Raw genomic sequence first — 71,366 nt, forward strand, 5'->3', positions numbered from 1 at the left:
ATAAATTTAACTGGGCCATGATGTATAGGTCTGGAAATCACTGAAATGCTACACGAGGCACTGTGAAGGGTAAAAAGGAATGACTCTTTGCTCTCCAAGAGTAAGCAATTCCTGTAGGAAAATTAGACACTTGGGCAAAATAGCCTGCACGAAGTTAACTTTCAAAGCTGTGTTTGATAAGTGGACTGTGCCATTATAGGTGGGTAGATGAACATACCTATTATATACAAGAACAATTTAACCACCCTGAAAAAATATTTACCATCCTGAGGCAAAGAAAGGTTGTCCAAGGTTTCAGAAGAAACAAACACAAATTGACTTTCTCATAAAGCCTGGGTTTCTTTGATTTACCTATGTCAGTTTTGCTCTTTAATGTCAGAAATAAAGTTGGGCAGTTACGATGAAAATGGTGTTCAGGGAGTGGAGCTAGAAGTACCCAGAATGGGCTTCAAAATCTGGGCTACTCAATGATATATCTGAGCTTTTGCTGTGTAACAAAACATTCTAAAACTTCTTGGCTTAAAACAACAAACATATATTAAGGTTCTAATGATGTAGGTTATTTGGACAATCCTGATTGGGTTGGCTTTGCTAATGTTGTTCATGTGTCCAGAGTCAGCTGGTGGATTGACTATTGGCTGGGTTATCTAGTATGACCTCACTCACAAGTCTGGCAGTTGACTGGTTGTCGATTGGTACCATAGTGGTGACTAGATCACATGTTTCTATTCATCCAGTAAGCTTGTGGAGATTTCCTCACATCTCCACAGAGGCTGCAGGAGCTGGGCACTGATAAATATTTGAAACATCTATGCCTGTACCCCGGGAATTTAATCTTAGGTAAGAAAGAAAGCTCCATTTCATCTTTGATTTTTTGAGCACATGGGATGAGATGAGGAAAGCAAAGTGAAACAAGATATAGTTTCTGCCTTCATGGAGTTTATAGTCTAATGGGAATACACAGATGAGAAACCAGATAATGAAACACACACGCACGGGTAAGTATAGGATGTTATGAGGAATCAAGGGGTACATTGATCCTGAGTGGGTAGATGGGATATCCATTAGTAGTCTAGGCTGCTTACATATAAACTCATTAATGTTCATAACATCCCTATAAGGCAGGTGCTATGGGTATCCCTGTTTTACAGAAAAAAGAAAAGTTGGATCACAGAAAGGTTAAGTGATGTACTTGAGGTCACAAAACTGGTAAGTGGCAGAATTGGAATTTGTGTACAGAGTACCTGTTCTTAACTTGCCACAATCCATGTTCTTGACCATTTCCATTTGCTGCCTATGGAAATGGGGATAGGGGAGAAGTGGGTATAATTGAAGGATCATTTAGACTTCCTACAGAATAACTTGGTTGAGAGCTGAATTCCTGGATAGGTATAAATTCTATTCTCTATAAATAGCCTTTGGATACTTGCAAGTTTCAATCTCTGTGAGTGATGCTCATGTGTGTGTTTGCACATGAACACATGCAGGCCTGTGCCCACATGCACCCACGTATAGAGAGGATTGAACTCTAACAGATAGATATATAAATTGGTCCGTATGGTAGGGTTCAGCTTTCTTTGTTCCTTTAATTAACTGTATCTATCTATCTGTCCATTCGTCTATTCTATTTTCTTTCTATTTGGAATCTCCTTCCTACCCTGGGACTGGGTTATTTGGATTTTCTTCCTGTTTTTGTTTCCTTTTTCTTTTTCTTCAGGTTGTCAGGTTCTGCTTTCTCATTGCCAGAGGTTCTCTTCTGCTGACAAAGGAGGTGGCCCCCTCCCTCCTTTCCTTCTCTTAAACCTTAAGCATTGACTAGGTTCCCTATGACAGGTGATACTATATGAGAGAGCAAAGGAAGCCTTCCTCAACAATGGCTAATCAATCAGAGAGACACAGCCACTTTTGCTGGAAGTAGAATATGCCTGAGAAAGGGAGGGAGCCTAACAAATCATTTAAGACTGAGCTCAGACATTCATTTATGGGATGTGTGTGTGTGTGTGTGTGTGTGTGTGTGTGTGCATGCATATGTGTGTGTGTGTGTGTATGTGTGAGAGTGATATACTCTAAGGGAGATATTTAGAACTTACACTTCAGTGAAAGGCAGAGGTTTGTTTTGTTTTAAAGTTTATTTATTTATTTTGCACACGCGAGAGTGCACAAGTGGGGGAAGGGACAGAAAGAGAGAGAGAGAGATTGAGAGAGAGAGAGAGAGAGAGAGAGAGAGAGAGAGAATCCCAAGCAGGCTCTGAGCTATCAGTGCAGAGCCTGATGTGGGGCTCAAACTCATGAACCACAAGACCATGACCTGAGCAGAAATCAAGAGCCGATGCTTAAGCAACTGAGCCACCCAGATGTCCAAAAGCAGAGGTTATCTAATTTCTGATTTTGGTTCTTCAACTGTTTCTGTACATCTACATTATGCAAGAAATGTCCTAACTACAACCAAGGACAGCCTCTGTATATTATTTTCTGCTGTCGTCATAACAAATGATCACAAACTATATCCCAATGGTCTTGTAGCCAGGAAGTCTGACATGGGCCTCACTGGGATAAAAACCAAGGTGTTGACAGGGCTGCGTTCCTTTCTGGAGGCTCTAGGGAAGGACCTGTTTCCTCACTCATTTGGGTTTTTTTTTTAGCTGCGTTCAGTTCCTTGCAGTTGTAGGACTGAGGTCCCCTAGCAAACTGATTGTAGGTCCATTCTCAACTCCTTCCCACCCTCTCCTGTTCTGAACACCCCCCCCCCCCTTAGTCCCTCACATCAGATCAAGCCCTGCCAATCCAGCCTTCCCAAATTTCTGTACTTTGTTCTTTCCTCTCAGGTGCACTGTTTCATTTTGGTTCTCATCCTCTCGCCTAGGGATTTACATCATAACCTTGATTGGATTCCCTCTCTCCCAGTCCCTCATCACTCAAATGTGTCTTCTCAAAGCACAGGTCTGATCATGAAAATGACACTCTTTTATTTAAAGCTTTTTTTTTTTTTCCTATCTGGTCACAATGTGCCCCTTAAATCACATCCTCCATGGTGGCCTCCTATCCCGCTTCACTTTCTGCTCCAAACACACCAGGCACCTTTAGACTCTGCCTTTGCCCAGGCTGTTCCTCTGCCTTGAGTTCTCCCCCATTGAACTCAAGCTTGTCAAAATCCACAGGTCATCTTCAAAGTGCAGGTCAGATGAGGCCTCCTCTGGGAGGACATATGTGATTTGTCAGGTGGCTGTCCCCTCCCTCAGCGTTGAGGTGGCACTGGGTCCTGAGCCTACTTATGTCCATGCATTAGAGTCACTTATTTAAATCTGTCTCCCTTCTGGACCCTGTGAGACAGAACTGGGTTGTCTTAGTCATCTTTGCGTCCCCCCAACACACAGTAGGCTCCGATGTTGGCTGGCTGAATTGACCTGATCTTGTTGAATTGGTGTGATGTTTTTACGCAGCAGTGAGATGGTGACTGTGGCCATCTGTAGAGGCAGTGTGCTGACCGTCCGCCATACCTGAGGGGTCATCTGGGGCAGTGCTTGGCAGGACTCTGGAGACAGACCTGAAGAAGAGCACTAGCTTGCACCAGGGATGGACAAGTCCCTGGAAATTTGCAGCACGCCGGTTCTCCACCCCCTCCGCATCCCATCCCCTCCCTCCGGAGAAGGCCCTTATTTGAGATCTCTCTTCCCCTCATTAGCTGAGCTTGCTGAGTGTTCCCCAGCTGCAGCTTCCTTTGGTCCTTCTCCGGCTTCCACTGTTTGTTTATTTTCTTTCCTGTCAGCCTCTTCCTATGCTGTGGTTGTAAATAGAGCTGATGACTGTCAGCTCCGGGGCCTGTGCAGTGAACCTGCCCCATGTCAGTGGCAGGTCAGGTAGACTCTAGCATCAGATGCTGCGGGTTAGCCCTCAGGCTAAGAAGCTTCTCCAGGCACTGGCCCAAGCTGCCCAGCAGATTTTGCTCCTGACCATCCAAATGGAACTTTACAGACAGAAGCGTCATGTGACATGCTCCATCCCCTCTGGGTGGGTGCTCCCTTTTGCTCCTGTTCTTGCCACGGCAACCTCCTGGCCACAGGTTGGGCAGGTGGCAGAGGGGCACTCAGACTTGCCTGCAGTGTAGAGTGACGTGTGACACCAAACGTTTCATGCATTATAGTCTTTCTTGCCAGCTTTTCCCTTCTCTTTGAGAAAGTTGGAGCTGTGCTTGGTCTAAAGTGTCTAGCTATTCCAAATTCCTAAGGCAGAGTGGCCTTGCCAGTTGGTCATGGAAGGAGATGGAGACAACCTTGACAGCAGGCTAGGAATATGGTGCTTCATCTTTCCCCCCACACCACCTAGTCAAGTGATGTTTCCAGCCTGGTCTGTCTTTGAGCCAAGGCAGTGCATCCTCTCTCCCCCATGCCAGTTACCCGAGTTCACCTCCTTCCCCTCTGTGCAACTCAGGGGATCTCCTCCCTCCTCCCTCCTCCCTCCTCCCTCCTCCTCCTCCTTCTGCCACCCCCCTGCTCTCTGCCTCTCCCTGAATTCTCCAGAGCAGCCGGCCCCTCAGTGATGAGCTGTCAGCAGGAGAGCCACACAACACAGGCAGTGGCATCCTGCTTCAGTCTTCAGTCCTCCCCCAACTCGGCGTGGCAGTGCGCATCATCTGTCAGAGTGCCCCTCTCCCTCCCTCCGCCTCCCCACCCCCTTCCCTTGCCGCCAGCTCTTTCCCCGTTCATGAGATGCAAAGCCCTGGCGGGCGGGCGAGCAGAGCGGAGCGGGAGCAGGAGCCGCACGTTGCAGCAGCTCTGCCAGGGGCGCAGAGGTGAGGTGGGCCGTGTCCCTCTGCCACCCTCTCCCATGTACCAGGAGGTGGCTGACTCTGTCACTCAGGGCCTCACCGAGCCATGCCCAGCTGGGGCTGGGGCCAGCCACACCTTCCCGGCGGCACTGCCCACCGCCAGACAGGTAAGAGAGAGCAGCTCCTTCCAGCAGGGCCTGGATGGATCCCTGGACTGGCCAACCCCGGCCACAAGTCTTGCTGAGAAGGGCAGGGCACCGCAGGGCAGAAAAGGCACTGCCCTCCTGTCAGTCCTTGTTCATTCTGTCACAGAGCTTTGCAGAGGGGGACAAGCCTGTCACCCTTGCCCGGAGCGAGAGTGCAGGAATATGCCCATTCTTCCCACTTAGTGGGCGCCAAGCTGCAAATGTCCTTTTTTTGTGTTCTTTTTTTCTCCCCAGTCCTAACTCCTCATACCCCCTGAAACCTGTTTCCTGGTCCCAAGAGATGCCATTTCTTCGCTCAGATCCCTTGTTGGGCGGAGGGGGGGGTTGATATCAGGACTGTGGCACTGCCTCTTTTCGCTCCATTCATGTCTTTTCTGTTTTAAGTGGGTCGTCTGCACAGCAGTCTGGCTGCCCACAGCATCTGTTTTGTTTCATCCAAGTGTAGGTCCCGGTGTTGCTGGTGACTAACACTGGTGACACATTCCAGTGCAGGATTCACAATCACAATGAATCGGAGGCAGATGAAGGTACATTGGAGGTCGCCAGTTTTTTCTGTTGTTATCTTTCCCCCCAGCTTTGTTGAGGTGGAATTAACAAATAAAATTGTGATATGTTTAAAGTGTCCAATGTGATGATCTGGTAGATACATGGATTCCCACCATTGAGGTAACTAACGTCCATCGGCAGGTTACTGATTTCTTTCTTTTATTAATTAAATTTGTTTTATTATTATATACATTGCTGGAATAACATCATAATTAAAATTTTGCTCACATTCTGGATTGTTTGCTTGAACATATTCTTAAAACTAGACTTGCTGGGACAAGGTTTTTTGTTTTTGTTTTAACTGAGATATAATTGCCATGTACCATTATATTAGTTTCAAGTGTACAACACAATGATTTGGTTTGTGTATGTATTGCAAAGTGATTGCCACAATAAATGTAGTTAATATCCATCATCATACATAGCTACTGGGTTTTTGTTTTGTTTTGTTTTTTTGTGTGTTTTTTTTTTTTTTTGGCAGGTCACCAATTGCTAAGCAGTGAATTGAGGGCATAGTTGCCACTTATAGGAGGTGATGAGTCCCTGGCATCAGCTAAATGGGTGCTTCTCAGGGCTGTCTCAGTAGTGACTTTTGGGAGGTGTGGAGGAGGAGAGTGGTTTTTCTGTTTCTGTGTTAGAGCCACTCAATGTCAATCCATTGTTTCACACACATCCTGAAAATCTGGCTTTCAGGTCCTTCTAAGTCCTGATCTTGGGGTGCTTTCAAAGTAATGAAATAAGAAGGAAAACCTGCTGCATCCTGCAGTGTGGGTTGTTTTTTGGATTATTTGTTCCTACAGATTTGGAAAACTTCAGGGTTTTCTTGGAAGATGGAGGAGGTGCTGGAAAGTAGGGGAATGAGATAGCTGTGATCCTGAGATCATATAAGTGTTTGGGAAAAGCTCAGAGCTGTAAACATGCAATGTGATATTATGCTATCGATGGCTGTTATTTTGGGAGTGATAGCCCCATGAGCACTGAATCAATCCCGTAAACTAGTTTTTGTTAACCATTTGCTCTCTTCTCAGTCCTTAGAGTAGGTTTCCTAGAGAAGGTCCATGGGCCTGGGGTGAACAGGGCTATTAGAGTATGTAGACAGCCCTGTAGTCCACCGTGTCCAGGCGTCACTAAGCCACCCCTGGGGACCGGCTCCATTAGTCACTTAAAAAAAAAAATTCACCCAGTGCCTAATACACAAAGAATCGGAAAACTTTCTCATAATATGTGTCTGGTTGGATTAAGTCTGATACTGAAGCCAAGGTCTTTCTTTCATGGGTCAGTTAACTCTGACCTGAAGATCATGGTTCCTTAGCTACGATAGCCATTTCACAAATGCCAGGTACTCCTAGGGGAGTGAGTGAGAGTGTGGATGGATGGCTGAGCAAATCCCATCATAGTTCCATTAACAAAAGCCTCCAAACGTGGATCTCAGTGATGAAGATCTATTCACGCTGAAATGTTGTATAGAGTAGGGAAAGCCCTGGTGGTCCTGGGTTCAAGTCTCCCTAGGGCCATTAATGGAATTACCATGGGCCCTTCACTCAGGGCTACTGAACAACTTTGCTTCTGTAGTCTGTAAAATGGGCACAATAATCAGCACCCAGCTTACTTCCAAAGGTTTTTGTGAGATCCACTAGAAGGAATAATGGTAGCTCCCAGCTACCAAGATGTGCCAGACACCTTTGCTAGGTAATTTCCCTACATGATGCTGTTTAATCCTCTCGACTTCCCAGAGCATATTGAGGCTAGGAGGTTAAGAACTGATCAAATTCATCCAGAGAAGTGAAAGCAATTTGTAGGTTGTGATTGTGCCACATAAATGTAAGCTTTGTTTTGTGTGATGGCATCATGGCTTAGACTTTTTGTGCTGCCCATCATATCCCAGACTGTTTTGTGCTTTTTTATTTCCTCTTGGTCCAAAAATCTATACCTCCAGAGATGCTAGAAGTGCTCCTTTGCTCCCCATCTGCGCCTCAGGGATTAGGATGTTTTTCACTGGCCAGGAAGCTTCAGCCTTCTCATCGGGTCCTTTGTTAGTGTGCTGTGTATGGAATTTCCAACAGGCTTCTGAATTTTTCAACAAAAGGTCCTAGAAGGAAGAGGGCCTCTTCCGACCAGGCCTTGTCTCTCAAGGAAAAGTGTTAGAATCTGCTCGGCATCTTTGTGCATCAGAGTGCCCTCACACAGCCCTGGGGCCTCCTCCTGCCCCCAGCGCGGATGTTAATGTGCGCCCAGCACAGGCTCAAAAGCAAGTTGCCTCCTTTCCCTGAGGGCTCTGTGAAGGTAGGAGCAGATCCCAGTGGGAGAGCTGTCCCTGGAGGAGGCCGGGGCTCCACTCCACTGATTTCTACCACTGTTGCTGCACCAGAGCCCAACCCTGGTCTGATGGCTATGAGGAGTTTCCTTTTCGCGTGACTCTAAGTGGCTGGCCAGAATGGAGCTGGTGAAAGCCATTGGCTGAAGTCATTGAAAATGGAGGATTAGAAACAGCTTGTTTTATATTCAGAGGAGGGGAGAGGGCCGAAGCTGCCTTCTGCCCACGGCTGTAGACCCTGATGGCAAATGGTAAAGCTTTTGTTACTGCCTAAGGAGGGGAAGAGATTGATAGCCAGCGCCCTGGCACCACAAGATAGGAGGAGAGAGCCACATTTCAGTTGTGGCAGTCCCTCGTGCTTACATCACAGCCCCAGGGCTTTGAAAACTAGGTCCTGCTGCTGCTCTCTCTCTGGCCTGCTGCCCCTTCCTCTGCAGCCTCCATCCCCACACCCATTTGGTGTTGGGCCTCTGCTCTCTGTGACTGACACCGTCAGTGTGACTTCATGTTTTCATGAGACTGAATAATGTACAATCCATGTTTGCTTATATATCCCACTGAATTCTTACAGTAAAACAGGAGGTTGGCATTGCCTTAGTAATTCTAATTTCATAGATAAGAAAGCAAGGTCTTCAGCCAAGATGACCCAACAATGAATGGGCAGAGTTGGAACGTGAACCCTCGTCACCAGATCCTGGAGCCTGTACCATTTCTGTGACTCTGTACGTGGTCTCACTCACTTGTCTGCTGGCTGGTTCAGCAAATGTTTATTGAGCATCTTCTTGGTGCCAGGCACTGTACGTGGTGTTGGAGATATAGAGATGGAAAATACAGCTTTCACTTACATAATGTGCACAGGTAATGTACTCTGCCTGGTACATTGTTTGGCACACAGGAAATGCCTCAATGTTAGTTGAATAAATGGATGAATGAATGAATGAATACACTTTCCTGCCCTTGATGAACCTAAGAGTCTGATTAGTAGAAGAGAGTTGCAGGCACCAGATCAGGCCATGTTCTGATACACAGAAGCATGTCTGGGAGCACATGGTAGGGCACTTATGGAATCTGGGGGTGCAGGGGAGGCTGCTTGGAGGAAGTGGTCCTGAAGTGCAATTTGAAGGATGAGAAGGCATGAATGAGGCCCAGAGATGTGGAGCTTGTGGTATGCGCTCAAGATTGTGAACCACATGGAGTCATTGGAGCATGAAAAACAAACCAGGGGAGTGGTGGGTGGCCCTCGAGGCAGGTGGGACCCAGCTCTTGGGGAGCTCATGTGTTAGGATGTTTAACTTTATCCATAGGCCAGGGGGCTTATAGGTTGTGAGGAGAAGTGAATGTAGTCATATTTGTGATTTAAACTGGTTACTATGGCTGCAAAATGGAGCTGAAGTTAAGGGAGGTAGGTTGATCACAGACACCAAAGACAACGAGGACAAGAACCAGGGATGAACAAGTGGGACATGTAGCAGGGCAGTACTAGTAAGGATGGAGAGGAGGGGACAGATGTGAAAATGATGAGGGAGATTTGATCAGTATGATCTGGTAATTGGTTGACTATAGGAGATAAGAGAAAAGGGAGTAGTGTCTAATTACTTCCTTATTTCTGGCTTGAGTTACTCAGTGGTTGGTGGTGTCAGAAACTGAGACCAGGAATTCCAGAGGAAGATTTGTATGTGTATGTAAGGTGATGGCGGTGGGGTGGGGGATAAAATGGGTCAGGAGAAGAAGGGGCTATGATATGGTTAATTATTAGACATATTTTTATTTGTTGTGCCTGTGGGATACCTGAAGGGTATGTCCAGCAACCCATGGGCTGTAAAGAATCTATATGATTGGAAGAGCGACCGGAATTAGAGGAAAATATTCAGAAGTGGTCAGTATACCCAATGTAGTTGGGACTACAGGCGAGGATGAGATTGCCCAAGGAGCATTTAAAGAGAGAAGAGCAGGAAACCAAGGTTAGAGGGCAGGAGAATGTCAGCATTATGGAGTGGGCAGAGGAGGAGCCAGCAAAGGAGACCAAGGAGGTCGAGGGGGTGGAGGTGCCAAAACTAAATTGCCACCATGGCAAATGCACCCAGAGGTCCATGAGGACAAGGACCATGGACCACTGAACCTCACAATATGGAAGTTGCTCTTTCAAGGGAGCGGTAGGGATGGAAACCAAACTGCAAAGGATGGAGGAAGGAATAGGAAGTGGGGAAACAGGAAATTCTTTCAGGGAGCTTTGCTGGCAAAAGGAGGAACCTGCCACCCCAGGGGAGAATATTTTTGTAATGAAAGAGTATTTTTATTTATAAGTATAGAATAACATGGGAGAAGGAAAGAATAAAGGTACAGGGTTGATAAAGCAGGGCAGATGGGAAGGAGGGGCTCAGGGCCACAGGAGGAAGGATTTACCTTGAGTAGACACATCCATGAATGGTGGGAAGGAAGGAAAGTTGTGTGTAAGTGTGGCTAGAATCGCAAGGGATGAGACAGGGAAAGGGCTTGAGATAATTCATATCTGAGGCCTCAATTATCTTGGTGAACCAGGAGATCAGGGTAGGGGTGTGTGAAGGATTGTGTGTGTTGCATGAGCCCTCTCTTTGCCTCCACTGTGGACTCCCACCCTTCAGCTGCCTTCATGGAAGCCAGCTGGCCAATGGGAAGCTAGTTTGTAAAAGCCAAGTTCACTGTTTGAGGCTGAGGTTACAATAGGAACGAAGAAGGGTTGGGGAGGTAAGCACACAGGTCGTCATTTGTATCCTGATCCAAGACTTACTTACCGTCCTGGATTCTGGATGTGGAGATGGGCAGCTCAGCAGTGGGAAGAAAGGATATGGCGGGATTCCACCCCAGGAGCTCTGGGCTGGAGTTCTGACCATGCCTTACGAAATGTGACCTTGGGCAAAGTCTTTAAAGTTTACTTTCTGTAGGTGATAACAAAGACTCATACCCCCTCGAAACCTCTATGAATTTTGGCAACTGCTCCATAGAAGTCAAATAAAAGGTTTTTCTGAAAATGGATTTATTCGTGGGAAAGAAAACTTACAATACCGGAAATCAATTCCTATTCAAATTGCCTCTTTCTATATTTCAGTTTTCTTGCACTAATAGTTTACACTTCATAGGCTTATTTTACTGAAGCATATATTGTCAGTGGTCACACTATTTAAAACAGTTTTATGCACAATTTTAAATATACGCAAGAGAATAGAACAGTGAACACCTGTGTATAACCTCCCAGCTTCAACACCCTGCACTCCCACCCACCCTAAATGATTTTGAAGCAATTCCCAGATAACATATTATTTCAACTCTAAATATTTCAGAATGTATCTCTATATAATAAATTGCTTAAGGAAAAAAAAACCCTCAATATCACATTAATATCAATATCTAATCAGTGCTTAAATTTCTTGTAATATTTTATGGTTTTAAATTTGAATCAGGGTCCAAAATAAACTCCACATATTGCATTTGGTTGATAGATAGATAGATATGTGTGTGTGTGTGTGTGTGTGTGTGTGCGCGCGCGTGTGTGTGGACACACACGCACACACACACGCACATCTAACACTGGTGACCATTGTTGGAGGAACAGTCCTATAATTCCTAAAATCCCTATAACATCTCATTTTGTGTCATTTGCCCCGTGTTGGTGTACCATTTAATTTTAGGAGGCCTAAGGAACAATTGCATAGACTCCAAAGTTTCTGAAGTTTAATTTTAAAATTCCTTCTAGATACACTTAAAAGGAGAAGCATAACAATAGTGAATAAAGAAAAGAGGACAGAAAAGGCTGCAGTGAGTGGTAAAGAGACACATGAGAGCTCAAGAGGAACAAAAGAGAATGAAAAAGGTACCAGAGACACGTGTAACCCCCTATCCACCAAGACGCTTGAAAAGCCTCACAAACATGTTTCATACATTTTTGTGTCACCTCGGTTAGCAGGTAGTACACATGAATCTTTTAATAACAACGTTGTGTTCATTTAGGGCATTTTCCCGAACAGTTTATCAAATAGTGGGCAGATGCCATCCAAGTAATCCCCTATGTGAAGTAGGGAAGTAGTAAGAATCCTAATTCCCATTTTACAGATGACGAAACAGACGAGACGGCTAATGATCGTGGCTCACATGACACACTCATTTGCCGTTTGCCGTTTGCCAAGCATTGCTCGAGCCACTCGGTTAATCCATGTAACAATCCTCTAATAAGCCTACAGCTTTGGTACTGTTATCTTCATTCTACCTGTGATGAAAACGACTCAGGAGGAGTAATGTGCCCATAGTCACAGATCTGGAAAATTACAGAGTAGGGATTGAAACTCAGGCCTGTCCAACCCACTTTTCTTTTTTCCAGGTCAGTATACTCCCCACTAAATCAGCGATTTTTTTAAAAAGACGTATATACTTACTTGCTGGCAAAATTCTATTTCAATATTTTTATTTATTTTTGAGAGAGAGTGTGTGAAGTGGGGAGGGACAGAGAGAGAGGGAGACACAGAATCCAAAGCAGGCTCCAGGTTCCAAGCTGTCAGCACAGAGCCCGACTCGAGGCTCAAACTCACGAACTGTGAGATCATGACCTGAGCCGGTCGGATGCTTAACTGACTGAGCCACCCAGGCACCCCTGGCAAAATTCTATTTAAAGAGAAGTCCAGAGTATCACCAAGTATAATACAGATTTTCCTTGACTTCTGATGGGGTTATGTCCTGATAAACTCATCATAAGTTGAAAATATCCTAAGTCAAAAATGCATTTGATACATCTAACCTACCGAACTTCATAGCTTAGCCTGGGCTACCTTAAACATGCTCCGAACACTTACTTTAGCTACAGTTGGGCAAAATCATCCAACACAAAGCCCATTTTATAATCAAGTGTCGAACATCTCATGTAATGTATTGAGTACTGCACTGAAAGCGAAACACGGGATGGTTGTCAGCATACAGGTTGGTTGTAAGGGTATTAGTTGTTGACTCTTGTGATCTCGCGGCTGCCGCTGTGCGGGATCATGAGCAAGCATCCTACCACGTATCACCAGCCTGAGAAAAAGAGCAGAATGCAAAACACGAAGTCTGGTCTCCACTTAATGTGTGTCCCTTTCTCACCACAGCAAAGTCACACAGTCATAAGGGGAACAGTCTCAGGTGGACCCATCATAAGTCGGGGACCATCTGTGGTAGGGCATACAGTGGACTAGAATTTGCAAGGCATCTTCCTTCCCACATCCTTTTTATAGGATCCTTTTCTTTCTTATAGCCACTCTGAAAAATAAACAGGACAGTTCATTTGTGTTTTATGGGAGAAGAAATCAAAATTCAAAGCTCTGTTGATTAAATAAACACACGGGGCATTTGGCAATAAACCTCCTCCTCTACTACCATGGCTTTTAAAAAATACTATATTGCAGACAGTAATTCCCTTTATCTTCATGATGTTAGTGACCACATAGCTAGTTAGGGTAGTGAGTGTCATGGAGCTAGTTAACGCAGAGTCAGGACCAGAGGTCTTTTCTTCTCATTCCAGATCCTGTGCTCGTTCGGGTCTCTGTGCAAACCTCATGGGCTCACACCTTTGACTGCTGACTTCTTTACGCATCCCCTCTGATATTCCTCGTGAGAAGTTGAGCAGACTTATTACAAATTAAATATCTGGATGCTTGAACTGATGAGCAGGAAATGAGGCTGCTAATACTCAGAGGGATGAAATCGAGACGTATTTTTTTTTTTAAGTAGAATTTTGGGCCGAGTGGCCTCTTTCTGTCCTTCCCTTCCCTGTGTCCTTCCAGTCTCCATGGAAACCCCAAATCAATGCAGCATATGTTGATTCATGTTTCTGCTGTTACTAGGAAGCTACAGAGTGGAAATTGCTTTTAAAAGATTTGTGGAAGAGCTTTAGCATGCTGACCAGAATTCAAATCTAATATCTGAATGACTGTTTCATTAAAAGCTTTTAATGTGGCACTGTCTTAGGTGGTATGTTGATTAAATAAACACACAGGGGGCATTTGGCAGTAAACCTCCTCCTCTACTAACATGGCTTTTAAAAATATTATATTGCAGACTGTAATTCCCTTTATCTTCAATTTAATTACATTTTTGTGGCCTGTGTGAAAATGCCAGGTGCTCCTTTTGCTCTCGATTAATTCCACCCTGCCCTGACTGCACTGTTGGGAACAATAGTTCGCAAATACCCATGCTGCTGCCCCTGAGCGTCGTTAGCATTAGGCTGACTGCAGTCTTGACCCTGAGACTGTGGTAGTCCAAAGTGTTTGCGCCATAAGGAATCCTCGGTGATTTTTCAGAATTTTTTTTTTTATGAGCTCAAAATCAAATCCAGCTGACATTTATTAAACACCTGCTTCAGACGAGGGAATGAGAATTGATAGCAAGGGGAGTAAGGCAGAGTCTGTCTTTGTGGAACACGTAGTCATTTGGGAGGATCGGAAAACATAAATCACAAGGATAAACTATAGACTGTGATGGGGGCTTCAGAGTCACACGGCAATGTGGTGGTGTTGGGATGGAGGGATTCCTTTTCTGATTGAGGGTGTTCTGAAAAAGCTTTGGAAAGGAGAATTTTTATTTTGGAGGTATTGGGTTGAGAGAAGGAACTGGGAGTTAAGAGGGTAGATCCAGCGTGTGGGGGAACATTCTGGGCAGAGGAGGCAGCAGAGGAATCAGGCACGTGTGTGTGCACAATGGGATACAAAACCGGATAGGCAAATGGGACCAAATTGTCAGGATGTCAGGTAGGACACATTGCCACAATGAAGCCCATCGAAAATGACTATAGAGACGATTCACTTTATGGTACCTGTTCAGTGGGTCACTCTGGTGGTAGTGTAGTGCGCCATGAGGTTTATGGGGGGTGGGGGGAGGCATCGAAATGGGGGCAGGAAGATCAGCTACTTAGGAGGGAGTGGAAGAGGAATGCACCAAGCTGGGTGCCCAATGACCTCTGGACGGCAGTGTCAATGAATGAGAGGGGATAAAGTTAAGAACTAGTTCAGAAATGTAATGAGAAGTTTTAAAAATCAGTTCAACGGGGCAAGAGAAAAAGAAGCCAGAAATACCTCTACTCACTACCCTGGGGCTAGGACAGAGCACTGTCATGAGCAAGCATAGGGAGCCCAGCAGGAAGGGAGGATTTGGAGGGAAAGGAGGTTGTTTCGGACACAGTTGCATCTGCAGAGTCTGAGGGGGATGGAGTTGTCTGGCTGTCCTCTGGAAAAGAGGCAGGACTGAAGCACAGTTGCCAGAGGTTGGGTTTCCCAGGAGGAACAAACGGAGAGGGAGAAGAGCTGAGAGGGGCAGGGAAGAGTGAGAAACTCAGAGTGAGAGCAGGGCTTGTGATGCCTGTTTTCCTGGGAAAAACCCTGTGTCCGGGCTGAGATGTCCTATGCCGAGTCTGCAGCCAGCAACTCAGGAGCAGTGACCAGAAGAGAATCCAGGGCTCTATATTCCTGGGCCAGGGCTCTAACCCCGGGGAAACAGTGCAAGTAGGTGAGTGCCTTTGTCACTACTACCCCTCCCTGCGTGCCCTTCCCTGTCTCTCTCCTTCAGGAGAGGAGACCATGCCCGAATGTGGACCCCCTCCGCTCTGCTGAGCCCCCCACCCTGCCCCCGCAGGAATGCCTAGTGTACCTGCCTCTATAGGAAGAAAGATTAAGTTAGAGTCCTCCCCTGAGAGGGACCCTGTACTAGGTCTGTGCTTCTCAAACTAGGGTACGGCGTAGTTACACTTTGATGTTTAGGAATGTTTGGGTTAAAAAAAAAAGTTTGGACTAGCTTTCATTTTTCTTTTTTTTTTTAAGTTTATTTATTTACTTTGAGAGAGAGAGAGAGAGAGAGAGAGAGAGAGAGAATCCTAAGTAGGATCCGTGCTGTAAGCATAGAACCTGATGAGGGGCTCAAACCCACAAACCGTGAGATTATGACCTGAGCCGAGATCAAGAGTCGGAGGCTTAACTGGTCAAGCCACCCAGGTACCCCTAATTTTTTCTTTTTACTCATGTTAGATGCATGTCCTAGCTCTTTATATTCCTGCTGTTCCTTAAATTTTTATTAATGATTCTATCTTTCCTTAAACACTTGGGTTGGCTTATTGACTTCCTAGGACTATATCATTTCTCCAATGGCTAATTGAAGATTATGATGCCAAGTTAATACTAGTCAGCCCCCAAGTGAGACTTGGGCCCATCTGCAGTCCTGCCCTAACTCCTCATTGCCTTTCAATCCTGGATGCCAGATGGGGCAGCCTGGGACTTGGAGGAGGCCTTTATCTCACAATTTTAGCACCAGAAGAGGAGTCCTATGATGATACTACCTTTGTGTTAAAAGCAAGGGGCATAGCAAGGGTTGGAAACAGGAAGTTTGGTATCAGGCACCAGCTCTGCCACTTTTAAGTGACTTGTCTCTGTTTCTCCATCTGTAAAATGGGGACGATAAAAATGTCAGCCTTGTAAGTTTGTTGTGAGAGTTAAATAAGACAGCAGCGGTGCAACGTTGAGCACAATGTCTGGCACATACTGAGTGCTTGTTTAAAAAAGGCTGTATGCATGGAATCGGGGAGGATCCACCTTGTGGAATAACTTCTCTTGGATTAGGGAAGTGCTTATCAATGGGCCGTATTCACAGTTTATATGTGAACCTGTTTCTTACGGTTGCCATGTATCAAGAAAATGTCTAGAAGCAAAGGATTCTCTTTATGCTTCAATTCTTATTCTTTTTCAAAAATTTATTTGCTTTGCAAGAGAGAGCAAGAGAGAGAGAGAGAGAGAGAAAGAGAGAGCAGGGAAGGGGCAGAGAGAGAGAAAGAGAGAGAGAGACAGACAGACAGACAGAATCCCAAGCAGGCTCCTTGCTGTCAGCATGGAGTGTGTGTGATGCGGGGCTTGAACCCCCGAAGCCGCAAGATCAGGACCTGAGCCGAAACCAAGAGTCAGACGCTCAACCAACTGAGCCACCCAGGCACCCCCTATGCTTAAATTCTAAACCCCAGGTAGTGTCAGGGTTCAAGACAGGGGCTTTGAGGAATGGAAAACATTTCTCTTGCACCTCATTTTATAACACGAAGTTCCATTTACCTAGCAGAGGCACACTATGGACATTTCCAGAGAGACAATGAGTCACTGTGGAGGCAGCATCAGACTTTTTATTTCATCCTGTCGTCAGTGTGTGCTTGAGGCATACTCCTATCACTGCGAGAATATGGGTTCTGCACCAACAGACCTGCCAGGAATTCGGTCCCAGTGTGACGTAGTAGGGAAAGCTCTGCTGTAAGAGTTCTAAGAAAACAAGTCTGGTCCTTGAGTTGCCCCTGACGTGTTGTGTCACTTAGAAAAAGGCATGCTACCTTTTCTAGCCTCAATCTTCTCATCTGTAACTTGGGGAGATTAATACTCTGACTATGGACTAGGATTGTTGAGAAACAATACACGAACATGCTTTCCACATTATGAAAGGTTAAACAAATGGAATCTAATATTTTTATTATAAAGCCATCACCTTCTATAGAGATTTCTGCTGCCTGTAGCAAATGCTGCCTTCTAGGTGTCCGATATGACTTGCGGCAAAGGTTCGGTACGCTTGGAGCTAGTTCCTGAGTGGGAGCAGGAGATCCAGCCTTAGAGACTAGAGTAGAATGTGGAGAAGGTCAGCTTTGTCCCAGGGTAGCAGTTTGCAAACTTTAGCATGCATCAGAATCACCTGGGAGAGTGGGTTCCATCCCCTGGGCTTCTGATTCTGTAGGTCTGGGGGTTGGGCCTGAGAATTTGCATTTCTAACACATTCCCAGGTGATGCTGTCAGCTGCTGGTGGAGGGTGGTGTGGGGGGGTGGATACTCAGAGAACTACTGTACTAGGGCAAGCAGGAAGGCAGGAAGAGGGAGTCCTCCTTCTGGAGGAGGACTGAACCAGACAGTGTGAAGGTCCATGTGGGTAAGGTGGTTTGGAAGGACAAAAAATACAGAAGACAGAAAAATAGGGATAATGTGCAGATTGGGCAGAACAAAGGGAAAAGTCTCACTCCATAACAAATGCAAGTAGGGGGAAGTTGCTAGGTGATGGATGAGGGAGAGAGGTGAATTTCCACTGTAGGAAAAGCCAGCAGAATTGGAAATATACATGTTTTAAGGAGGCAGAAGAGGTGGAAATTTCTCATTAAGAAGTCAGGAGTGATGGTGTGTTTGGTGCTGGGGGGTGGGAGTAGAGACAGACGGGGGAGAAGTGCCTTCGTAGAGTAAGGGGGACAGCTGAGATGTGGCAGAGGGGGTAATTTCAGGGCTGTGTGGTTTGGCTTGGTAGTGAAGCACAATAGAAATTGGGAGAAAGGGGGTGGAATTTAGATGTGTGACCTGCCCCGTAGCTTTCTTGCTCTCTGCATTTATCACATCACATCACACCCAGCAAGACAGCCCCCCTCCTCCTGGCTCATTAGGAGATTTGATTCGGCTTGGCTCCTGCTGTCAGCAGCTGTCTGGGGCAAGATCTTTATGCTCCCTGCTCCCTGAGCAGCAACCAGCCTTCAGCCAGCAGCAGAGCTCATTAGAAGAGGGCCCCCTGGACACTTGATTTTCAGCTCATTGGTGGCCGGAAAGAGTTAATACCTACGGCTTCGCTGCCCCCTGCACAGCCTCTGGGTGCAGAGGGAGGCAGCTTTGGGCTGTGGGGACTTCTCCCTGAGCTGCAGCCAGAGGAGCAGGGAAGCAGGTTAGTGAGGCTGAAGAGGAAGGTACGGGAGGAGTGCCAGGCGAGCTCTGTTCAGGGGCACCTCCTGCATCCTGCCAATGAGGATGGGCGTGCAGACTGTGCCCGGGAGCTGAGCCGCCGCCCGCTGGGTGTAGGCTGCTTCAGTATTTACTGGATGTGACAAGCAGAGAGAAGAGCTTTCAGCGGGGCCGCCTGCTGCCCGGCTCGAGTGGTGGGAGGTGTGTTGTGCGTGCATGCGTGTGTATATATGTGTGTGCACGCACGAGTGTGCCTGTGCATCCATGCACACATGTTCTTCACCCACCGAGGATCTGACTGCTAAAAGAAAGATCTACTCTTTCCCCAGAACTCCTTAGCCTGCAGCCTCTCTGACCATCCAGTTGGCAAAGACCTGCAGGCCATGAGGACCGGTCAAAGACAGTGAGTATGGCTTTTGCTTTTCTCTTTCCTCTTCAAGGTGCCCATGTGGGCTGATTGCATTATCCATATTTAATTAACCTGCCTCTCCATGCATATTGATTGCTTTCTCCCTGCTGAGACTCTTCGTTTCTCTTCCCCTCTTTAAAAATCGTTGCTCTTTGCTTTTAACCTTTGTTTTTTCCTTGAGTATCCTCTCTTTCCGTTATGTCCCATCCTGTCCGCCTCAGAGTCACCTGTAACTTGGTGTCCACCTAAGAGGGCACATTGCTGCAGGCCTGTCTGGGCTCTGGTAACCCCGAATTCTGTCCCCTAGAAGTCAAGGGCCAAATGGAATTAGAGTCCCAAGATGCTGGGGTGAAGGAGGCAGCGGGGGCCAGAGTGTCCTGTAGATTCTTATTTAATCGAATCCAAGGCTGAGCTGAGTAAAGGGATGGTGGAAGGTCCGAGGGGCAGCGGTGGGCAGTGCTGGATTTGGAAGGGAGAGAGCCCGGCATGGAAGCAGTCCCGGCAAGCCAGTAGGAGCTAGCAGTGGGAACGGGAAGAGACGCAAGGCAGTGACCGGAGGCCTGGTAACACCTGCCCCCAATGACCTTGCCTGCCATGTACGTGGGGAGCAGTCCCTGCTTCTGTTCAGCACCAGAGTAATGAAGGCCCCTGGCACAGGCTTCCCGTCCTCTGTGGCTGTTTCCCATAAGCGGGAGGAAATGAGGCAGAGGTGCCCCAAACAGTGATTTCTTGCAGCTGTAGGAGAACCTTAAGGCTGCAAAGAGCTTCGATTTCCTGACTTCTGGCCAGGCAGGTGTGCGCACCATTAGGACAAGGATGAAGGAGACGTCCTCACTGGCAGGGAACATGATCTAAGCTCAGTCGCCTGGGGATGAGCTTTTACACAAAGTCTGACTGGTTTTATTTATTTATTTTTTAGTTTAGTTTTAAAGCAGTCTTTTAATTTTATTAATTATGGTATTATTGGAGACGGTATTTCAAAAAGTATTTGTTGAAATGTTCCGTGTAATATCAAAATAACTTACATGGAGTAAGATCGAGTGGGGACCTTATCTATCTAAATTAGGTTTCTTTTAAAATGGATTCTATGTTTGGTGTCAGGGTTCCCCGGGGGAGCCCTTTATGGATAGGCTGCTCTCTTCACGTGTTTCTTCCTGTCATTTTTGTGGGAACAAAGGGTTTGAAGTACTGAGAGTGGGACCCTCAGGAGAGAGAGATGATCAGTCGATGAGCCCTCAGCCTCAGTATCCCCTTTCCTGATGTCCTCCCTGCTTCAGGTCGGGAACAGGCCAGTGCCCAGGCTGAGGAAGGTCAGGCAGCCTCCCCATGGGCAAGACAGAGAGGTTGGCATATTCATTTTGTCAGCTTGTGCCTGTGATCCCTGCAAAGGAGCAAGCCTATGCCGTGACAGTGCTCGATGAGCCTTCACCCTTCCTCCTGCTTATACCCTCCCAAGGCTCCTTGCATCCCATCCTTAGAGGAAGGCGAGAATCAGAGAGGCAGCCAATCAAATAATTCTAGAACAAGCGCTGACCACCCACTCCCCACCCCTGGCTGGCTGTTCACTTGGGCCCCACCGGAGTAAGACAAAGAGAATGGTAATTTTTGGCTTGCCAGGCCCATGCCTCCCTCCCCTGGGGCATGTGCCCCACTTCACTGTTGATGGGCTGTGTTTTGGGGACGTAGGAGCCACCCAGCAATTTGTCCCTGTTCATCCTTAGTTGGTCACCCTTCCTCAGGACAAGCAGGCATTTGTGGGGAGCGGGCTGTGTGTGGGAAGGTATTCTGTCAGCGGAAAGCCATCCAAGAGGATTTGTAGCGCAGTCAGATAAGAGAGGGTGGTCCCCCTCTTACAGCAGATTCTTTGATTTTAGGTGAGAGGACGTGAGAGGGATTTACCCCTGTGCCCCGCAGTCTTATCTCCCGCCCTGACGTCCCTGCACACCGGCCAGAGGGTTAACCGTAAGCGTGTGCCTGCATGGCCGCTTTACTGATGCCACGCAGGTAATGATGCTAACCTGTCTTCCCGCGCCTGTCCCTTTCCCCTTTCTCCCCTGCTGTTTGAGCCTGCCCCAGCCTTCTAATCCCACGGGTGGTCCACTTGCATCCAGCCCCTCAGGCCATCTGTGTGGACCATGCTGTCCTTCCTGGGTGCTTCTTGCAAAGTTGTGGCCTTGCAAACGGGACCTGCCTTAGCGCCGAACCCTCCTATTGACTGGTGGGACTCATGGGGTGGGACTGTGCATGAGCTTGTACTGAACCATTTAGGGACCTCTATAAGGTACTGGAACAGGGAAGAGAGATGAGGGCAAGCTTTGATTTCTGGTTTTGTGTTGTTGTTGTTGTTGTTGTTGTTGTTGTTGTTTTTAAGTAACCTTAACCTTTGACTCTCACTTCTGCTCCCATTATTTCAGACCTAACTAACAGGGTTATAATTCAGGTCTCAGCTACACAAGATGGAAAATCAAAACCATTTGGCCCCAAAGAATATCTTGTGGAAGATCTTTGCAAACTATTTGGGAGAATCACCGTTGTCTTGGTAACAAGTATACCCTGTACACTGGCCCCTGCTAAACTTGGTTAGATGGCTTTTGTGGATTTGCCATTTTTTGAAGTCCTCTTAATTGCTCTTCGGGGGCATTGACCTGACTATTCCGTGATTGATGATTCTGGGGCACCGAGGAGTGAATGTACTCCCTGAAAGTTGGGTTTTGGCCTTGGTGCAGCCAGAGCAAGACCTTTACTTGAATTCATGGAATGTGGTGACTCAGGGGCCCTTAATCAGTTGCTCACGTGGCCTGGTGTCAGAGCACCCTGTGATTTGTAAGAGCGAGTGGACATAACATGCTCACCATCGCCGGAGATAGAATGGCTAGCACCAATGTTTTAAAATGCCACAAAATCGATGGCTTCATAATGCGCCTGGCTGAGATCAGAGGTGGGAACATAGGACGTGCAGACCCAGTTTTCTGCAGGAGAGGGGATATTTCTGGGAACTTGGATGTTCCAGCTTTAAAAGGCTCTCGGAGATGGGCTGTGGAATACAAATGTCCACCCTTGCCAAATATAATACCATCCCAGTTGACGTTTGTTGGAGAAGCTGGGACAGGGATGAAAACCCATGTGGAGTGAAAGGAAGAGATCGAATTGGATGGCTTCTAATGTTTCTGCCCAGGTCCAGGATTCGTGAAACAGGGGAAGGGAAAGCCAGGCTGGACGAACTTCCCTTCCACGTGGAAAATAACTTCTCTAGGACTATTTCTGTGGCAAATTGTTACCAGTGTGCATGTGGCGGTGCCCTTTTAGGTCACTCCAAAGTCCTGATTTGATTACCCCAAACCCTTCCCACTTACCTTTGCTCTGCATGCGAGGAGCTGCCACGGTTAAAGGTCCAGGGTCAGTAAACTTACTCTGTCAAGGGACAGAGAGTAAATATTTTGAGTTTTATACAGTCTGTATTGTAACCATCCAACTCTGCCCTCCTGCTTGAAAGCAGCTTTAGACAATATGGGTGCTGTCGTGTTCCAGTAAACTTTATTTACACAAACAGGCATCTTGTGGGGCCGTAGTTTGCTGATCTCTGGTTAAAGGTTAAAAGGCACTAATGTTGTAAATCAGAAAGAGACATTCGCGTAATTTCCCATTGGATTCTCCATAACAGAGAACCTTTAAACGTCTTAGGAAAATAAAAAGTACAAGAATTTTACACATATGTGTTAAAATTGTAAACATGCTGATTGAGATAAGCCAGAATATAAGTAGGAATATGAGAGATGAGTGAAGTCCATGAAAGAACTGAGAAAGGGGTCCTGGTTCTTGACCATTCATTGCAGTCACCTATGGGTGTTGGTCCTTGCTGGTCCGTAGCCATTTATGTATAAGTATATATATCCCCCCAGGTTTTGGGATGAGTGGGGAGAACCTGAGTCAGAATTAATTTGCCTTAAAGCTTCATTTGTGTGCTGAGATTCTGTGGTCTGCACCCCTGTCTTATGCGAACAACTCTCTACCCTCTGTGTGGGTACCACTTCCAAGGGTTTGCAATCAGAAACTGCTGCTGTTGCTCCTTTGCCCTCCTAGTGGGAGAGCAAAATGTGGATTGTTATTTTGTCTTCACCGTATTTCCTTTCCCTACAGAGAATCCCAATTTAGAAATTCTTCCAAGCTAATGACCTTCATTGACTTACTATCAAGTTGAATGTTAGCTTTGAAAAAGCCTTAAGCCTCTAGGGGGTAGGGTACCTATTACCATTCCAGTAGTCGAGTTAGGGAGTGAGTATATCCCTTGATCTTCTAGGTATCTCTCCTCTTGTTCATGAAATCTTTAGGGACCGCCTGGGGCAGGATGGGGGGTCAGGGGAGGCAGCTCAGGCTCCTGCAGCAGCAGTTCCGGGGGGCCTTTCTAGAGCTGACAGGTACGATCACAACAGTTCCCCATCCTTCTGCCCTGTGTTGTTGCAGGAACAAAGGGATGAGGACCCGCCTGGGATGCCTGTCTCACAAGTCAGACTCGTGTAGTGATTTCACAGCTATTCTTCCCGACAAACCCAACCGTGCTCTAAAGTGAGTAGTGCGGCCACCTGGCATTCCCAGGGAGCTCACCATGGGGTGCCCACCTCAGGGCTGTAGGACCTGTTCTTCTCTATTGAGTTGTTGACCAGATGAGCCGGGTGACAGTAAATCCCTGCCACTTGGCAGCTTCTTTTATATCCCTAAACGCGAGTGCGTGGACGTGTACTTTCCTTTTCAAAATGCATGATTTAATTCAGAATAGGAACCCTGTTTTTACTTTTTTTTTAACGTTTCTTTATTTTTGAGAGAAAGACAGAGTGTGAGTCGGGGAGGGGCAGAGAGGGAGGGAGACACAGAATCCGAAGCGGGCTCCAGGCTCCGAGCTGTCAGCACAGCGGGGCTCGAACCCACAAACGAGATTATAACCTCAGCTGAAGTCGGATGCTTAACTGACTGAGCCACCCAGGTGCCACCAGCTCTTTTTACTTTTAAGAGAACCATATTATCCACCACTCTTACGAATCTGTGATGAAGGATACTCCCTGGTTCTACTTAGTTGGCCATCTGAGCTCTTAGTTTGGAAACAAGCACTCAAAAATACTCTAAAAATGTGTTTAGGTTCAGATAATCTGGATTCAGTGCCTGTACTGTGCAAGTGCTGTGTTAAATGATGTCCTAGATGTTACCTCCTTTAACCCTTGCAAGGTTCTGGGATGTGCATCATGATACCCATTGCACAGGTGAAGAGATTTATGTCACAGTAAAATATGGAGTCAGGAGCTCAGCCTACCTTTTCTGACTCTAAGGCTGGTTTCTTTCCATTGTTGTCTTGGCATCTTTATATCATGTGCTTACTTAGCTTGGTTTTTTAGACTGAAATCTAATGTACTCAACACACTGAAATCCAGTACTGAGGTTTGCCATCAGTTACTTAAGAATGTACCCATCGACAGTGACAGAACTGTAGGAATCCAGGTGTGGTTCTTCGTCTGTACCCCTTCCTCTCATTGTTCTGATTTGTTTGCCTGAGCAAATCTCACTGGTTGCTGATGGCGGGGCGGGGGTGGGGGGTCATTTCAGAAATATTCAAGAGAGATGTTTCTTCTTTCCTAGGAGACTATCCACAGAAGAAGCCACGAGGTGGGCAGATTCCTTTGACGTGCTTCTCTCCCATAAGTGTAAGTAGAGTCAGGTCTCATTGTGTCGCAGCAAATCACCCGTTTAGCAAAAGATGCAACAAATTCCCACCATGATCCAGGTACTGTACTGGGTGCCCCACACAGCTCAGGTCCTGCCCTCACAGAGCCTCCTGCTTAGAGAAGTAGATGGATAACAAAACACAGTTTAAGTGTAGTGGGAAGAGGGCCTTCTTTCCTGCATTCTGGGTTGAAAGTATGGTCCCAAGAAGCCTTCATATTTTCAGCAGTTCTGGCAAGAAAGAATTCAGTTTAGGGAGTTGGAGTGATGGGCTCAGTGGGAATGACCGTCTAGTTTCCACCCCAGATCTTGTTTATAAAATTAAATGACCTCCCTCCAAGTCCCTGGAGAGCCTTGGGTTACTCATCCATCAAATGTATATTCTGTGCGTTTTGTTAGTCTCTTGAGTTGGCATAGTTTTGTGTTTTCTTGTTGCTTTTTATTTTGGGGCTTTACTACTCCGGCTGTATCACACTCCTCAATTTCTGGATTGGTGTGGTTTTTACTAGAACATATTTCTGCTGCCCCTTCTTTTCTGTTTTCCCTTTTCCTCATTTCTCATGCCTTTTGTCCCCCAACAGATACAGACGTAATCATGCATATTTTGGGGTGGAAAGGGTGCTTTGATGCCGGCCAAACTTTCCAGCTCTTGCTTTTTTCTCATCATAAGCAAGTCCAAAATTATCAGGTTTTGAAATTCTACTGGTGGGGTGTCTGGGCAATTTAGTCGGTTAAGCCCTGACTCTTGATCTTGGCTCACATCATGATCTCAGGGTTCAGTTCATGGGTTCGAGCCCCTGCTTAGGATTCTTTCTCTCCCTCTCTCTCTTTGCCCCTCCCTCCCCCTGCTCATGTTCTCTCTCTCGCTCTCTCTCAAAATAAATAAATAAAACTTAAAAAACAAAAAAAGAAATCCTAGTGGCAAGAAATACATAGGAGTGGGCGAGCAGGGGTGAGGAAGAGAAGAGGGTCTTTTGCAGAGGAAAGGTTTTACCCAGACCTTCAGAGTTCCTTTTATACCCTTCCTGCCAATAGTAGAAATCCTGATTGATCTGGGTACAGAAGGGTAGCTTTTAGCTTAGAGTCTTGTTTCCACTTAATTGGGGAACTTGATTTTTGTAAGAGGAGGTTAAGGGCATTGGCTGATATTCAGACCTATGTTCTTGATTTTGACCCAGCTCGGCTACTAGGTAATTGAGTGGCCTTGATGGAGTCCCCCAATCCTCAGATGTCTTTAGAACTGGTTTTTCTCTCTGCTGGATGGGCTGTTCCCTCTAACTATGCCCCTGATCCTAGTAAACTAGTTAACAAATGCTCTTGAACAGATTTTAAAATGAAATGTGAGATCTAAGACTAAGCATATATTGTAGCAAGTAGTTTCGTGAGACACATAGTCATTTGAGTGTTCTGTGGACTACACTCAGGAAGGAAAACAAGCCAGCATAGGTAGAGTGTGTGTGACATGTGGCTGTACCCCAAACAGCCAGCTTCTGTGGTAAATTTGCCAAGGTAATGGCATATGTTCAATAATACTTTGGATTTGGCAGGAAGGCTTGTTTTTATGAGGCTATTTTTTTGACTTGTTTTCTGGAGTCCCATTAGGCTAGACAAGTGTCACTATTAATTTACACCTTCTTTCCTGGCTGGATTTACTTCAAGGTCATCTTGAAGTTTGGTTTCTATTTCAGCCTCATAACTGACTCACTTAGTTCAAGTCCCTGAGGCTGTTTCCTCATTCTGAAATGGTGATAGAAACACCTGTGTGCTACCTGTCACCTGGGTATGAGAATCTTCACAAGAAGACACCTTTATTGGGGTTTTCTACTTAAAGGTGTTGTGTGAGAATATGGTGGTATTTTTTTTAATGATGCTTATTTATCAAATGCAAAATAAATGTGCCTTAAGAATAAGTTTGCAAATTTGGCTGCCAGTTATTAATGCTGAGCCATTAGAGACAAAGCTTATGGTCATTAAATTAGCGGATGGAATCTTAAGGTATATTTGAACTGCTGCAGTGACAAGACCTGGAGATTAAAAGGTTTACTTTTATTTGTTTGATTCAGTGACTTTTAGAGCTGCAGACACTTGGTTCTCCTTCCATCCTGGATGTATTTGGTTTCCAGGAAGGCAGTCACTCCTTTCTGAGATGGGGATTCCACTAAGGGGCCACCACATTGCTTCTTTGTCAAGGCACAACAGAAATAGGTTGTTTTGGACTTGGAGGTTCTGTGATCCTTCCTGGAGTCTGATGTTCTGTTTTGATTTCTGTTTAGCATAGAAATAAAAAGCCAATGAGCGAACATCTTTGAGAAGAAAGAGGCCTGTATTCACAGGTCACTGGCAGAATTTCCGTAGCCTTCTCCCTGTGAAGGCTAGGGAGGAGTTGGAGCCCAGGTTACCTTGAAGGGTGTTGACAACTTTCTTAAAGTCTAATTAATTTGGGTTAATGCTGTGACTCAATTAGGGCTGATTAAGCTTTTCCAAAGGGATTGCATGTGTGCTGGTCCCTCAGGAGGGACAGTGGTTGATCAGAGGTGTGCAGGGCTTTCAATTAAGATAGCAAAATGTCCTAAAAAGTAAAGAAAGGAGAATCACGAATGAGCTCCGGAAACAATGTGCTTTAGTCTAGAACCCACCCCCCTGGTAATCCTCTGTATGTAGGCAACTGTCCTCCCTGAGTTTTCTATTTCAGATAATTCTTTTTTTCACCCATTCTCAGTTTATGGAGCATCTTTACCTTCCCTACTCTGCTTGAGTGTTTTGGGCACTCATTTATTTCAATAAAGGTGTACTAAGTGTTCATTATGTTTGAAGTCTGTGCTAAGCAGTTGGTTGGGGGTGGACAGGACAGGACCTCCCTGGTGGAGAATGCAGCCTTCTGAGACGTGGACATAAGAAATAATAGTGTGCTGACTACAGGCTAGGGAGTTTCAAGATTTCAGATAGAATCCTGATATTGGGTGTTCCTCTTAAATTCCATTTTGTCAGTATTAGAAGTCCTTACTGACCTGGCAGCAGCGGGTCTGTTTTTAGTTTAGAGCATTGTTTGCACTTAATTGGAGAATATGCTTCTGCACAATTAAGTTAAGAACATTAGCTGGTAGTCAGACCTGTGTCCGAATGATTTTAACCCGGTTCTGCTTCTAAATAGCTGGGCAGCCTTGATGGAGTCCCTCAATCTCTTGGAAAATCTGGTTCTTCATCTCTACAATGAAGGATCTGGAATACGGTGTTTCAGAGACTGGATCCAGGACTACCCTCTTGTTCTAGGATGCTGTCTGTAGCAATCCCGGAGACTGAGCCATAACCAAACACCTATGGCAGGTGGTTTGAGTCAGCGCTGCCTGCAGGGTTACGTAAAGCTGCTTCAAAGCTGAAATTGTTCAGGCAACCAAATGAGGGGCTGAAGCACCTGGGTTACGAAGCCTTTCCTCCTCGACAGGGTCCCACCATGTAGGGAGCTCTTCTCAGGCTCAAACCTCAGGAAAAGAAGAAAGAAACTTCATTTTTTAAACTTTAGAAAGAGAAAAATCTGGAAAGCAAATATTTGAACCAGTTTGATTTCCAATCACATTTGCTTACAAGTGCAGGACCAAGCTGAAGAGATACCATGGAGGTCTGGGGGACAGCCACTTGCTGAGGGCTTCTTTTTTTTCCCCCAACTAACAAATGAAAAATGAAATTGCTGGTGACTTGATCAGCCAAAGAAGGATTTCTAATGTGGGTTAATTTGGCGTCTTTTTCCTGCTCATCCAGGGACAGTTAGACTTGGTGTCTGTGAGCTATGCTCCTTACACTGCCCTGGAGGGTTTGTGTGTATGCATGTGTGTGTGCATGTACATGTACACATCGAGAAGACTTCCTGCCTCTGCACCTCATACCCAGGACAGCAAAGACTCCCAGTTTGTGGGAGAATTCTTTTCTGAGGGGTTACGGGAGAGTAAGCACAAAATTGTGTGCTTTGATTTCCTCCTGATGTTCGTGTCCAACTTTTTGTGGGACCCTCAGTCCTGAACTCTGATTCAGTTCAAACTCTGAATCTTCTTCCTTCCTTTCTTCCTTCCTTCCTCCCTCCTTCCTTTGTGTGTGTGTGTGTGTGTGTGTGTGTGTGTGTGTGTATGTGTGTGTGTATTTTCACATAAAAGTTGGATTCATTCCAGTTTTAAGAGGAAAGTGTAGACAGGGTTTCTTCCCCTTTCTCTCACTCACTTTTTTTAGCCTGATCCTATACCTGGATGACAGAACACTTCACCCTGGGCATCCATTTGGTCCTTGGCTTTGTTGCATTGTTTGCCCAGAGCATGGAGGGTCTGTGCTGACCTGTCCCCACCAGGCCCAGGGAATGTCAGGCGAGTGGAATAGTATAATTGAAAGCTCTTTTGCATTCACAGAGTTAGTATCCACCTCTAAGAAAAGGAGACCAATAAATAAGGAAGCTGTTGGTTTTTAAAAATTGGCCTCTTTGGGATAATGATTGAGGTATAGAAAAATATAATGACTTGATCTGGTCACACAGCAACCAAGCAGAAAACCCAAAACAAACAACAACGTTAAGATTACGAGCTAATGAAATTCCTTAATTATTCATCCAAATGGTCATTAACTTTAGAATGTACAGTTTAAGTATCAGGTTTCCATTCATTGCATAGCCCTCCCCACATCCTTCTCCAAGCCAAAAAATTCTGGAACAGTGTTACTCAAAGTGTGATCCAAAGAAAGCAGCCCCAGCAGCTGCTGGGTACTTGTAAGAAGTGAAAATTCTGGGGTTTGGTCTCAGACCGATGGAGGCAGAATCTCTAGGGGTGGGACTCAGTAATTTGTTTTTCCTCAAGCCCTCCAGTAATATTTATGCCCACTAAATCTTGAGAAACACTCTAAAACATAAGTACGTAAAGCGATGAATCTGGAGCATCTTGGTGACACAGGTGGCCTGTGCTTTCCAAGAAACACACTGAAGACTGTGTTACAGCCTTCCAAAGTTCTAAGGCAGCACAACCCTTTGATGGTATGATGCTACCTATGTAGCGGGTATGGTGGACGGTGTTTGCCGTAAATAAACAAAGATGGCAAGTGTGTTTTCTGGATAAACTGAGGCTAAGGGTTAGAAAGAGGTATGTGAAGGAGACACGGATGGAAAAGAAGTTTCTCTTCCTCTTTGCCAACCTCTCTACATTGTTATGATCTTTACTTGCACCCAGGAATGTGGGTGCATTTAGCCTTTATAGAAGGAGTGCCAGGAATAGATAAGGTAACTATTCAAAGTCTGCTGGAAAAGGTTTGAATGAAAAGCAATTGGATGGGCCTCCAACATCCATTCTGTCGCTTACTGGCTCTGTGACCTTGGGCAAATTACACAACTTCTCTAAACCTCGCTTTCCTCATCTGTAAAAGGAGAATGATAAGCCTTGCCTTGCATAATTGTTTGAGATTTAAATGTGGCTATGGTTGTGAAATGCTAAGTATGATAACATGACGTAGAAGGGCTCCACAAAAGAGAACTCTTTTAATTATTTTTGTTATAACACAACATTAAATTCATCGAGGAAACAGATTTCATGCTTTCTGTATGCTAGAAATGGCATCAGCTTCTTTCCATGGGCAGCTGGGGGTTGAACATGAGGGTTGGGTGGGGACTGTATTAGAATCGTCAGTGGGGGTGCTTATTCATATTCCATAATACCTCACCCCCTTCATGTCATGAGCTTTTGGTATCCTTTCCTCATCCCTTCCCAATTTCCCTTCAGTGTATGTGAGAGAATCCCCCCTGGGGATGTAGTTTTTAACAACCCAGCAGGCGAATCTGATGTGGTCCCTCTTTGAGACTCCCTGCAGTGTTCCTGTATCAAACTAATTAGATAAATATTCCTGGACATTTAATTTTGGGAACCTTTTAGGTGATGGACTGGTGTACCTGGAGCTTTATAACACTTCCCTTGTATTAAAGGAGTCATTTGTGAATGCTTTTACCCATTAGGGACATTTTTCTTTGTTTCCCTTTCAATAGAAAACTCCTTGCTAATTTCTTATACTAGTTGCGGATACAGGCCCTAGCTTGGTTTTTGTCGTTGTTGTTACTTGACCTAGCTTCTGCTTGATAAAATAGAAAAGAACATTGGAATAGGAGTTGTAAGACCCAGGCTGTCCTTAGGCTTCTGCTACCACGTCCTAGGAATAAGAAACCATCCAACCTTAGAGCCTTACCATTTCTTTGTGTCCAATGTAGGCCTTAATCTCTCATGTCCTTTCTGGCTCGAAGAGTCTAACACCTGTCAAATCCTACTACTGTTATAACATACCATTTTGCTATACGTACACTAACAAAGTGAAGATCATTGAAGAAAATTATGTTAATCACAAGGCTGAAGTATAATTAGCATGCCAGTTGCTTGCCAATAAATGTCAGTAACTGGAAATGGTTTGTCCTCTAAATAATCTCTTTACCTAAACCTTGCTAAGCCCCAGTTATTTGTTTAAAAACCTTTATTTTATAGATAACACAAAAGAAAGACTTTGATCCTAATGCTGTTCTCATCACAGATTTCAAAGGAGTGAACTCAGTTCTGCATCAAAGAGATTTTTGACTTCACCATTAGTATATGCATCCTGGATTTTATAAATAAATTTGCCTTTCTTATCCTCTGACATTGAAACCCATTCACCAGTTTATTTTTTCCTATTGATCAGGGATGCAAGAGAACTCTGGTGTCTGGGACAGCACTTTGGTAAACAGAGAGGTACCCCCAAAATATTTCTTGCGATCTTGTGTTTTTCGAAGCCTGGGAACTGAGCTGGGCTCCAGCCCACCCCATGCCAGCTGAATCAGGGCTCCTGGACGTCGAACTATTACCTAAGCCACCCTCCCCGCTGCACCAGCTGTACTGCTCATTCATAGTGACCCAGTTTCGGTTCTTATGTAAGCACCCTGCATCACAGAACTAAGAGGAAGATGCCGGCAGCAGGCAGCACGTGTGGCCACGGGTATGTTCTTGGAGATTCTGTGCATGCCCAGGGGGATGCCAAGATTCTGCTGAGTGTTCCAGGAATTCTGGACACGAGCCTCTCCCTTCCTGCACTAGATAGACACTAATTTCAAAAAGATGTGTAATGTTCATAGAGCCTTGACTTCTTAGAATGTCATACAGAGAAAACCAAAGTGAAATAAAAAAAAATGAAATTAAAAAAAAAAAAGACAGATCCTTTTGTTTCTCTCTCATCTTCCTGAACTATTCACCACCCACCACCTTTAAGTTACCAGGTTTGTCTTGGGGCATTAGGCATGTTTATTCTGTATGATGGCACCTTAAGCCCCAAAATACAGGCTTCATGGTCACTAACTCGCATGGAGCACTCCCTGAGTGTCGGGCCCTGCGTGTCCTAACTCCCTTCACCCCCAAAGCTCCATGGAGCAGGTACTGTTAGGATCTGCATTTCACAGATGAGGGAACTGAGGCACAGAGAGGTTAAGCATAGTGCCCAAGGTCACACCTAGCTAGTGTGTGTCAGAGCCAGGGCACAATCCCAGGCAGAATGGCTCCAGGGATCAGAAAGGAGTCACTCTTTCCTTCTACTTGGGATCTGTGGGGACTCAGAAACTCCAGGACCTGGGTATCTGGGAGGGAGCAGGGTTTGGCATGCACAGGGCCCCAGGCTGGGGAGCACAGCTTATGCAAAGCAGGTCATGCTGAGAGATGCCTATAAATGCTCATGAGCCTTTCAGAGATAAACTGGCATCCTTCATTCTAACCAGCTGCAGTTTATGGAGAAGCAGAAGGGAAGGAGAGGGTCCTGGTGGAAAGAAGGAAGGGGGAAGAGGGGAGGAGGGGCAACAAGGGACAGAGGACAGAAGAAAAGGGAGAGACGCTGGGAAAAGATGCTGAAGAGTCAGGCGAGGACCAGACAGAGAGTTTGGCCGGGATGAGGTGGGAGGGGATGGAAGGAGGAAGAAAGGATGTAGCTGACGAGGAGGAATGGCTCTGGCTCTGGTCCCATCCCGTTCCTTTGCTGGGTCCCAGAAGCAGGAAAGGTGGGCCAGGTGGTCTGTACACAAAGCCCACTCCCGCCATCTGCTCTGGGAGGGGGAGGGGCTCCCACCCCTTCTCACATCCATTGTTCCCAGGTGAAGTTTTTCTTTGCACAGTGACCCTCACGCCTGCCTCCAGAGCCAGCCCTGGGAATATGGAGGGTGGTGAGAGATCGGGGTGGAGAGGGGTGGGGGAGCAGAAGAGGAGGGCTGTGGGCAGGCACAGTCTGTGCAGAGCTTTGTGAGCTTTTTCTTTACCACAATCTGTTCTCTAGACGCTACTGCGTCTCAGGTCTGGACCCTCCCCATCTCTCCTCAAGCTCTTCCTTTAAAATCCCTGACAAATTTTAAGAGCCATATTTTGCTTTGGTTCCCCTCCCACTGTGTCTGAAACCAGCCCTGGAAATGCAGATGACCGCATTTTTGGGTTGAGGCTGCCTGAAAGTGCTCGGCATCTTTACAAGGTCACTCAGCCATGCTTTGTTACAGTGTCCCCAGGCCACCGTTGGGGAATGTGCCAGTCTGCTCTATGTGACGCTGCTGTGTCTCAGGAAGGATGCTCAGGGAGGTGCTGCGGGAAGAAGAGAGTTTAGGCCTCCATTGTCACCACAGATAAGGTGATGGCAGGTGTCCTCCTGTGGGAGAATCTCCAGCTCTGTAAGCTAGGTGTCACATTTGCCCCACTGTGATGTACTTTCAGTGCGACAGCTTGATTTGGGGTTATTGTCCATCCCTCCTTTGAAGGAAGAGATGACGTGAGGTTCTCCGGCGATCACGAGAGGAGACACAGGCAGAGGGGGCTCTGAAGTCACACAGATGTGTGTGAACCCACTGTCCCCTGTTACTGGCCATGTGACTGCAAACATTGAACCCAAACTCTCCAAGTCTCACTTTCCCTCTTTGTGAGACAAACTCCCGTCCGAGCTAACATTTACTGACTGCATGTAATGAGCGTTGGGCACTTTTACGTGGATCGCCTCATTCAGTTCTCAGAACAATCCGGTGCAGTAAGTCCCAGCATTATTCCCATTTTACAGATGAGATGATGTGGGCTTCAAGATGTGAGGACATTTTCTGAGGTCGCACAGATTCGGACCCAGACGGGCTCTCTGACTCCAGAACCTCTGCCTTGATAATAGGGTTGGTGTGAAGATTGAGTGAGTTGACATATGTAGATTGGACAATGCAGAACTGGTTCGGGGTAAATCCTCAGTGCATTGTGGTGATGATGTTGCTGAGGAGGAAGACAGAAAACAATCAGCTAAGAGCTGTGTCTGGTGCAGGCCTGACTTGCAAAGGGAGCGCAGAGCAGACTCTTCCCCAGGGAGAGTTAATAAGATCCAACCCCTCACTTTACAGATGAAGATGCTGAGACCCGGGGAAGTCGAATGTGTTGTCCAAGGTCATAGAGCTAATTATGGGCCTGACTGTGATCAGAAGGGATGCTCCCAACTGGGACAGTGGTGCTCCCATCCCAGGTGGGACCAGAAAGGTTCTGTAGGCTGCCTCAGTGAAGTTGACAGGAAGTCATGAGCTGGGTATGAGTTTGCCATACATTTACTTCAAATCCCCATTCCTCCTGAGTCCATCTCCATGGCTTCTAATGTAATCCAGTGCCCATCCTTGTCTCTAGGTTGTTCTTCTACCCAAGATACAACTCTGCCTTCCACAGGGACTCTTTCGATTTCTCCCCATCTCATCTATTGCCATCATTCCTGGAAACCTCACCATCCATGGAGTTACTCATGGCCCCCTTGTCTTGGGCTGAGATAGCACTCCCTCCATTCCCCCCCACCCCCAGCCATTGCTGGTGCAGGCATCGTTTGGGCCCCACCGTGATGCAGAGCTGGAGACTGGACTCCTGACTCACATAAGAACACCTGCTTTATAATTTGGTATCCATGCCACTTATTAATCATGTGACCTCAGGCAAGTTATTTAACTTCTCTAAGCTTCACTTACTTCTCTACAAATGGCAATAATATGAGGACCTATGCTATAAGTATGCCAGAGGTACCTAAAGCATTTAATGCAGTGCCTGGCCCAAAGTGCTCGATCAGTGCCTGCGGTGGTTGTTTTCAAGATTCCTCCTCTAACTTCAACTTTTTTTAAACCTCCTGTTTATCCTTCTCCCCTTTTCCTGTGTCCCAATGTTTAGATCCTAAATCCTGCTGTTCTCTGGGTTTAAGCTTCCTTTACCAACCTGGACCTGATGGTCCTTTCTTTGACTGAGAGGCACATCTCCAAACTAAAAGTTCTTGCTTCCTTCTTGGTGCATCGTAACCTTGTCCAGGAACTAGAACCTAGGCCTTTGCAAGTGTTTGCCTGTTTCTTATCATGTTCCTATTCATTTTTCCAAAGTAGCTGTTGTCAACCCTTCCCAAACCCCTACCACACACACTGGACTTATAATTATTCAATTAATTATCTGAAATTATTGCTCACTATCTGTGACCCTAGACTAGCTTTTGAGTTCTGTGAGGTGGTGACTTCATTGATTTACTCATGTCGTATCCTGCAAACCTAGCATATGGAGGCAGACCACCTTCACAGGGACTTCACCGCAAATTAACGAAGATCAAGGCTGTTCAAACTTACGTATCTCAGATATGTCCCTTCCCTGACCAATTCTTGCCGTCTTCATCCACCCTACTTTCTTTTACTCTACTCTGATTTTAAGGAGCACAAGTTCTTCTACTTCTTCTGGGTCCCCCTCCTTCTCCAGAATTTTCCTTCATCAGATACATTCTTTCGTTTCTTTAATCTTTTATCTTCCCTTGCTCTTTTCCTTCTGCCTGCAATACATCTGGAAAGATCTTGCTTTGGAGTCATAGGGACCTGGTAGGGAAACTTGGCTTTTCTTGCCAGCTGTGTAACTGGGACATTGCTTCGACTTCTGCAAGTAAGCCTTATGTCTTCATTTGGAAAATGAGAGTGCTACTATCTATGGATCAGCATTGTTGTGAAAATAAATTGAGCTAGTGTTTGCAAAATCTCCAGCAAAAAGTATGGCATATAGTAAATAGATAAAACTCCCTGCCCCAAATCCCAAATAAATACATCAAAATAAAACCCTACCATCCCTAGGTCCCACCACCTTCTCCTGCTAAAATCAGACAGGAACTCCTTCCTTCATTTTCTGGCACCCAAACTAGAAACTTCCTGGTATCCACACGCAGCCCTCTTCTCTCCATCATAATTCTGTTCTCAGGCTTACTTCTCTACCTTCCTAGGGGTAACATTTTATTAGTTAAACTCTTTCCTTTAATTTCAACTCCTCCTATTCAACCAGTCTTTTCTGATTAGATCCACATCAAACATACTCAAGACTAACAAAACAAAAAACAAAAACACAGAAAACCGCATTTTTTCCTGACCTCCTGTTTCCTTCTAGTAAAGCTATCTGATCTTTCTACTCCCCTTCTTGCAAGAGACATCTGAGTTCACTGTTTTCTGCTTCCTCTCCTCTCATTCACCACCACGTTCACCACAGTGTGCCCAGGATCCCCGTTACACCACTAAAGCTGCTCCCTCCCATGGTTACTGAATCTCACCACCGAATCCAACAGCCACATCTCAGCCCATAGCTAGCTTGACCTCTGGGTAGTGCTGGACACGTGGCCGCTTCCTCCTCCTTGAAACGTTCGCTTCCCTGGCTTTTTGCAGTGCTGTGTTATCCTTCTATCTCTCAGGCTCTTTCACAGACCTCTTGATGTATCTTATGAGTGGGCTCAATAATTGTTTACATTATTTTTTTTAATGTTTTTTTATTTGGAGAGAGAGTGAGAGCAGGGGAGGGGCAGAGAGAGAGAGAGAGAGAGAGAGAGAGAGAGAAGGAGAGAGACAGAGAAAATCCCCACAGACTCTGTGCTGTCAGTACAGAACCCAACTCCGGGCTTGAACTCCCGAACCATGAGATCATGACCTGGGCCAAAATCAACAGTCGGACGCTTAACTGACTGAGCCACCCAGGCACCCCAATAATTGTTAACATTATTATTATTGTTGCTGTTATTATTATTATCATTATTAAACCCTAATCTTCTTGAACTATTTCTAATTACTCGAACACTCTTAATTCTAGGCCTTCACTTGTGTGGGTCCCCCTTCCTGCCAGACTCTTCTCCACCTTCTCTTCCCTTCTTTCACTTAGCTTCTGGCTCTTCAACTTCACATCTCAGCTTAGAAGCTTCTCCCTCCTGCACATCTTGCCTTTCCTCCTCAGGTCTGGCTCAGGCACCCCTTCTGGGTACTTTCCCAGCAACGTCTGCTTTCCCTGTCATACCACTCTTCACGTATACCGTAATTACCAAATTATGTTTTCTTGGCTCAAATAGCCTCTCACTGTAAGTTCTGAGGGCTTCGTTGTGCCTATTTTTTAGCCCCTCGCAGAATGCCTGGGTCCCATAATGGGTGTGTGTGAATGAGTGAATGGATGGGTGGAGGTGGCATTATTGCTGTGTTGGATTGGGAATTAATATACCTTATATTTTTAATGCTACATAGTATTACCTGTGTGAACTCTGTCAAGCCCCTCCTCCAAGCTTCTTGCTCTATACAATTGAGAAAAGTTCAGCAATATTCCCGAGGGCACTTTGCAGGTGCTCTCTCTTTTTTAATCTGCACAAAGGCCCAACACAGTTGAGACTTTGATGAAAGGAGATAATGTCTGCATCTTGTCTAGCATGGATGGTTTCCCGAGCAGCGTTCTCTTCACCAATGCCATCGGTGAAGGCAGAAAGGTAATGTTCTTTCTTTATCTGTAACTTGATTCAGGTTGCTCGCAAGCACTTGTTTTTGTTCAATGGAAAATAACACAAAATCTAACATTAACAGCAAACTTTCAGCTTTGCCATTCAAGGTATTTATTTAGTCTCTTCTGATTTAAAAACAACAGGCTCGTCCAAGTAACTCTTCCAAGTCACTTTGAATTTACTCTTTTAATGTTTTTTTTAATGTTTATTTATTTTTGAGAGAGAGAGAGAGTGAGGGAGGGGGGGCGTAAGGCAGAGAGAGAGGGAGACACAAAATCCAAAGCAGGCTCTAGGCTCTGAGCTGTCAGCATGGAGCCCAACGCGGGGCTCAAACTCATGAGCCGTGAGATCATGACCTGAGTTGAAGGTCAGGTGGTTAACTGACTGAGCCACCCAGGCGCCCCTGAATTTACGGTTTTAGATACATGCAGTGTTTTAGCATTCTCTCCCTGCCCTTTCCTTCCCACGCCCTGCCCACAGTGGAAAAGCAGCTGGAGAAGGCCTTTGGCCTGTGGTCTTTAGGTCCTCCTTGCATCCACTGATAGTGTCCATCCGCTGCTTAGAGACCACCTTGCTGAGCCAGCTCTGCCTTGGCTCTCATGGGCACTGAATCTCCTTGGAGGCTTCCACAGCTCCAAATGGTATTCTACCCCGCCTCTGCCTCTAGCCCCTGCTACAGGTGCCTCTTCTGCAAGCAATGGCAATCTCCTGGCAGGCAGGCAGGCTAGCTTTCAGGTCTGAGTTCCCCAGAGCCTGTGGAAACTTCTGGATTACCTTTGTAAGAACTTGGAGGAGACAAGGTATGGAAAAAAGAGCATCCACAAGGGTTTTTATGGGCAGGGATTTTATGGCCTGTTTTCTGATGTAAGTGTTTTGTGCATTAGTAGTTTATAAAAGAAATCATTGATTGAGTGATTCTCTAGCCATCTCTCTGCCTAATCATTGCCACGTTAGTGTTTCATGCTATCTTTGATTCTCATTTTATCTTGGATTTCTACTCCCTCTTCAAGGTTTTAAACCCAATGTAGGAATGAGGGTGAGTGGGGCCCTGAGCCAACCTCTCATAGGAGTCTAACCTATGTTACCCCCCTCTTCCTTCCCTGGCACAGGAGCAATTTTATTTACATCCTCCCTGATGGAAAACAACCTTACATCATATTCTGCTTTCTCCATACTCCTTGTCTTAGAGGACCATATGTCTTGTCTTAAGGTGACCATATGTCCTGGTTTTTGCCTGTGGTGGTCATGGTTTATGCCCATTGTCTCTGTGTAATTAATAGGCATGCCCCTCTTCGCTCTCAAAAATGTCCTGGCTTAGATGGTAAATTTCATGGCTACTCTGCTTTTGATAAACATGTGAAACTCAGGCCTCCAAACTTAGATTTCTTTTTGATTTAAAGCTTGGCTTTGGGAATTGCATCAAAACCCTTTTCTACCCCAATTTCCTGCCCCTTGCAAGTAAAGGCTTGGTTTTTATGACTGTTGTTCTAATGAGGGAATTATAACATCTATTTTTTTTAATGTATGTTTATTTATTTTTGAGAGAGAGAGAGAACACAAGTGGGAGAGGGGCAGAGAGAGAGGGAGATAAAGAATCTGAGGCCTGGGAAGACTCCAGGCTCTGAGCTGTTAGCACAGAGCCTGATGCAGGGCTCAGACTCATGAACCTGGAGGTTATGGCCTGAGCTGAAATCAGGTGCTCATCTGATGGAGCCACCCAGGTGCCCCATAACATCTATTTTAAAGACAAAGATACCCGGGGCGCCTGGGTGGCGCAGTCGGTTAAGCGTCCGACTTCAGCCAGGTCACGATCTCGCGGTCTGTGAGTTCGAGCCCCGCGTCGGGCTCTGGGTTGATGGCTCAGAGCCTGGAGCCTGTTTCCCATTCTGTGTCTCCCTCTCTCTCTGCCCCTCCCCCGTTCATGCTCTGTCTCTCTCTGTCCCAAAAAAATAAATAAACGTTGAAAAAAAAAATTAAAAAAAAAAAAAAAAGACAAAGATACCCAATAACTTTAATTAGGAGAAATGAAAATGTTTCACAAAAGAAAAAACAAACATTTAAATATGGCAACAGCATGGCGCCACCAATCCATGATCCTGGGCAACACATTGTCCTGGTGCACATTGGTGGGCCTCAGATACTCAGGTGATTCCATCCCTTAGAATTAAGAACTGTTAACGTATTGTCCTTTTGACAAATTTTAGAAAAGAAAGAAAACATTGTAGCCAGAGTCTTTTTTTTTCTTTTGATTAGAGAGAGAGAGTGGGAGAGGGGCAGAGGGAGAGAGAGTGAGAATCCCAAGCAGGCTCCACACCCAGTGCAAAGTCTGACTCGGGGCTGGATCTCGCAATGGTAAGATCATGACCTGAGCTGAAATCAAGAGTCAGACGCTTAACCAACTGAGCCACCCAGGTGCCCTCAGAGTAATTTTTAACCAACGCAGTCACTTTATTCTAGGCTATGTCTGCCCATCCCCTGAGGACAGTTTGTAGAAAGCTGTAGCTCTTATTTGAATAGTGAAGAGTATGTTGAGGGTTAAGATAATTCATAAAATATATTTTAATATAAAAACATTAGCTGAGTATATAGGCAATCAATGAATGTTGTTTTCCAAATCTATGTGGTAACCCTGCTCATCTTATTCTGATTAGAATCAGAGCACGTTGCTCTGTTTTGGCAACATGCATGACATTGATTTTATTTTATCTATTTTTTTAAATGTTTTTATTTATTTTTGAGACAGAGACAGAGTATGAGCAGGGGAGGGGCAGAGAGACAGGGAGACACAGAATCTGAAGCAGGCTCCAGGCTCTGAGCTGTCAGCACAGAGCCCGACATGGGGCTCGAACTCACGGACTGTGAGATCATGACCTGAGCCGAAGTCGGACACTCAACCGACTGAGCCACCCAGGCGCCCCGCATGACATTGATTTTAAAAAATGAAAAGGTGTGTTCATCATTAAGTCATTGGGAGAAAATTATAGTTAATCTTAATTAAAACACGTAATTTGGTAAGCAGGATCTTTTAAATTTTTTTTTTCAATGTTTATTTATTTTTGGGACAGAGAGAGACAGAGCATGAACGGGGGAGGGGCAGAGAGAGAGGGAGACACAGCATCGGAAACAGGCTCCAGGCTCTGAGCCATCAGCCCAGAGCCCGATGCGGGGCTCGAACTCACAGACCGCGAGATCATGACCTGGCTGAAGTCGGACGCTTAACCGACTGCGCCACCCAGGCGCCCCAAGCAGGATCTTTTAAAATAAAGTATCCATGGGATGAACCATTAAAACATGGGGCCTCCAAAAGGTTTTAAAAGAGGCTGGGAATCTTATGCAGGCAATAGAATGGCTTCAGCGACTGAATTTCAGTAGGGTGTTTACTTTCAGAAGTTCTTCTGGTAGTAGTGAAGGATTTGCCCTGAGGCATTCACACCCTCCGGTAGTTTGTCTTGTAAAAGATTGTTTTTTTAGGGTGGTTGACTTGGATTAGGGTTCAGAATGCATTACGAATATCACTTTGGCCTCATTAGACTCAGGGGACAGCTGACTCTGCATTAGGGGACAGAGAGTGACCACTGAGGGCTGATGAGCAGTGACCAGGGTTTCCCACAGTCATTATTACTGTGGCTTCCTAAACATTTCTCCCTAATATCACTCTGATCCTTGAGTAGGAAGCAGAGCCTGCCTCCGGGGATACCGGTGTGTTTAAGAGGTAGAGTCTCCAAGAGGATGTGGAGGAGCAGTGGGGGTTGGACAACCAGGGCCAGTCTCACATTATTACTACCTTTCTCTCTTTGATCTACAGTCTGTGAGCTTATGCCTCTTCCTATCTCTCTTCCTTTTCACCTTCCCCACACCCACAGATGGGGTGGCCGCCTTCCGCGCCTTTTTGAAGACCGAGTTCAGCGAGGAGAACCTAGAATTCTGGCTGGCCTGTGAGGAGTTCAAGAAGACCAGATCAACTGCAAAACTGGTCTCCAAGGCCCATAGGATCTTTGAGGAGTTTGTGGATGTGCAGGCTCCGAGGGAGGTGTGTTGGCGGTGGCGAGAGTCTTGTAAGACCTCTATCCATGGCTCCTGGCTCACATCTCTCTCTTGGCGGGGGTTTGAGCCAGTCTTGTTGGGGACTGTCTTCTGAACTGAGCCTTGCTGCTCTGATGGCTCTTAATGAAAAGAGGATCACTTCTAAAGTGCACAGCCCAGGGCTTCTAAAGAGGGGCTCTATTAGGAGTGCTTTAGTTGTCTTTCAAACATGTGCCTGCAAGACCTGTGTTTCTATAGGGATTCTGTAAGGATAGATGCCATTGAATCCATGTTAGTTTTCCTAGTGGAAGGCAGCACAGGTTAATGGGATGAGCATCCACTTTGGAATCTTATTCCAGTCTCAGCTCTACCAGTTAGAAGCTGTGTGGTCTTATCTGAGTTATCTAGTCTCTCTGACTCCCATTTGCCCCAAAGTGAAAGTGTACCTTTCAAGACTACTCTGAGTATTAGGGATAAAGCACCTCGTCAACATCTGTCACTGTCTATTAATGAGTCATTACAGTCATTTATAATAAGTTATTATCATTTATAGTAATAAAATGAATATGGCTGTGCTGAGTTCTAAAACAGAATTTTACTTGGGAGGATTTTATAGAAGCAAAATGTTTGCTGTCTACGAGTTTTGGTGTGCTATATACCTAGGACTCTTCAATTATTCTTTGACTTGGGAGGTAGGAGGTCTTTGCCCAGTGCCCAGGATGCTGTAGACCCTTTAAAATGCTGCTTAGAACAGAGATGTTCATTCTAACCATAATCTCTCCTCCTGGGGCATTTGTTTCTTTAGTGGTTAAGAACAAACAAGAGGGCAAGCTTCCTTTAGGGAATGCACATTAATACTTACCTTCAGTCTCACTCTTTGCTTGACATCATGAAGACCCCTGGATTAGGAGTTAAGTGATTTGGGATTTTGCCTTGGCTCTGTTACTAACTTTCCATACTGCTTTAGAGCAGCCTTTTAGTCTCTCTTTTCTTCAGTGTCCTTATCTGTAAATTGAGACAAAGAATGTCTGGTCTTCAGACCTCACAGGATTCTTGCTGGGATTAAAAGGGATAACCTCCATGAAAACAGTTTGAAAAGCATGACTAAGCTTACATATATAAGATACTGTCATTAGTAATTATTACATAGCTAGGAGCAGTTGCCAGGCACCTTGGCCCTTGAGGGCCTGTGACCATGCTCTCTGTTTGTGTCTCCAGGTAAACATAGACTTCCAGACCCGAGAAGCCACGAGGAAGAACATGCAAGAGCCATCCCTGACTTGCTTTGACCAAGCGCAGGGAAAAGTACACAGCCTCATGGAGAAAGACTCTTATCCCAGGTTCCTGAGGTCCAAAATGTACTTAGATTTGCTGTCCCAAAGCCAGAGGAGGCTCAGTTAGACCTCAGATGGGGACTCTTGGAGGTCACTGGCTTCCCCCCTCCCCTTGCTGCCAAGACCATATTCTAATGTGAAATGTCATAGGTGTTCAAAAAGCAATGGCGTTTAGTTTGGGAGCCTGGGGGATGAGGAGTGGATGAAGGGCCATTCCAAAGTAAGATCCAGTCACCAGAGCTCGGACTCTATTCCATTAACCCATGTTTGTGTTTTGGTTAGCGGTAGCACCTTGCTGCTGTTACCCTCCTTCTGGGTCAGCAACTTGCCCTTCACAATGCCTTGGGTCATTTCCGCTGAGAAGGCAGATTTGCTATGCTGGGCTAATGTGTAAATAATGCAAATGCAATTCCCACCACTTCCACATCCTCCTCAGTTAGGATTCCTGGCTCTAACTTGTACTATACCCCTGTGAGGAATAGCTAGAAGACTCTGGCTCACCTAGGTGATTTGCTGTCACAATGTAGTGGCCAGTGCTAGTGTAGGAGAGAGGTTTGTGGGGAATCCCAGGTTTCTAACGCTGTCATTGACAGGTGGCCTCTGGGAGAAGGGGCAAACTTCATGGAGCTGGCTATTTCTTCCATTTCCACTAGACCAGTGTGAAAAGCTGTCATCACTGCCCATCTTAGCCTAGGAAATTCACAAGACATTTTTACCCTCACAATTCCATGAAGGGTCTTGGGAGATCTCTTATATGATTTCTGATGTGGCGTCTGCTTTTAAGAAAGATACAGCTTGCAGATCTTCCTTGATTCTACCAAGAAGTATTCCAGAAGTCGAATGACCAGGGAACATAGCTCCAGTAGACTTTTGTGCAATGGGGCGCCATATAACCTCTCTGTTGCTTAATGTATTCTCCGCCGTCACCTCCCTGTGGCATCACACATCACTGATCTCTTAGAATGACAGACAGCTTGGCAAAGGGAGGTGAATTCCCATAGCATGGACAGCTTTCATGGTGCCTAATACTTTCCTTGTCTCTCCCTGTCCCCCCTTCCATGCAGGTCATGTAATTATGATGGGGGAGAATGGGAACTTAGGCTGTAACTCTTCAGCTTGCTTCCTGGGAGCATGCTTTCTTAGAAAGGTCTCTCTCATGAGAGCCATCTTGGCTATTCAGCAACTTCCTTCTTGATCTCTGACCTTTTGGGATTGAACATGGAACAGGAGGTGAGGCTAAGATCACTGTGAACATCTGGCTGTGGAGAATCTTCCTAAAATGCTTTCATGGTACCCTGAGGCTCCTTTTGGAAATGTGTCAGGATACTCTTGCTTGGAGGGTGAGCGTAAAGCACCCTAGCTTCCTGAGAAAAAAGTGGACTTCGGCACAAATTTGCAGTGCCAGGGATATGAATCCTCAGCAGAGAGACCGGAAAGTGGAAGAGGAGTCTGGAAGAGGCTGGTCTCCAGGTGGACCAAATCGTAGAGAATATGGTGGAGTTACTATTGGGATAATTCACAGCCGGTGGATTTGGAGTCATTGCAGATCTCCACAACTTTCAGCTTGACTAAATGAAATAGCTGCGATTAGGCGTAAGCTCTGGCGTGCAGGCGATTGAGAACTGGGCTGAAGCGTTCTCATTTTGTGGGGTGATGGGCCTCTTTAGGTACACAGGATTCTAGTGTTTGCATTCCTGTCCAGTAACTTTGTGAATTTCTTCCTTCCTTGGCTGCAGCTAGACAAGTTCAAGAAGGCTCTTGAGTCCCACTGGTGTTAGGGTCCATTGCTCCGCCATGACACGTTGTATCTGTTAAGTGAGGGCTGGTAAGGCTGTCTGAACCATCAAGGAGAGAACACATACCTCTTAGCCCTCACACCGAAGCACTCTGTAAAATCTCATGTTCAAGAACTCCGATGCCTCAAATAGGTGTTGTTAGTTAGATCAGGTAGTGTTCCCCTGCCCCCACTGGTAAAAAACCATTCTTAGCTAAAGCTGCCAGAATTAATTTAATGATCAAATTCTTGAACAGGGTATTTTAAACATTGTTTACATATGAAATGTACATCTGCTGCCAACTCTACTGTCGAATATGAGGTGCATGTAAATTGGAACGGCACAGAGTTATGGAAAAATGAAATGTTTCAGAGGGGCCTTTTTACCACTTCCACTATCCCCAGGAGAAGTCTGAACAAGACTGTCGTGCAGTGGCCTCACTTGAGGCCTAGAGTTCTTGCCAACCATTGCTGGAATGAAGGCTGCAGATGGTGGTGTCATGGCACCCAGTGACTTCCTCCCACGATGGGGAGGCGTGAAGGACCAAGCTTGGGTATCCTGAATTTTGCCGCTACGTGAGCGTATGTGGGCATGTGTCTGTGTAGAGGAATGTGATGGCTATATTTATGGTACTCCCGTGGAGTGTCTGTGTGCGTGTGTGTGTGTGTGAGACCATTGTGAGCATGAGTCCAGGACACCACAGAGACCATCTTCCCATGGGGTAGAGCTGTCCTCACACCCTTTCTGTCCTGCTTCCCACAAAAGGCACAGAGCTCTCTGCTCTGATGCCTATGTTCAGGCACTTAGGTCATGCCAACCCAGATTTTGGTCTGTGACGAAACAAAGAGAAATGTTTACAACATCTAGAGCAATATCAAAGCATACCTCATCCATGACCGTCCATGTCTCCCGGTCCTGCCCTCTTGCCCGTCTCCTCTTCCACAAGCCCTCATCTGCCTCGCTAGGTGGGCCTCTGCAGGTGCCACTTCTTCCATTTAAAGTCTTCCTTTTGTCCTCGTGCCAGGCTTGTGCTGTGGACTGCCTTCTGGGCTTGAGGCTTGCTCTGGGCCTGGGACCTCTGAAGACCCAGGGCAAGCCAGGGCAGGAGGCCAGGCAGAGCTGTGATCTTTAGGACTGCTCTCCACCCCCAAGTGGCCTTTTGGCCCCACTTGCGCGTCAACCTGTTTTTAGGCTAGGTGTAAGATTTCCCATTGCCTTTGGCAAACCAAATAGACCAAAATCAGTAACAACCATTCATAGCCCCGGGGCACCTTTGGGGTGAGGAAGGATCCTCTGAGCATGCCCAGGCTCACCCAGAAAGCCTGTTACAAGTGCTCATTCCCAGGTTGCACACCCAGAGATGCTGATCCAAAAGACCTGGGTTTTCAGACCCAGAAAACTGCATTTCTAGTAAGTCCCCATAGACCATGCTTTGAAAAAAGATGTTCTAAGACAGTGGCTCCCACCATTGGCTGCTCATTGGAATCACCTGTAGAGTTTTGAAATCTAAATGTCCAGGTCCCACCCCAGAACAGCTTGGGGCCACGACCCAAGACATCAGCAGTTTTCAGAGCTCCCCAGGTGATTCTACGTGCAGGTGAGGTGAGGAAGCACTGGCCTGAGGAGTGAGGATGTGCAGGGCTGAGCTTATGCAAACATGTGGCCAAGAGGGCTGGAGCAAGCCAAGATGCAATCAGGCACAACACCCGGAACCCACCAGCCCTGAGCTTGATTCGGGGAGGCTGCCTCTGTGCTGTCTCAGTCTGATTCGCTCCTTTGAGATCAAAACGTTCCAGCTGCATGCAGTGTTCGGCAGCGGGTGTGCCGATGGCGGGGAGCTCTGGAGGGTATTTGATTAAGAGAGGTTTTCCCACTCATCCTGAGCTTCATTCGCAGTGCTTTCTCCAAGCTTGCCTCCTGGGCTGCTCCCTCGTCTGTTTGCTCTCATGTACTCTGTGTTTGGCCGTCTGCGTTTGGTTGTGCCTCTGTATCCAAGGCCATGGGATGACGTGGTAGTTGAAACTCAGGTAGCAGGGGAAAGGGTGTGTCGGGGTAATAATAGCGGAAGCACGACAACTTCCAGGTTTCTCATCGGAGGGTCACCCACTCCAGGAATATGCTCTTTGGAGGTTTCTTTTCCAAGGCCACAGTGGGGCTTCAGTGCCTGCTGTTAGCCCTCACGATCGCCTCTTTGGTCTCAGGCTGGGTGGGCAGATGAAAGTTCCTAGTTGATTTTATTCTCTGGTGCTCCCCCTCCCCGCCCGCCCCAGAACTTGCTGCTCTGAATAAACCAAAGCTGTGAAACGGTGTTCTGCCCCGGGCGGCAGGCCCAGCCTCCAGGAGCGGGGCGGGGTGTGCACGTGCCCTGGGGCCCTGGACTGTGAGGGAAAGACACGAATCCATTGTGTTGAGAGCTGGGGGAGGCGGGGGGGGGGGGGGGGGGGGGGGGGGGAAGAGACTGAAGAGGAAGGAACAGGGTGGGAAAGACGAATGGCTGAGGTGCCGGCTGCCTCTCCGTGAAGCAGAAGGGAGAGGTGAAAGTGGCACAGGCAGAGGCAGAGATGGTCCCCATCGACACGAGTGCCCAGAACCATCCTGACCGTGTCCGTGCCTACTTCCACGCAAAGCAGAGGAATCTGATTTTCTACCTGACACTGTCCTTCAGTGCGTCAGCCCTCATTAAATATGCGTCTCTCCGGGTCAGAAGCGGGAGAGGCGGCAAAAGTCACCCCTGCCTTTGAGAACCTGTGCCACTTGGCCTGAGATCGTGGAGGAAGAAGCCAAGAGCAGAAACGTCTTCCTGTCCCTGTGGCCTCCCGGGACCGCCCAGGGATGCCATGGACCAAGATGGGAGGCTGTGGGACGGGGCCACTGGCCTTCCCAGGGTTGGGGGCCAGGCCTGCTCAAGAAACTGCTCCCTTGTGGATCGTTACTCCCTTTGGACCCTTCGGCCGCCTTCCGTGCGCCGTGTGCGGGGAAAGGTGGCCGGCGGCTTGCGCTCCAGCCGCGGGAGCCCTAGCTGAGTCACGCGGCGTGCACCACAGATCCGTAGCCGCCCAGCTGCCATGTAAACCGCTTGGCTGACGGAGTCCTCATTGAGTTGTCTCATTACTGTGCAAAGTGGGATAATGTCACTCACCTTTACTATAAACAAGGCTGTGAGAACATAATAAACACACCCTGAACACGCTGCCCTTCGCTCTCTGCCCACGTTTCTGGCCATCTGACTCTTTATGAGGAGACGCTTCGCACAACACACGGGCTCCCCCAGGGGGGCGCGTGGCCTCCCCAGGCAGGGGCTGGCACGGGGCGGCCATCAGGAAAAGCAGCCGTGTGGGTGGGGAGTGGTTTGGGACGGTGTGGGGGATGGAGGGTGACTTTAGGTGACGAGGGTGGCTTCGGAACCGTAAAGTGCTACACAAATACGAGGTTTTTATTAGCACCACCTACCGCTTGAAATGCAGGGAGAGACAAGGCTGAGGGATGGTGTATGTATTTGTTCAGCTGGAGCAGTCTGAAAATGGAGGGGGTTGATCTTGCTCATGACTGCGGCGCACTTCATACGGTCGGCGTGTCCCTGAAAAGTGTGCTTTAGTCATCAAGCACACTGGTCTCTGGTGATCAGGTCCGTGGAGGGGACCAAAGGAGAAGAGGATGCAGTGTCTCTGCTTGTAAAAGCTCATTTTGCAGGTGTGGGGAAAAGCTAGAGATACACGAAATGTTAATAATCCAGATCATTAAAATGCACCAGAGAAGGTCTGTCTAAAGGAAAGCGGGTGTTTCTTCACAGGTGGAATGCTTTGGGTTAACTGAAAAAGCCTTTTGTCATGCAAACCATCACTCCCAAAATCCAGTGTTGAGGACTGGGCTTTGAGGGGTAGCAGCCTGGGCAGGACAGGGACCTGCTGCTGGGGAGGGTGTGTGATTGGTTTCTCTCTTTCCAGCTATGCCCCTTACCCTTATTGCCACTTGGGTTTCTGACCCTTCCAGAACTGAGAAGGGCAGGGAAAGAAGAGAGGGAAGGGAGCGGGGGGGGGGGGGGGGTGTGCTCTTTGGGCCTGGGAAAATTCTGGTGGGTCCTTCCTGGCTTCCTTGGAGACCCTGCCTCTGAGGAGTCTTTCCCTCTTACCTCCAGCTCCCCTAAACAGGCTGAATGCTTTCCTACTCTGGCTGGTGCTTGCTCCTTCTTGGGAAGTGCCCTAGCTTCTCTCTGCTGCACTCTGTTTGTTCCTCCAGGCCACCCTTTGGGACAGCTCCTTGGATGACCCCATGCCAGTCTTCGTCTCAGAGACCCACAACTGGCCGACTAGAAGCATTTGGGGCGTACTTGACCCTAGAATCACAAGGCTTCTGCTCTGCAGCCAGAGCCCCCTGCCAGCCCCCAGCTCATGTTTTGATTTTCTAGGCTGGGATTAGGTTTCCAAGCCTCAGGGGCACATGTCAGGCTCTCCCAGGAGCCCTGTATACCCACACTCCCTGGGGGTGAGGTGAGAGGCAGGCACTTAGCCCTTTGGGAGGGAGGCTGGACTCATAGTACACTAAAAGCTCCAAAAACCTTCACAAATTCTCTCTGGCCCTGACCTTTTTCTCTGGTGGGACAGCTTTGGAGTGCCCCTCACTGGTCCTCTGCTCCCTCCCTGCAGTGTTTGCTGGGTCTGGAACCCTTTGGATCTGAGATCTATCTCCTAGGCCTTGACAGAGCCTCTTTCAGATGGAAAACACTTAACACTATGCTGAGCATCTCATTACCACGCAGTAAATGTGGGGAAAACAAGCAAAATCCCTTCTGTCCTATTGTCTACACCAAGCAAGTGGCCAGAGGAAAACAAGAGAAGTCATTGATATAACTCCCTCCTGTGGATGCATTTCTTAGTTGAGGTCTGTTCTTGTCCCCTGTCCAGGAGGTAGGGGACAAAGCCATTTCGAAAGCTAGAAGGAAAGTGTGGGGACCTGTCATGGGTGCTGCCTCCCCTGCCCATGGTTCTATAGCACAGAGGGGACACCAATCCCCCCACCGCACGTCACAGTGGCTGTGTGCCCAGCCATGAAAACAAAGCCGCGAGCCTGAGAGAACCATCTTTGACTGGAGTTCCGTCAGCACACTCTTCCAGATAATTGGGGCTCTGATGCTAGACAGTCTGAGTTTGAATCTCAGCTGTGAACTCTGCTTACAAGTTGTGTGGGCCTAGGAAAGTTATTTCCTTGTGCTTCAGTTTTCTCATCTGTAGAACTAAAATAAAAACAGAGCCAACTGCTTGGGGCTGTTGTGAACACAGTGTACGTTAACACGGAAGCCTGTTTATCCCAATGCCTAGGACATAGCAGGCACACAGTGGGTACCAGCTGGTGCCTTCTCTCCCACGGATCACCAGGACTCCAGCCAGCACCTCCATTCCAAGTCCGCTTGGCTTCTTGATTGAAGGCAAAAGGTGTTACGTGATCAGTGTCTCCCCCTTTCCCACTAAACCATAAACTTCCTGAAGACTGTCTGCCTTGTTCCCTACTCCAGTCCCTGGATAATTATTGAAACAATATTATTTCTACAAATGTTTTTTGAGCAGCCCTTCTAGATTAGGCACTTCTAGGGTAGGCTGGATGTGGAGGTCAGAAATCTACTACCTGGGCCCTCAGAGAACTTACTTAACTCTCACCGGAACTTAGCCCTTCACAAGCATTGGCACAAGGCTTACCAAATGAGGGGTATAGAAAGTGAGTGGCTGTAGATTCAAAAGCGGCCATATAATAGAAGACACTTTAGGAGCCAGGAGCTTTGTAGAGCAATTTAGATGCTCCGTCTCGTTGAATCCCCACCACAATGCTATGCGGTAGGGTGTTGATTTGCTAGGCTTCTGTCACAAAATACCACAGACTGAGTAGCTTAAACAACAGACATGTATTTCCTCACAGTTCTACAGGCTGGAAATCCAAGATCAAGGTGCAGGCACGATTAATTTCTTCTGAGGCCTCTCTCCTTGGCTGTAGAAGGCCACCTTCTTGCCATCTTTCCTCTGTGACCATGCCCCTTGGGTCTCTTCCTCTTCTTGTGAAAACACCTGTCGGGTTGGATTACGGCTTACCCCAACAGCCTCATTTTAATTTAATCACCTCTCTGAAGGCCTATCTCCAAATTCAGTCATATTCTGAAGTACTTGGGATTAAGGCATCAGCATATGAATTTGCTGGCCGTGGTGGGGGGTGGGGGGTGGGGGAGTGGGACATGACACAGTTCAGCCCATAGCAGGTAGATACCATTTTGGGTTCTTATCCCCGCATACAGATGAGGAAACTGAGGCACAGAGAGCTTAACATACCCAAGGTCATGCAACCTGCAGGTGACAGAATTGGATTTAGAACCCCAGCCCTGTAAACCCACAGCTGGTGTTTTTAACCCCTGCTTTGCTGTAGACTAGAAGGGAATGCATGGGTGGGGTGAGGTGCATGGGTGCAGGGGAGGGGAGGGGGTGCTGGAGCTGAGCTGCCCCTGGGGTGGGAAGGATGCATGTATACGCCAACATAGGCCGAGGCAGAGGTGAGGGTTGGGGTGGGAATGGGGGTCAGTTCCTTATCTTTTACTTGCTTAAAAATCTGGGCTCCCGGAGATGTTGAAGGCCTGATGGAAAATGCTGGTGGCTGACGCATGCACTGCAGAGCCGGCTGGAAATTGGATTCGCCGATTATCTGCCCGAGCTTTTCCCCAGCTGCTCGTTCAGGTGCCCTTGTGCCAGTTTGTTTGGTTTCTGTCCTGCTCTTTGTGCTCTGTCTCCTTTAGGATGATGGGTCTGCTACCGTCTCCTCCAAGCCCGTGGTTCTCCCGGGGCAGGCTGAGTCATAGCCCTGCCCACAACCCCAGACGTGCTGGGTCTCTGTCTCCTGCGTCTGCCGTGGGACAGGCTCCGGGCATGCCCTTCCCACGGAGGGAGAAACAGCCCCATCTCCTCAGGCATTAAGATTAGCCTTGCAGGTGCCAAAAGGGACAGGGGCTCTCCTCTTACACACATGGCAGGTGAGAACGTGGAGATTCGGATGCCTGAGATTGAATCCTGAAACCTTTGCTTTTTAGGGTGTGTGACCGTGGGGAAGGAACTTTGCCTCTCCTAGCCTCTGTTTTCTTGTTAGCAAAAGGGGGATAGTAGTACCCACATTTCCAGGCAGGGTGGCTGTGAGGATTGGAGATGAGATGGGCAAAGCACTGGGCAGGAGCTGGCATGTGTAGGCAACGCCAAAATAGTACCCACAGGTACCGGAGATTTCGACCCTGGTTTGCTACCATCGCAGAACTGATCATGGGGCTGTGGGCAGTAGAAAGTCCAGGGCGGTAGGTTGAATGTAAGCTGTATTGACAAATGGGATGTCTGACACTGGAAGCAGAACAAGGTGCCTTTCATTCTGGAGGGTGCTCTGCCCCAGCCAGGGTGTTAGGTCCCCGCCTTACATGCCCTACGACCTAAATTAGCAGGGATCACTCACTTGTCATGCAGGCTTTCCAGTGAGACACACAGAATGCAAACAAATGACCCGAACTTTGAATTGACCGAGCTAAAAACAAGATCCTGTGAGTTGCAAAACCAAATTATCTGATGGAGCGCTTTTGGTATGCCCTGCCCCACTTTATGCGGGGGGCCAGAATGCTACTCCTGACTTGTAGCCTTTGGAGACATGTGAGAAACGTCACTGATGTGCATGTTCTCACTCAAGGTCCCAGTGGCTCCGGAACCCACCACGAGTGCAGAATAGCTGTGTATATGTTTGCTGGGAGGTTAAGGAAAATTATTTTAATCTTATGTCTTAAAAATGAAATTGTCCGGGCACCTGGGTGGCTCAGTCGGTTAAACGTCCGACTCTTGGTCTCGGCTCAGGTCGTGACCACGGTCTGCGAGATGGAGCCTCACATAGGGCTCTGCGCTGATAGGGTGGAGCCTGCGGGGGGGGGGGGGTCCTCTTTCTCTCCCTCTCTCTCTGCCCCTCCCCCACTTGCACTCTCTATCTCTCTCACTCTCAAAATAAATTAAAAAAAAACCACACAAACCTTAAATAAAATGAAATTGTCGAGGTTTTCCAGTCAGTGCTTTCCCAGGTCAGCTGTCACCAATAGCGAGGATGCTTTGAATCCACAGCTCCACAGGGCTTAGATTGGCAACGTCTGCCAGGAAATGGCAAGGAAGGGGTGAGGAGCTGGAAGGGAGCTTCTAGGACCTTATGCATCATCATCACATTCAAATAGCAGAATCCCCCAGGTGGGGGCATGCTGAGCAGGGCAGTCTCCCCATAGAGGGGAGAAAGGGAGTTGAGTCCTGGGGAGACGAATATGCAGCAATTACCCATAAGAATCTATTGGTTTGCTTCCCTGACTCAGGGCTGGCAGTTGCTAAGATAAAGGGGTCTTGCGAGGGAAGAGGGGAGGTGGTGCCTGTGGGCAGCCAGGGGGCTTGCAGGACCCGGCCCCTCCCACTGGCAAATGGCCCTTTGCAGGCAGCTCTTCCGAGGGGCTGGTCTCAGCCGGAGGAGACATTCTCACGCAGAGGGGTGGCATCTGGACCTGCTTTGTAGCCACGGAGACAGTCTTGCTCTGTGGAGGGAGCAGCTGTTGGCCACCTGCTCGCCAGCCTGGGTTAAGCCCTCTTTTGAGGAGGAGTGAGAGAGCCTGGCCTCTAGAATAAAGGAGGCGTTCAGCATTGCCTGCCTGGGCCATTAGCTTTGGGAGGTGAGCCGTGAGCAGGGTACAGCGGCCCAGATGCTCATCACGTGCCCTGCTCTGCCCCACCTAAGGTCCCACACACAGGGCCCCCCTCCACACTCTGGCAGCTGGCCCGTCTGCCAGCGTTTTTGTCTTAGTAGCACCTGCCCCTGCTTCTACTTCCCTGTCCCCAGGGAAGCATCTGTCCCAGAGCCAGACAGGCTAGCAGCAGGCTAGACAGAGGCCGGACATGCCAGGCCGCTGTGGAGAGATTCAGGGGCTCGGCCTATTTACTGCTCTCGCTCTTCCACGAGGACAGGTTCAGCTTACCCTAGAGGCTCACGCCATTTGGGGGGAGGGGAGGGTCTGTGCTTGTGGAGGGGGGACATTGGTGGGGATAGAGGAAGAGGAGATGCTCTTTGAAGCTTCAGGGAAAAACAAGGCCGTATGTACACATCCATGACCGAGAGAGAGAGAGAGAGAGAGAGAGAGAGAGAGAGAGAGAGAGAGAGAGAAAAGAAACAGACAAGGTGAGGAGGTAAAACACACCCTATAATCGCTGAGTTGGAGCAGAGAACTTGATGGGGTCACGCAGTTCTTGACATAGGGATCATTGATCACTGCTATTCGTGAAGTGCGTCTCATAAGCCCATGTTTTACAAACATTTTCTTTCTTTTTTTTTCCCCTCATCATCACAAGGCAGGGCTGTCCTGGCTTTTGCTTTTGTCTTTTAATTGAGCTTTTATTGACATATAACATTTTATTAGTTTCAGGTGTGCAACATAATGATCTGCTATTTGTGTATATTGCAAACTGGTCACCATGGTTAAGGCTGGTAAACATCCATCACCTCCTAGTTACAAGTTTCTCGTCTTGTGACGAGAACTTTGAAGACCTACTCTCTCAGCAACTTGCAGATATGCAGTACGGTGTTGTTAATTATTGTCACCATGCTGCACAGGACATCCCCAGAACTTGTTTATTTGATACACTGGAACTTACAAACATTTCATTGTTTAAGCGTCAGCACAGCCCTATGGAGCAGGCATTATTATCCCATTTTATAGAAAGGTACGTTGGTCTCTGAGGGTTATTGCCGCTTCCCCAGGCGAATGGCAGGATGGGATTGCAGACCGAATGTGTCTGATTAGCACCAAGCTCTTAGCCATGGCCTTCCACCACTTCCTGGGCCTGCGCTTTGCCTTCCTGAAGAAAAGACCTCTCTAGATCACTTCTTCTACAGGAGAGCTAAGCTACCTGTTTAACTTTTCATCTGTCGTTCGTTTTCTTTCTCTTTTTACCCAGACTATAAGCTCCCAAAGGGCCAGTGTCAAGTCTGATACTCTTGGATGGCAGCCTGTGCTGCCCAGGGCTCTTGTATGATGCACAGTGAGTGCCTGGATGTTCCCTCTAGAGTCAAGGTTATACTGGGCTGTCCTTCCTGTGCATAGATATCCCTGACTCTCTGTAGGGCCTCAATATTAGTTTTTTCAGTTCCAATCTCCCTTAAAACTGCTTGCAAATTCCATTAGAAGGTGAATAGAAGGTGAAGGTGTGGGTGAGGGCAGGTCTATGGCTCGGGAAAGAGTGAGGCCTCTATCGGAGGAACAAGATGTGGGCCTGGAGGCCCTCTGGGGAGGGGTTTTATAGGCCCTGCCATTACTTAAATATACACAGATCTGGGAATCCTGTAAGCCCGAGGCCAGGGAACAGCTGCTCTGCCAAGGGCGTATCTGTCTGGTAATTCTCATTTTTATTTGAATGCCCATCTGCCCCATCACTGACGTCACCACACAGCAGGTCCTGTTTTCCCTGCCTGTTGCCTGTGCCTGTGGTGTGGCCTTGCACTCAGGATGATCAAATGGCTCTGTGGGTGGCCTCCCTCTGAAGTGCATATGCATGGGGTGGAGGGGGCAGGCTGGGCCAGAGCGGGTGAGGATCCAGGCTGCCCATCAGGAACAGCTAGGAGGCTCTGGTGTTGTGCATGTGTGTTGTGTGTGTGTGTGTGTGTGTGTGTGTGTGCGCGCGCGCGCACATGCGCACCATGGGGGATGGCAGGCTGGGCAGGGGCAGAGTCTGGGAGCACCATCTTTGGTAGGAGGGAGGACGTGCCCTGGGAAAGGGCAGCTTCTGAAACCCAGAAAGGTTTGCCACTTCTGTGGCTAAGCAGTCAGCCCCGGGGGATTAAGGAGTCAAGTGACTTCCTCCAGAACCAGGGCTGCCTAAAGGTTCTTCCAACCTCTGGAGCTTCCCATGCCCAGCACAGGCCACAGCCATGAGAATAGGTATGCAAAGTGCTGAGAACATTCAGTGATTATAAGTTCTAGTCTCAAGCTAAGATTATTAAATATAATTTAATAATTATGTTACCCCCTCTATCTCCTATCCCCCAGTATTTCCTCACCTTCTGTTCTTCACAGTAGTCCTGGATTCAAATGCTGGATCTGGTTATTTACTAGTCATGTGATCTTGAACAGTTTCCTTAACCTCTCTGAGCCTCAGTTTCCATACCTGTAAAATGCGCCCAGCATTTCCACTCCTAGATATATAAACCTCCGAAACATTTTTATACATGGACACCAAAAGGTGTGCACAAGAGTGTTCTTAGTAGCACAAAATAGCAACAGTAGCACTTAGTAGCAGTAGCAAAAGACTAGACACCACATAAAAAGCTCTCAAAACAAGAGGATAGATTATGGTACGTTGACTCAACAGAGTATCACATAGTTGTGAAAGCGGATGGTGTCCGGTGATTCTGCAGCAACACTGGATGAATTGAGGCAAAATAGTGTTGAGCTAAAAAAGCAAGTCCTTCTATTAAAATTTGAATATAATTAAAACAATATTTTTTAAAGTTTCCATAGAGGGGCGCCTGGGTGGCGCAGTCGGTTAAGCGTCCGACTTCAGCCAGGTCACGATCTCGCGGTCCGTGAGTTCGAGCCCCGCGTCGGGCTCTGGGCTGATGGCTCAGAGCCTGGAGCCTGGTTTCCGATTCTGTGTCTCCCTCTCTCTCTGCCCCTCCCCCGTTCATGCTCTGTCTCTCTCTGTCCCAAAAATAAATAAACGTTGAAAAAAAAAATTTAAAAAAAAAATAAAGTTTCCATAGATATACAATCTAAAAAAAGAGACAGGAAGTGATAGGGGATGGGGTTGGCCTGTTGTAAGGGGAGGTAGGGAAGGATTCTTTTTTTTTAATCAAGCAGATAAACTTATTTGTTTTGTTATTTCAAGAGTTTATGGACAAGGGAGGCTAAGCCAGCAATTCTTAATAGCCTGTTATGAAAATTAACTACAGAAGAGGGCCGGTACATTATTTTAGTTTGTGACAATATAGGGAAGGAACATATGAATAGATACAATTCTTGGGTTAGATGTAGGTTCAAGGGTATTCATCAGATCACTAAAACAGATGATTGAAAAAAAAAATCATTAAGACCCAAGCATGGACCAATAAGGATAGTATGAATGAATGAAGTATTAGAAGATTAATTCAGTTTTGTGCACTGAAGTCCATTAAAAATATGACTGCAGAGATTACAGGATTGTATCAAATGAAATAATGTTCTTAACAACCTCCTAATGCACTCTCTGGCATCCAGTAGGTACTCAAGAAATAAAGTTAATCTCTCCATTTTCCCAGCCAACCATGGACCTTATCTTGCTCCCCGTAAATCAGGATTCTTAGTGCTTTGGTCCTTTAGGGATGGAGCCTAAGTCACTCATTAATTTCCTTGTGCTTCCTTCCTCTCCTGCTCTCCTCTCCTCTCTCCCACCAGAGAAAATAATAAAGCTTATCTATCCTGTGTTGCAGAGCTTTGGGGACAGTACATATGAGAAAGCTCAGGCTGTTAAGTGCCCCCAGTAAACGGTTGCTTTCCTATATGCCCTGCACCCTATCAGTGGATGGAAAGAACAAGATACAATTCCCGGGCCTGGGCAGGTTCTCCAGGTGACACAGACACATGGCCATGCTGCTGGTGTCCAGAGAGGAGAGAGCCCAGTGTGGTCTGTAATATTCTAGGAGGATGCTGGAGAAGGCAGCCTGGGATTGCGCGCAATGTGGCTCCTATGGGCTAATGGAAAGAACACTGGACTTGGACCTAGGGCTGTAAAACCTGGGTTAGGATCCCAAACTTTCCCTGCTCTCCTTGTCTGTACTATGCAGCTTGGTCTATAAATTAAACCCACTCACACGCACACGCGCACACACACAATGCAATGTGTGCCTGACACAGAGTAGACCTCCAAAAACTGTTTGCTGAATCTGAATCCTCTCCAGAGCTCGGGTTTTCCTCCAGCGGACTGATAGACTCACACCAGTCAGAGTGAAAAATGCCTAATCCAGATTTGACAAGGAAGTGTCATTTCGAGTTTCAGTGCCGATAAGTTTGGTGGAATAGACGGGTGATGTTTGTCACGGGGATGGAAGCGGATCGCTGATTTGTATCCCTGTGTCCTGAGCCCCCTGTCCATTGGAGCAGGATGCCTGGGAAAGACATGACAAAAAACAAGTCTCCTTTTTTCCCAGCCCTTGTTTCAGAAGCAGAGGAAGGAGAAAGGAAGTCACTGAAGCAATTCTGGGGAACCCTCATGGTGATGGAAATCAGGCAGATGGTTTGGGGGTACTGGTGATTTCACAACCCACGGGTCTTTTAAAAATCATTAGGCTTGTCCTGAGATAGTTAACCTTCTTTTCCCTCAAAAAAGTGACTTAGCCCAGCCCAGCAGCATGATTAGGTCGAGGTTTGTGAGACAGACCGGAAGGCTGGGGTGAACTCTGTACTTATTTCCAAAACAGATCTACTGAACACCCATTATGTGTAGGCATGGGGCTGAGCTTTTTATGTACTTAAGAAAAAAATCTTCATGATATCTTAACCATCGGAATGTCTCCAACTATTCATTTTTTTTTAGGTATGAAACAGACTGGGGACAGTTTCTTAGGTCAGATGGGGTTATCCTGAGATCAATAGTGAAAATGTGGGGGCAGAAACCAGGCGTTGGGGTGGAGGTGACTGCCACAGACAGGAAGTGAGGGCATCCTGTATTTTAGGTCACACCTGCCTGTCTAACGCAGAGGCGGGGGTGGTGTCTGCGGATTTTGACCAGAGCACAGCTATGAGACTTGGAAGGGAGACCCTGGAGGCCCCCAGTGTCCCCGTTGGAAATACCTCCCACCATGGCCATTGCTGACCTCACACCGCCAATCCTGCCTCCTGCCTCACCGCGGAGGGGGACTAAAGTGTGCCCGTCTTTCCCACAGCGTTTGCATTTGCCAGGGGTAAAGACCTTCGCCTGAAGGGATAAAGCTGGGCTCATCTTGAGCTTCAGTGGGAATTTTGGGGAAGGTGTGGGGTAGTGGGGAACTTAGAAAGAGCCATTTGGGTGTCTTTTCTCCTCACTCCAAGGGGCCAGAATTCTGTTCAAATTGAAAATGTGGCCAGCCTCCCCACTCCTCATGGCCCCCATATATTTAAAACTCTAGGGTATTCGCTCGTCTTTATGAGTAGGGAAAGGTCTTTTTACATTTAGGAGCTTTTCTTTTCTTTTTTGGATATGGGGTACATGAAGGTGTTTTATAAATAGTAAAAGGTTACATAAGTGTAAGACGATGCTTTTCTTATTGCTTCCTATGGAGCCCTGCTGTAGATAGAGGCCTCTGATCTTCTCACTGGGAGCCTCGCTCCCCTCAGCAGAGCCTGGCCCAGATTGGAATCCCGGGAGTACATATTATGTAAGGTTCGGCTAAACTGAGTAGACCTTCTCTTCTCATTTTCAAGTTTGGTTAGATTTATTTCAATTAACAAGTTGTATTAAGTGTTCACAAGGTACGTAGGACAGAAAGAAGAATAAAAGATTGCATGGTTCCTGTATTCAAGGAACAAGAAATAGAGAAAAAGTGGATCTTTTGGTTAAGTGAAATTTTAGTTAAAGCCTCAATACATAAAGTGAAGTGAGAGGATGCTTTGACTGAGGTGGGGGCAGAAGAAGGAGGAAGCAAAGGAACTAGAAAGTCAGGGTTAAGGTGGCTAGACCTCAACATTTCCCCTCAAGGCCTTTCTAGGGTTTCTCAGAGGCTAGTTCAAAAAGCCATAGTTTCCATAAAGCTTCTAGAAGAAAACAGGAGAATACGTTTCTGGCTTGGAAACAGGTAAATGTTTCTTCGGACACAAAGGGCACTAAGCATAAGAGGGAAAAATGACAAATGAGACTATGTGAAAATGTAAAACTTCTGTTCATCAATTGACATTGTTAAAATGAACAGGGAAGGCATGCTGGGAGGAGATGTTTACAACACACATCAGACAATAAACTTGTAGCCGGGATATGTAAAGAATTGCTAGAACGCAATGAAAAACAAAGAATAATCTTTAAAATTGCTGAAAGACTTACATAGACCCTTCACAAAAGGATGTACATTAGTGGCCAGTACACCAAATTAAAAAACTTGTCAACACCATCAATCATTAGGAAAATGCAAATCAAACAGTTTGCCAACAGCTAACTGTGTAAATAGTGGTGCCAGCATCTGAGACAGCTTTGTGTCCTTAACAGTTCGATGGGTTTCCAAGTGCTTCTTTATTTTTTAGTTATAAAACTTTTTCTTGTATCTTTTCTCTGCCTCCAAATTATTTTTATCCACAGCACCAAACCCATGAAGCTAGATTTTTTTTTTTAAATAGATGTCAATGCTTATATAATCTTTCACTTGTGGCCTCTGAGGCCTCTTTTCTAAGTTCGCAAATGACACATTAACATTTCTCTTTGCCAGGGAGCCATCTCCCAATGGGCTACAGTCACCACCCTCTGTAAACACAGAAACCCGCATTACTATTAGCATAGCCTCATAATGATTCTCTCTTGCCCATAAATAGCCACACTTGTGACGTACAAATGACAACCCAAAAGAGTGCCAAGAAACCCCTGTTCAGAGCTCTGAGAGGCTCTACCAATGATGAGGGAACATTTGGAAAAATTAGGCCAAAACCAACAGTGAGGTTCCATTGCACACCCACCAAAATATGTAAAATGAAAATCCTGATCACAACAAGGGTTGACAAGCATGGGGAATAACTGGAATTCTTATACAGTGCTGGTGTGAACGCAAGCTCATACAAAGCAGTTTGGCAATTTCTTTAAAGCTAAATACGTATTTACCCAGCTACTCCACTCACGGGTCTCAAAACATAGGTCCACAAAAAGACATGTACACAGATTTTCATAACAGTTGTATTCACAACAGGCAAAACTAGAAAAAAACAAACAAACAGGAAGATAGATAAGCAAATTGTGGTCTATCATATCATAGAAAACACTGCTTAGCAATTAAAAGGAATACACTACTGATAAATATAATTCCAAAAAGAAGCCAAACACTGCGTTCTGTATGATTCTATTTATGTGAAATTTTACAACAGGCAAACCAATCAATGGGAAAAGCAAGAACAACAAAAACACCAGAAAAGTAAGTGCCTGGCTGGGGATGGGATGGGGTGGAATGGTAGCAGGAAACTGGGAAGAGACATGAGCAAACTATCTGGGGTGATGAGAATGTTCCAGATCTTACTAGTGGTGTGAGTTACATGGGTGATATGTTTGTCAAAACTCCTCAGCCTAAAATACTTAAGACCTGTGTGTTCTGCTGTATGTGAATCATATCTTCATAAAAAAGTGGCAGGCAAAGAAATCACTAGTTTCCAATTTCAAGGAGGCAGCGTGAAGATGTTTCTGTACCCTTCCTCTCTGACGAATAACTCACAAACCATTAGGAGAATAAGAAACAGCAAAATAAACTTCAGCTCTGTGAAACTAGATCACATCTGCAACCCACAATAATACATGGAGATAGCAGATGGAGAAATGACAAATGACTTACCAGAGAAGATAGAGGCCAAACCTGAACCCAGAGGGGGTAGGAGGGAGAAGAGGGGGGTGTTGATTGATAAGATACAAGTTCATATGCCTTCAGAATCCCAGAGACACTCAGGTATTAGAGGAATCAGGAGGGAGGTGGATCGGAAGGATTTTTGGAGAACCTGGTGAGAAATATTCACTATACCCTCCCTACTGCTTCCCTAAGACAGCATCATTATGAGCCCACAAATCCCTTCTCCTTTTACTTTTCTACATACCTATATGCCCTTATCAAGGCTTAGGGTCTGAGAAAGCTAAAGCCAGGAAGATCTGTGGGCTACTTCTGTTTTTCCACTCTGTATAACACTTCCCTGACAAAAGAAGGCACAGAGTCAGTTATTTGCTTGAAGAGACTAAGGAGTCTTCTAGTATTATACCTTATGCAGTATTTCTACCATAAACGAATCTGTGAGGTTGTGCAGACACCATTATTCCCCATCTTACTGATAAGGGAAACTGAGGCACAGAAAGATTACGTGGTTTGTCCAAGATCATACAACCTGTTATTATCTACTCAGAACAAGAGCCCTGATCTGTTGACTTCAGGATCAGTGTTCCTTCACTATATTCAAAGAGTGGACAAACAAAAAGAATATGCTGTGATTCCCTTCATATGCAACTCTAGAAAATGTAAACTAATCCTTAGAGACAGAAGGCAGATCAGTGGCTGCCTGGGGACAGGTGAGCAGGGCAAAGTGGGAAGTAGAGATCACAAAGGGATTTGAGAGAATCTGAGAGGGCGGGTGGTAGTTGATTGCTCACTATTTTGATTGTGATGATTTCACTGGTGTTTACATATGTCAGAACATCAGATTTCACACTTTAAATATGTACACTTTACTGTGTGTTGACTATGCCTCAATAAACTGTTTTAAAATATATGGGCAGAAATGAACCAGTCGCTGGGAGACCCCACAATGATCATTTCCACTTTTCGAACCTCTACAAAACATCAAAAAATATGCTAGACATATAGAATAGGACACACTCTGCCTTCGTAGGGATATGCTTAAAGAAGAGGATGTCAGAAACATTTACTGAGCATCTGTTATGGACTGCTTGTTTCTGTCCCCTCCCCCGAACTCATATGTTGAACTCTACCCCCCAGTGAGATGGTATTAGGAGGTGGGAGCTTTGGGAGATGAGTAGGTAAAGATGAAGTCATGAGGGTGGAGCCCCCATGATGGGATTAGTGTCCTTTTGAGAAGGGGAAGAAACCAGAGTATTCACTCGGTGGCATGAGGACACAGTGAGAAGGTGGCCATCTACAAGCCAGGAAGTCAGCTCTCACCAGCCTGGATCTGCCCATGCCTTGACCTTGGACTTTCCAGTCTCCAGAATTGAGAGAAATGAATGTTTGTCATTTAAGCCACTTGGTCTTTGATATTTTTGTGAATAGCAGCCTGAACCGAGAAACATCTAACATATTATCTTTTGGAATTTTCACTAAAGCCTATATAATGGCTATTATCATCATAACCATCTTACTGGTAAGAAATTCTCAAGCCAGTAAGAGTTGGGATTTCAGGGAGTCAATAACTAACACTTCTTTCCCCCACTCATTTCCTGAGTTCTTAACTCCGTCTGACTCCGGAGTCAGGCATACAAGGATGAAAATGTCAACTTTATTACTGATAAAAGCTGGTTTGGAAGGCTTGGCTGAGAGGGCTGCCAAATGGGTCTGCTAATAGGCTCTCCTGAACTGAAATGAACTCTGTAATTGCAAGCTTCTCCTGAGGCCCCACTAAACTTAGCATAGAGTAGGGGTTGCAGGCTTCCTGAGGACAAGCCACTCTGGGCATATGCCCAGTTCCTTTTTCCAAACTCAGACCAGGGAGTTGCTACTGCCATTAGTAGGACTGAGTAAAGTTAGGGAACAAGTTGGGGACACAAAAGATAACTTTAGGGCAGTCCCTTCGCATGAAAACATAAGGAGTCAGAAAAAAGTATACCCCCAACAGTCAAGTGGGATTCAGACATAAGTCTACACGCCGAACCATTTACCATGTCAATATAAATGGTTGTGTGCAAAAATAATTTCTGTGCACTAGGTCCTAAATTAAATGGACTAATTTCTGTGTGTCTATTCTGCACAGGCCTTGAGCCTGTGATGAGGCAGGCTAGGATAAATGTCATGGCCCCTGTCCTCAGGGAGTTCAAGAATGGACCAACCATTCCGAAATTACAGCCTTGGCCTCAACTTGTTTTCCACTGATCTATTTTGTGCCTTGTATTACCATACACAGGACTGCTACGTGTGGCCCCATATACGTAGCCCAAACCCTTGCCTTTATTATGCTATTCCTTTTGCTTGGAATCCAATTCAACTAAGTAGGTAGTTTCTGAGGATCTGCTGTGTTACGATTCCAGGAGATGGAGCTACAAAGAGGAATCCTCTCTGTCTACTGGATATTGCAAAGCTTGGTCTTTATTTATTTATTTATTTATTTTACACATTTGATTTCCATTTATTGAGCACCTAGTATGTTTCAGATATTATTTAATTCTTACTGTTAATCCTAACCAATGGAACAGAGATATCATAATTATGATACATAATTTAACAAAAAAGAAATATAGGGTTCAGACTCTAATTTGCCTATCTAAATCTTTTTTTTTAATTTTATTTTTTTTAATTTACATCAAAACTAATAGTGCAACAATCATTTCAGGAGTAGATTCCTTAATGCCTCTTACCTATTTAGCCCATCCCCCCTCCCACAATCCCTCCAGTAACCCTCTGTTTGTTCTCCATATTTATGAGTCTCTTGTGCTTTGTCCCCCTCCCTGTTTTTATATTGTTTCCCTTCCCTTATGTTCATCTGTTTTGTCTCTTAAAGTCCTCATATGAGTGAAGTCACATGATATTTGTCTTGCTCTGACTGACTAATTTCACTTAGCATAATACCCTCCAGTTCCATCCACATAGTTGCAAATGGCAAGATTTCATTCTTTTTGATTGCCGAGTAATACTCCATTGTATGTATATACCACATCTTCTTTATCCATTCATCCATTGATGGACATTTGGGCTCTTTCCATACTTTGGTTATTGTTGATAGTGCTGCTATAAACATTGGGGTGCATGTGCCCCTTTGAAACAGCATACCTGGATCCCTTGGATAAATACCTAGTGGTGTAATTGCTGGGTCCTAGGGTAGTTCTGTTTTTAGTTTTTTGAGGAACCTCCATACTGTTTTCCAGAGTGGCTGCACCAGCTTGCATTCCCAAAGCTTGGTCTTTAAATGTCTAAATTCTATCCATCTTTCCAGGTCTACTTCCTCTAGGAAGCCTTACCAGGTTTCCCAACCTCTGATCTTTGGCTCTTTGGAGTATTTGAATTGTAGCTTTGAGTGGTGCTTCTAACTGCTGATCAGCGATTCCTTAGCCATACCCACCAAGAGGAACACAATGGAAACACCCCATAATTCTGTGACTCATCTCCATAGCAGAGCCCTCAAAAAGCTGACCTTTCATTCCTTTGACCCCAAGTTTTGCTGCCTAGCATACAATGGGCAGAGGAGGCCAGAGTTAATAGGTGGAAGGGTTACCACTCGTTGGCCTGCACCGGAGTCTTGCTTTGTCACCCCCTCCTCTAGTTCACCTTTGCCTCTAGTAGCTACTGACACTCCTTTTCTCCTTCCTGTTGCCATGCTTATTGGTCCTTCCCTGTCAGTCCTCCCACCTCAGCCTCTGTAGTTCAAGCTTGAATGAGCCTCAGCCAGATGGCCTCGACTTCTCCCACAGCCCAGAGTTTCTGTCCACTCTTTCAGCCTGCTCCACAGTCCAAGTCCCTCCCAGGAAGCAGAGCTGCTCTGGTCTGGGCCCAGAGCCAGACTGCATCTCAATGCAACCCCAGGGACTCCTTTGGGTTTTTCCAGGTTTACACTTACCAAAAGTCTCACTAGATCAGGGAATATGGTCAAATCTTTTTTTTCTGCTGCCTGTACAGGAGCAAGGAGTGGAGGGACCTCCTCTTTTACTAAAGAAATTTTGGTTTGCCACATAAATTCAACTCTAAGCAACATTAATAAAATGCGGGGGGGGGGGGTGGCCAGAGTACTTGGGGTCCCCATGGAACCTACACAGGGATATAGCCTGTTTGGCATCAGAAACAGTGAGCAGAGCCTGAGGAACCCAGAAACCCTGTTTCTCTTCCTGCCTTGGTGTCTATCTGTGCGTCGGCTGCACCCTTTTCTCTGCTTGCAGACTGTTTTTCTGTTTCCTAGTTCCCAGTTCCCATGGCAAAAAAATGACCAATAGCTTTCGTGTTGACATATGAGTCCTAACACAAAGAAATCAAGAGGGAAAAAAATTCTGTCTCAGTTTTGTGTCCAAAATTTTCAGGTAAGAGGCTAACTTGATTTGGATGTGTTTCCTTGGGCCAAGGAGGCAAAGAGGCAGTAGCAGCTTCTGCTTCTACTGCATGGAGGTGGGAGGGGAAGGAGAAATTCCTAGAGAAAGGAGACTGATGCTACCATCCAGAGAATGTCTCCTTGACCCTCCCATGGAGCACGTATTGACAGTCACTGTCTCTAGGAAACTAGCCCTGCCCCCCCCCCCCCCCCCCCTTTCTGCATCCAGCTACTGGTCACTAGTACTGGTAAAATGCCTACTTACAGGTGTTTCTTTTTCCCCAATCCCTACCCTCTCCTTAAGCTCCTAGAGGGCAGGGACAGGCTTAGAGCTCTTTGTAATCCACACCCCTTCCCCAACACACACACACACACACACACACACACACACACACACACTGTTTATCCAGTGTCTGCACTCAGCAGATTCACCTGGTGGCTGCTGAGAGAATACTGAAATATACCAATAATTGTTCTGAGCCCTTTACACAATAACTCACTGAACCCTTGAAATAATCCCCTGAGGTAGAAACATTTGAGGAGACTGAGGAAGGTAAGTAACTTGTCCAAAACGACCCAACTAGTAAGTGGTAAAGCCAGGATTCAAACGCAGGCAGTGTGATGCTCATGTTTGGCGTCCTAACCTACAGACCCTGTCACCTTTCCAGGAGTGTTTGGTGAGTTTCTACCTTGCTTCTCAGGTTTTTACAAGTGAGCCACATCTGTATATGCACACAGGCAGCAATGTCCCTGGATAAGATGAAAGAGTAGAAGTCAGGAATTTCTTGGTCATCTCCCCTCTCTTTGGTGTCCACACCTTACCTGAATATAGGTAGCACCTGTAGTTCTTTTCTCTACTGATCTGTTTATGTGTCAGACCTGTTTATCTGTTTCACATACATGACCGGGGGTTCAGTTTTAATATTTACTTAATATACTTTTATTTTAAATAAAACTACTCCTGGGTACTTAGTTTTAAGTTATATTTGTAGAAAAACACATAATAAAGATTAGCTATTCTTATTTGTCTCCCTTCTGCCCCACCTCCTTTTCCAAAGAGAAAACCACTTTCAACTCTAAGTTATTCATCTGGTATTTCCCCTAGATTTCCAATTCACAGAATGTGCTGCTTACTTATCAATTTTAGATGTTAGTTATAGACTTCCTATTATGGTAATGAGGATTTTAAACCCATGTACATTCCCTCCTTCTCTTCTTCTAGCCTGCCCCTGTTTCTGGTTAACAATGCTGTTGTTATCATAATTGTATAAATATTGTTTACTGTTAAACAAATTAATGTATTTTAATTACATATCAATTCTTGCACATTTTTAAAAAATTTTTCCTGGGGTTAATAATTGCCTTTAATCTTCATTCATTTAGTTTTATATCAACAGTTGACTAAGTTCTTCCACATGCACCCATAGCTCTGTGAAACATTGCTCAATAATATTTTCATGTTGTCGAGCCTGACAGATACCCCCTCAACCCCTCCCAGATGGCTCTCTTGGAGTCTGCTGACCTTGTATGGAGATTGGTTGCTCTCTCTGTTGTCTAGCTGTTATGACCCTTTCCTCTGCTGACTTCCTGAAAATTCCTTTCACCTCTCTCTTGTCTCCTAATTCTTGTCTCCTACCCCATCCTCTCTTTTTATTTTCTTGTTTTCACTTTAACAGAGCATATTTTCCTGACACTAGTAGCTTTCTAAGAAAGAGTACATGGGAGATAAAATTTTTTTGAGACTTTTCTGACTGAAAATCTCGTTCTCTATGTACTCTTGATTTGGCAGGGGCAGGAGGGATAGCATTCCAGGCTTAAACTTATTTTCACTTAGAATTTTGGAGTCATTACCATTGTCTTCCATTTTCAATGTTGTTGTTGAGAAGACTGATGTCATTCTAATTCCTGCTCATCATTTTTGGTCTGTTCCCTGGTCCCCCTCACTCTGTTGTCTCAACTTTTAGGATCTCCTTTATGTGCCAGGGTTCTCAATTTACAATGATGTGGGGCTTGATGTGGGACTTTTTACATTCAGTATGAGCACTTGGTAGGTCTTGTCAATTTGGAGATTTATGCTTCACTTTGGGGAAAATTTGCTTATATTATTTCTTTGGTAATTTCTTTCCCACTGTTTTCTCTGTTTGCTTTTTCCCCCTGGTATTCCTACTAGTTAGAAATAAGACTACTGGGCTTTATCCTCTAAATCATTTTTTTTTTGCTATCATATTTCTAATTTCCAAGAGCTTGTGCTTTTTCTCTGATTATTTCTTACAAAACAAAACTCTGATCTTATTTCATAAATGCAATATTTTCTCCTACTTCTCTAAGGATATTAATGATGGGTTTGTTTTGTTTTAGTTTGTTTACTTTTTATTCTGCTCCCTCAATCCTTTCTGTTTCTTCCAGGTTCCTTTTTACCATTTATTTTAGTCTCTTTTGTGTTCAAGATTTTGTTCTAAGGTCTGGCGATCCTCTGTTGTTCACTTGTGTTTAAGAGTAAAACACTAAGAACATCATTGGAAGCTCTGTGTGCATGAGTGGGGCTTTTAGGAAACCTGTTTGTTTGTTTGTTTTCCCATGGGCAGCCCCAAATGTCAGCATCTGTAAGTATCTGTAAGTCTCCTTTCTGAGAGAGTAAATAGCTTTGGTTATCAAAGCAGAGGGGGCCTGTGATCTGTTTGCTAGGGTTGTCTCCAGAGAGCAGCAAGATGCTAGAAAGGAAGGCCTGGGAGAGCAAGGGGTCCACAAGACAATACTTGTGTAAAAGATTCCTGTTCCACAAGAGAAGTAGCACAGCAGCGGGGAGCTTCTGGACCTGATCACAGATAGGGATTGTAGCTGTCTGAGCAGAAACCTGAATGGACAAAGAATCAAAGATCAGAGGGCCGCTCATTCCCACTACTTGATGCCTGGTGCTATAGAAAGCCTCATAGCCCTGGTACCATTTTGCAGAGAGTACCTTTGGTAGATCTGATCTTTGTTTTTTGCTTTTCTAGCAGTTTGTGGAATGGGTGCTTAAATTGAAAAAATCAGGTTAGGCTACAGGAAATAAAGAAAACAGTTTATGGGCTGGGATTCCTAGCTGATATGTGTACATTGACATATAAACTAATGCCAAGTGTACCAAATAATAATGACATAAAATAAATTCCCTGGGCCCCAAGTGCGAGAGTTCAGGATAGGCTTCTATTGGTTGCCTGGCTGCCCCCAGCTTCTACATTGTTAAGCCTGCCTACATCCATCATTGGAGGAGGATGCAGAATGTCTCTTCCTGCTCACACATCATCAGGGGATCATCAACCCTCCAACAGGAAAGACAAAGGAATGCAGCTGTAACTACTGGCATTTCTGGAGAGAATTTTTGTCCTTTAGCTCAGGGATCACACATGTGTGTGCACGCAGGTCCACATGTATGTACACATGGATTAGGTTCCTAGCCAAAGTAATCAGGGGACAGATGGAGGAATCAAGCTCACTTCTAGCCTGATTCCTGCCCAGGGTCTCCAGGCAGAGTCCTGGCACCTCTAGGGATGTAATCACCATCCAAGGTGTCTGGGGCAGCTAGGGGCCTGCTCTGCTTTTATAGTCTGATAGTTCCAGAAACTCAGAGTGGAGAAGAGAGATGATGTCAAGGCACGGAGGCCCAGGGGAGGATGGGGATAGGGACTGGAGTCCCTCCTGAGCACTAGCGAAGAGTAATCCTCACTCCTCTCTTCCGTCTCCCTGACAGCCCTGTGCGAAGGCAATGTGTCACCATATTTTCAGCAATTCTGCTAAGTTGTGTCTCGGAGAAGTGAAAGACAAATCTCCAGAGGTTTACATGTTTGATTCACACCTAACACAGCAGCTGTCTGTTGCCAGGGGAAATACTGCTGCGCACATTTCCAGCAGCAGCCAGAGACCAAGTCTTCGACCTTACTGCCATTTTGTTTGTCTTGTTGTTCAGGCCTTGGGGAAAAGTGTGAATGATGCAATGCCAAACCTCCTTTTTAGGAATGATGCAGGCACTGGCACTCTGGGAAAATAGAAACCTGGCCAGGGGTGGGGGGCACTTAGCAAGCAGTGGTAAGTGAGACGCTGCTCTCTTAATAGATGCATATGGATTGCATTCTAATAATACTTTGTGCTTATCTCAAAGGACCTTAACCAGAGAGCCTCATTAAGATCTCATGACAGCCTCATCAAATATACAGAAGATCTATGCTCTGTGTGTCAAAGAGAGAAACTGAGTCCTGAATGACTGGCTGGGTGACCTGTGATTAACCTGTAACAAAAAGGCCCAGAAATCTATATTCATTCTCATTACGTCTCTCTCTTTCTTCATTCTCTTTGAGCAAATTACCCATTTTACAGTACTAGTTTATGACTAGACCCCTAGGTATATACATGGAATATGATGCATTAAAACCAAGAAAAAAACCATCCAATTCATAATATGAATGTCTTAGGGGATGATTTTCCTTTTCAAGGAGCAATTTTTTCACTTTAAGATGATTCCCCTTGGAAATGCATTAATGGTAAGCTTCCCTGGTACATTTAAATGTTAGCTTATGGATCTTTTCAGAGAAAAGTAGGGAAGGCAGAGGGGGATGATTTTTTTTTTTTTTAAGTAGCCTCCACTGAATGCAGGGCTCAAACTCATGACACTGAGATCAAGACCTGAGCTGGGGCTCAAACTCATGACCCTGAGATCAAGACCTGAGATTGAGAGTCGGATGGTTTACCAACTGAGCCACTGGAGTGCCCTGAGGGGGCAGGGGGATGATAATTTAAGCTGAAGTATCTGGTGGTCAATTCGCAGTGAAGAGAGTTTGGAGATTAACAATGATATCTGAAGTGATGGTGTAAGCCAATGAGTCTATAGAATTGATTCACAAAAATGCAACTCAGGTGTAGTTTTAGGGGCCATATGTATCTTATGAAAGTGAGCCTTGCTTATAGCAGTATAAGTCCAGAAGTGTAGAACCCCAGAGGGGCTTTATGGAGGCTTGGTGGGGCAAGGCTCAGTGGGGTGTGGGTCCTCCTTGACAAAGAAGGCACCAGAGACTCCTGCCAAATGGTCTTACAGAGCTTGGCCACCTGAAAGGCTGGGACAGCTGCAATCTTGGGGTATCAGGAAGACCATAAGTGATTGGCAGGTAAAGGGCTGTAGGACCTTTGGTCCTAAATCCAGATGGAGTTTACTGTTCCCTCCCCCCATGTATGATGTCCTGGATTCGGAAGGAGGGGGTCACATCGGTGCTGAAAATTTGCCTGAATTTTAATCCCCTTGGGAGGTAGCCTGTGCTCCTGAGAGCATAACAGACCTGTATTCACATATGGGCTCAGCAACTTCCTTGATGAGATTTCTAACCTCTCCAAGTCTTAGATTCTGCATCTGAAAATGGAGAGGGTAATTAACTACCTTGCAAAAAGGTAGTAAGCCTTAGAGATGATGTTTGTGAAGGATTTGCATTTAATAGGCACTCAAAATTAGTAGCTATTATTTTTATTGGAAGGGAGGCTGAAATCCCATTGCCAGTGGCGGGGGGTGGTTGGTGGGAAGAGAAAGGCTGCATCAGCCAAACTGGGTTGGGAGTGGACTTCAATAAAGAGTGGATGGATAGGGGCATCTGGGTGGCTCAGCAGCCGACTTCCACTTGGGTCATGATCTCGGGGTTGGTGAGTTCAAGCCTCACATGGGCTTGCTGTTGTCAGTAGGGGAGCCTGCTTCAGATTGTCTGTCCCCCCCTCTCTCTGCCCCTCCCCTGCTCACGCTCTCTCGCTCTCTCTCAAAAATAAATAATATATTAAAAACAAAAAAGAGTGGATGGATAGTCAGCATCCCCTCTTGCTCTCCCCCC

General features: G+C 46.2%; 1 protein-coding gene across 2 annotated transcripts; it reads left to right on the top strand.

Moving 5' to 3' along the window:
* Positions 1-18,786: 18,786 nt before the first annotated feature.
* Positions 18,787-46,988, top strand: RGS8 (regulator of G protein signaling 8). Of its 2 annotated transcripts, XM_030302984.1 has the most exons (6): positions 18,920-18,958; positions 20,839-20,968; positions 23,426-23,527; positions 24,590-24,654; positions 41,311-41,477; positions 42,689-46,988. In XM_030302984.1, the coding sequence occupies exons 2-6, from the start codon at positions 20,943-20,945 to the stop codon at positions 42,869-42,871; spliced, it is 543 nt and encodes a 180-aa protein (XP_030158844.1). In that variant the 5' UTR covers positions 18,920-18,958; positions 20,839-20,942; the 3' UTR covers positions 42,872-46,988. The 2 variants fall into 2 exon arrangements, with proteins under 2 accessions (XP_032447707.1, XP_030158844.1); XM_032591816.1 differs by lacking the exon at positions 20,839-20,968 and having other exon boundaries at positions 18,787-18,958.
* The last annotated feature ends 24,378 nt before the right edge of the window (positions 46,989-71,366 follow it).

This window comes from Lynx canadensis, chromosome F1 (assembly GCF_007474595.2).
Source record: "Lynx canadensis isolate LIC74 chromosome F1, mLynCan4.pri.v2, whole genome shotgun sequence".
NCBI classification, from domain to species: domain Eukaryota; kingdom Metazoa; phylum Chordata; class Mammalia; order Carnivora; family Felidae; genus Lynx; species Lynx canadensis.

Coding starts and splice junctions, on each gene's coding strand:
- RGS8 (XM_030302984.1), top strand. CDS start 20,943: ATGGCCGCTTTACTGATGCCACGCAG. Junction 24,655..41,310: donor CGTGCTTCTCTCCCATAAGT/GTAAGTAGAGTC, acceptor CCACACCCACAG/ATGGGGTGGCCGCCTTCCGC. Junction 41,478..42,688: donor ATGTGCAGGCTCCGAGGGAG/GTGTGTTGGCGG, acceptor TTGTGTCTCCAG/GTAAACATAGACTTCCAGAC.